The sequence below is a fragment of the Solanum dulcamara genome, chromosome 4 (assembly GCF_947179165.1).
Source record: "Solanum dulcamara chromosome 4, daSolDulc1.2, whole genome shotgun sequence".
NCBI classification, from domain to species: Eukaryota; Viridiplantae; Streptophyta; class Magnoliopsida; order Solanales; family Solanaceae; genus Solanum; species Solanum dulcamara.
The window spans coordinates 29,615,213-29,687,301 of NC_077240.1; the positions used below are offsets into that span (position 1 = coordinate 29,615,213).

The window sequence follows — 72,089 nt, forward strand, 5'->3', positions numbered from 1 at the left end:
ATTGCAGTTGAGGCAGTTGTTTCCTACTATTGCATATGTACTAATTTCCTTTTCCTTTCTTTCATCTGGCATGCAGAGATACTACATTGCATCCTCGCGCGAATTAACCAGACTTGGTTCAATCACCAAAGCTCCAATCCTCCATTACTTCTCTGAAACCATATCAGGCATTATGACTGTACGCTGCTTTAGGAAGGAAGATAATTTCTTTCAAGGAAATGTTGACAGAGTCAATGCTAATCTACGGATGGATTTCCACAGCAATGCATCAAATGAGTGGCTAGGTCTTCGCCTAGAGTTTATTGGTAGTATTTTGATCTGCATTGCCACCATTTTCATGGTCTTGCTGCCAAGCTTTGTTATCCCACCAGGTGAATTTCTTAGATCAGATTTAATTCGACTTCATTGACAATGAAATAATGTGGACACCCATTTTGATAATTAAGATAAGCTCTTCATGTCCTGGTATCTATATAAATGAGTTTCGGAAGCAGGGGAAATAAAGTTCAGTGAATAGATTAACTGCTGAAAATTATAATGCATTGATCATAAATTTCTCTATTGCTAATCGATTGATTCGTTTTATCTGTCATTAGAATATGTTGGCTTGGCACTATCCTACGGACTGCCTCTAAATGGTGTGCTCTTTTGGGCTGTATACATGAGCTGTATGGTCGAGAACAGAATGGTTTCAGTTGAAAGGATAAAGCAGTTCATAAGAATACCATCAGAAGCTTCATGGAGGATAGCAAATTGCCTTCCATCTGTAGATTGGCCATATCATGGTGATATTGAGATCAATAACTTGCAGGTGATACTAGCACGACTACCTAAGTTTTTTAGTTCATGAATCATTTTTGAGCTGCTTTGTTTTGTCACAAAGTTAGCAGATTAAAGCTTTTACGATTGCTTGTAACAATACTAAGATGATATACATCATCATAGACCCCTATTCACCGTTTAGGTCTTTCCTGCCTCTGAATGCTTTGAAAAGAAAACTATATGTGTCTTCTTTGCAGGTTCGGTACCGGTCTAATACACCACTGGTTCTGAAAGGAATCTCTCTTAGTATTAATGGAGGAGAGAAAATCGGCATTGTTGGCCGGACTGGAAGTGGGAAGTCCACTCTGATACAAGTTTTCTTTAGGTTGGTGGAACCTTCAGCTGGAACCATCATAATTGATGGTGTTGACATTTGCAAGCTAGGACTTCATGATCTTAGATCACGCTTTGGTATCATCCCTCAAGAACCAATTCTATTTAAAGGGACAGTTAGAAGCAATATTGATCCGCTAGAACAGTATTCAGATGATGAAATATGGAAGGTATGTATAGAGTTTTCATCTAATGATATCATATCTTTTAGAATTTCCATCTATTCATGTAAGTCTCTAATCTCATAGTCTCTTTTTTAACTCTTTTTTGTATCTGTAGAGTCTTGAACGCTGCCAATTAAGAGATGTGGTAGCAGCAAAGCCTGAGAAACTTGATTCCCCAGTGGTAGAAAGTGGAGACAACTGGAGTGTTGGACAAAGGCAGCTCCTTTGCTTAGGGAGAGTCATGCTCAAGAATAGTAAAATTCTTTTCATGGATGAAGCTACAGCTTCTGTTGATTCTCAAACTGATGCTGTCATCCAGGGGATCATCCGCGAGGACTTTGCAGCCTGCACTATTATCACCATTGCTCACCGAATACCAACTGTGATAGACTGTGATCGCGTTCTCGTTATAGATAATGGTAAGTCTTTCAAAGGACTGAACAGTGCGGAATGTATACAGATGATTTATTTTACTGACGCCAACTTATTTAAGATTGATGCATACTTATTTATTGGTTGATTGTTTGTTACATTTGACACTTGTAGAACAACTTATCAAGCAGATTGATAAGACAGGATGTGCAATCTTTAGAGTTACAAGAAGATTGATTGATCTTTTACCATTTTCAAGATTTTGATGATGTTTTGGTTTTGTGACAGGATGGGCAAAGGAATTTGAGAGTCCAACTACTTTGCTTGAAAAGCCATCACTGTTTGCATCATTGGTTCAAGAGTATTCCAACAGATCAACAGGTGTATGAATAAAATTACTTACACTTTGGATGTTTTGAGTCCAATTAGCAATAAGTGACGTATTATTTTCTTTGTCGAAATTCTCTCTTCTTTTTTTTGAAATACTATTCTCATATTCTCGAATTTTGTAGTCATATAGTTTTTAGATGAGTTATATTGTAACATGATATTCTTCTCGACTATGTGTTATTGTTTACTCTCCCCATCCCCTAATAGTAAAGGGTTCTGAGCTTTAATGGTGCAGAAACTAAAGGAACCAAACATGGGCAAATCTTTTGACCTTTTGATCATGATGGGTTGAAGAAGCTTTTGATAGAGTGCTAATTTATACTACAAAAAAATGTGGAATAAGCTTAAGAATGTTAAAGAGGGACATGAAGCTTCTAAATACCAAACAGTTATCTAGGTGGAGTGTAACCGATGAACTATTAGATAATAAGTTTGATGCTGAGAAAGAACTGAAGGTTAAATTGGAGAAATGGCCATGTACTCATGAGTGAATATAATTGAGATATAAATTGTCCTCTCGATCCAACGAAGCTGTCAAAACTCAAATATGATATCGTTAATCCGAAAGGTTAGCTTAGGTTAAATTTTTCAAATTCAAAACGTTCAAAATTGAAAATCTTCCATTGAACATTACAGATCACTTGAGAATTGTATCATTCACCCCGTAAGTTATAAACAATATGTAGCAAACTGAGAGGAAGCCTCTCTATTTATAGCCAACAATAGGTGCGAACTCACTTGTTTAGAACAGACTCATCAGAACAAGCATGGTGTCAATGAAATGTCTGTGTAGAAGGAACAGGTCCATTTTGAAATATTTCTTACCTAATTAATTCGTTATTCATAAACTAATTAAATAATAAATAATTCAGCAGACGAATTAATAAAATTAACAAAAATTCTTGTCAAGAAAAAAGGGAATGAATTAATGAGACTGACAAAAAAATTTATCAATAAATCACATCATTTACAAAAGCTAAAGCTGAGCCGAGTGAGTATGACTGCGACGCGAGGACACCCATTATGAGCTAAAGAAAGTGTTTTCTAATATAAAAACAATTTTTTTTCTTTCTTCTACCAATAAAGAAAAAATGACTTTCAATTTTTTCCTTCACTTAGATTTCACATTTTCCGATTCTCATTTCTCAATTCATACCTTAAACCCAATAATGTATCATGTGGGGTATTATAGAGGATAAAAAAAACAATACAAATCAGTGCCATTATCTTGTCAGTATACTCTAATTTTTGTAAAAACATTTATAAAAATTTACTTTTTACAAATAATATAAATTTTATCAAAATTAAGCTTAAATTTTATTTGTTGTATTATTTGTTTTATTTTTTTCTTTTGAAAGAAATAAATCAATCTTCAATGATACTCTGTTAGTAGGATTGTATATAATCTGGATTGGTTCTGATTTTTAAATACCTAAGTTAAATGAATTAAATCTATAAACTAATAAAAAATGAGTTTTTAAACCCCAAATTGTCTCAAAGTTTTCAAAGAAAAAATAGGATTTTAAAAAAAATTCTAATAATTTTTTTATATAAACATATAATTAACTTATGCATTAAATACTATTTAAAAAGGGAAGCGCTTGTTTGAAGGGAAATTAGTGATTTGTTTTTTCTGGCAAAAAAATTATTTAACCCATTTGCACCGTCTATTGATTTGTTTTGAAGAAAAATGATACTCCCTCCATTCTATATTAATTGAATTTTTGAGGAATTTTTTATTATTCAAAGTTCAAAATAGATGTTTGAATTTTTTTTCATATTTGCCCTTTCATTTATTAAAATTTTATATTTTCTAGGAGATAAATCACACTACTTGCAAAGTTATATTTATGATTTTACTAAGGACAATAGTGGAAAGTATGGTTCAAATTATGTCCTTGAATATTTTTTTTTTATATGTGTGCATTGCCTCACAAATTCATTTAGAGCCTGTTTGGATGAACTTATTTTAAACAACTTATATTTCAAACCCAATTATTTATTGGAGTTTATTTTAAGTACAAAATGACTTTAAGTTAGTCAGTTAAATACTCAAAAAAGTTAAAAACAGCTTATAAGTCAATCCAAACGGGCTCTTAATATAGAATGGAGGGAGTACCTATTTTTCTATTTTAATTTGTTTGTCTGATTTTTAATTTGACACAGAATAAGTAAAATATATTTTAAATCATGTGATTTTAAACTAAAAATATGTAAAATGTATTAAAATGTCATTTAATTTAGTGGTTTTGAATATAACATGTGAAATGTTAAAATTAAACAATCATTCTTTTAAAAATAAACTAAAAAAAAGGTAAAACAAATAAATTGCCCCCAAAAAAGTATAGAATATTAACTATGGAGTATAAATTTTCACACTTGCAAGTTGCAACCAAACTCTACATTACTGACATTGACAATACAAAACAATATATATATATATATATTCATTCAAAACGTCTATTATTTAGATGTATATGTTGTTAACTGTTAGGATTTACCTTAAGTTTTCTATCTTATTTGGACTTTACATAATTCTACTTTATTTTATAAAGATTATTTTGATGAAAAAAAATTCTGGTTGAAAAAGATCTCTTTTATATTTGGTTAATCTGTTTTTAGAGGAAAAACTTTATATTTGGTTAATCTGTTTTTAGAGGAAAAACTTTAAACTTCCATAAATTGAAGATCTTTTATTTCCCAGAATAACATGATAATATTCACAATTTAGTTAAAGAGTTCTATTTAAGAGGAGATATATTCTCCCAATAACATTTTTATAATGCTTATCATGTGTAGGTTAATTGATTGAATCCATATCATAAAGATTTTTTATAATTCATCTAATTTTTTGCTATCATAATTTATAATTATTAGCTTTCGCATAGGGTCCGTTATCTCGATCCCAACAAATGGTATCAGGGCCAATGATTCAACAAGATTTAAAAATTTGATGATAATAAACATTTTTGTCCAGCGATTGTTTGTTTGGGGGTGGGGTGGGGTGTGGGCATTTCGATCACATTTCCAACATTTCTGCTGTTGCATTTTTAAAAATAAAAATAAAATAATTTTAAAATATTTTGAAACTTAGTTTTAGCCAAGATAAACATTAATGATGACGATTATGTGAAGAATGAAGATCAAAATTGTTTTGTCAGAAAATTTCTAGTCGATGAAAAATTTGGTAGGAGAACTTCTTATGGATATTATATTTTGTTTAGTAACGTGGTATGTTGCCTTTTGATTTAACGATTAATTTGAATCTATTATTTGCTTGAGGTCTCATATTGTATGCCATTTTAGAAATATCTTAAATATTTATAGACTTATGGCTTCATGTTTCAAGAGCATGCTAATGTCTGCATTTTAGAATGGCAGGTCCGAGAGACTCTCGAGAAAATTGAGTTGTAGGTGACAAATAAGTCTCTAATTAAAAAAAAGATGATAAATTGATCAAATTCAAGTTAAAATATTTTTAATTAGGTGATTAAGTTAAATTGGGGTAAAATGTAATTTTTAAAACTTGTTAATCTTTTTAAAAATATAATAAAGTCCCAAACTCTTTTTTCAAATATATTTAAATTCTTGTCAGTTGGACTTTTCAACTTCTCTTCTCCAACTTCTTCAATCTTTCTTCATCTCTGCACACTCTCAAATCTCTCCTAAAACTATTTTCTCTTCTTAATATCTATTTCTTTCTAGTTTTTCTTCTCCTTTCATCTCTGTCAATCTTGTCGTCGTCATTGTCTTCCCTTGTCATTGTTAGGGTTTCGATTTTTAAAGGTAAATTCTCTTCTTTTCTCTTCATTGTTAGGGCTTTTTATTTTTAAAGTGAAAATGGTTATTTAGGTTTAAATAGAAGAAGAAGACCCTAAATTTCAAAAAATTTTGTTGTTATTGTTGTTACATATTTTTGTTGTTGTTTGGTGGGTTGTTTGGTTGTTGTATTTAAAAAATATTGTTGTTGCAGCAACTTAAGAACTTGTGTGATTAAAACACACAGTTGCTGAGGTTGCTCTAACAAGTCTATGAACAGGTGAAGTTTTTGAAGCAACTGCCGAACTATTGCAGTAACTGCTGAAGCAACAATTGAAGTTTCACACAACAATTGCTGAATTTGCTGCTTCTCAACTTAAGCAGTTGCTTCAGTAACTCAACAAAAATTTGAACCATTTTTAAATTGTGAAAATGTTGATTTAAGATTAGATAGAAGAATAAGAGCCTGAATCTCACATATTTTGTTCTTGCATGCCCTAATAAATAGTGAGAGTGTATTTGTTGTTATTGTAGTGGATTCATATATTTTTGTTGTTGTTTGGTGGGTTGCTTGGTTGTTGTATTTAAAAAATATTGTTGTTGCAGCAACTTAAGAACTTGTGTGATTAAAACATAGAACTGCTGAGGTTGCTGTAACAAGTCTATGAATAGTTGAAATTTTTTAAAGCAACTGCTGAACTATTGCAGTAACTGCTGAAGCAACAATTGAAGTTTCACATAACAATTGCTGAAGTTGCTGCTTCTCAACTTAAGCAGTTGCTTCAGTAACTCAACAAAAATTTCAATCATTTTTAAATTGTGAAAATATTAATTTAGGATTAAATAGAAGAATAAGAGTCTGAATCTCACATATTATGTTGTTGAATGTCCTAATAAATAGTGTATTTGTTGCTATTGTTGTGGATTTCACATATTTTTGTTGTTGTTTGGTGGGTTGCTTAGTTGTTGTCCTTAAAAAATACATTATTGTTGTAGCAACTTAAGAACTTGTGTGATTTAAACACACAGTTGCTGAGGTTGCTGTAACAAGTCTATCGACATTTGAAGTTTTTTGAAGCAACTGCTGAACTAGTGCAGTAACTGCTGAAGCAATAATTGAAGTTTCACACAACAATTGCTGAAGTTGCTGCTTCTCAACTTCAGCAGTTTCTTTAGTAACTCAGTAGTTTGTTTGAAAAATTATTTTATGTACTTGTTTGAACAACTACAGTAGTTTGCTTTTCATATTTATTTTGAATGATTGGTTAAATTAATTGATAGCTTCTTTTTTATTTCATGTGGTGCAGATAATGACTCACAAAAAAAGAAAGACAACTGATGATGTTACTGCTTCTACTACTCCTAATAGATATACTAGAAGGAGGAGACTTATGACACAGAGGTAAAAAGAAGCAGAAGAAGCCTCCAAAAATAGCACCAATAGATTATCCGCACTTGCTGAATAGGCTCATGCTCTTGCTGAGAGTGAGGCAACTCCAAAATATCAAGAAAAAGAAAAATTCATGTCACAAGAAGAAGAAACATTAATATCGAAAAAATCTATAGAAGAAGAAGAAGGGAAAAGGGTTGCTTCTTCTAAGAATGTAGAGGATGAAGGTGGTCAATATGTAAAAGATGGTGAGGAGGGTGAAAGATCTAGATATGAAAAGAGAACAAAGTTCCAGCATGATATACCTGTTTTAGAGGAGAGAGGAACACCAGATTCTGCCAAATTCTCTCCAATCAAATCTTCAGGTCATGACACCTCACATATCAAGCTTGTCCGATATTCAGATTTCAAATTTATAACCAAGATGGATGAATATTCAAATTTTTCTGGTTTTGTTACTGTTAAGTCCGCTTTGGTGAAGTCTTTTAGTAATTTTGAAAAAAATTTGAAGTAACAAAAGTTAATTTTTTTATGTCTTCCAAATTTGACAGCTATCTGGACCTACCTGAGAAGATGACTTAGTGGTTTCAAATGAAGTTGGTGTATCAACTTCTCCGACGCTAAATTAATTCCCAGTAATCAACAGAGGTCTGGATAAATTTTTTGGCATGCCGACTCATTTTGGCATGAAAGAATTTGCCATTATTACTGGTTTGAATTGTCACTTGGCAAAAGAATATGATGATGAAAAAATATCGTCTAAGGTTAGGAATATGCGATAATATATTATTAATTCAGCGGGGAGGACCTTCAAGAAGGATGATCTAATTGAGCATCTCAAATCTGATATTGTTTTAAGAGATGCAAAGAAGTCTTTGTGCTTGATTTATTTTGTGCATTGTATTCTTCTTGGTAGAAGATTCGATAAGCCTCATTTTATCTTTATATAACCTTGGTGTTTATTTTCATATTGATTATTTTAGTTAGTTGTTGCAGTTGTTTGTAGAAGCTATTGCAGTTGTTTAGCAGTTGTTGTAAATATTTCAGCAGTTGCTTATAGTTGCAGACGCAGTTGCAGTAGTTTGCAGCAATTGCTATAAATATTTCAACAGTTGCTTTAACTGTTGTAATAGTTGCAGACACAGTCGTAGTAATTTGCAGTAATTGCTGTAAATATTTTAGCAGTTGTTATAACTGTTGTAATAGTTGTAGACACAACTGCAGTAGTTTGCAGAAGTTGTTGTAAATATTTCAACAATTGCTATAACTATTGTAATAGTTGCAGACACAGTTACAGTAGTTTGCAGCAGTTGCTGTTAATATTTCAGTAGTTGCTATAACTGTTGTAATAGTTTTAGACACCTAAAACAACTGCTGTAACTTTCATTGTTGCTATATTATTTTTATTTAGTTTAACTAATTATATTTTGATTTTTTTAAAATATATGCAAATTGTGTATCCATGGTTAGTGCCTACACCTAGTGAGATGAGAATGAAATTTTTCACTGAGTTTGTGCCTTTGGAGTTGTGTGAAGCAGGCGGGGTCTTTAAAGCAAAAAAGCAAAGCAAGATGAGGATGAAAAAATGGAAAAACTTGAGAAAGATTTGGATGATTTTGTAGCCATCAAAAGAGATACTGAAATTGTTGAGAAAACTTTTGATCCTTCGGTGGCCCTTTTTACATATGATGATGTTGTTGGCAGAAGAGATAGTAATGGCATGGGAGAGATGGTGTTTACTCCACATGTTGATGGCGATGAAAGCGGCGAAAAGGTATTTACTCCGTATGTTGATATTGATCGTGGTAGTGGTATCGGTGTAGGAGGAGGGTTTTTCCCTTTTCTTCCTAATGGTTTTGGTGTTAGTGGAGAAACATGATTTTCTCCTATTGGTGAGAATGCTCGAGTCCCTCCAACAACTTCATTCATAGTAGATGAAATTTTTAGATGCGGTATTGGTGCTTCTAAAGTCCTTCTTTGTGCTTGTCAATGTGAAATATGTGCCGAGAAGATGAATTTAATGACTCAAAGCATTCGATCTTTAAATGAGTCCACTAAAAGTCTTATGGACAAGAGGGGTGTTAGACCATCAAAAAAGATTTCAAGTCCCTATACACTGATTATCAATAAGAGAAGAAAACAAATTTCGAAGGCACTAGAAAGTGCCAAAGGAAAAAGGGCTGCCAAGACACCTACAGCGATGCAAATAATCAAGAAGCAACTTATGGATATCTACAAGCATGCAAAAAGCGAATCATACAAAAAAATAAAAGATATCTTAAAGGCTAAAGATCCTCAGAAAAAATCTTACACAATGAATGAATTTAATTTTGAGGACTTCGACATGATGACCAACATGCACAAGTGGTGGGAGGACAGAGTAAGTTTTAATAACTTTAATTTACTTTGCTAAAACAGTTTCAATAGATGCAACACTTGCTGCAATAATTTTGTGTGTTGTTGCAGCAATTGCTTATTCTGTTTCAGTAGTTGTTGTATCTGTTGTAGCAACTTCTGTATCTCTCTCATCTTATTTTCTTTTATTATTGCTGCATGTAGATGAAATATTATACCTACTGCGTCAAAGGCATATTGAATATTTTCATCACTATGATGCCAAAGACATAATCCTTGATCTTGACTTTTCTAATTACTTTAAAAATGTCTATGAGCAGTTGATCGAAGAGAGTTCTCAATCGGGTATCGTCTCTTTGAAGGAACGCATTGATCAGTTTATCTTTGATGAGTTCTATTTGAATTATTGTAGAGGAGGTAAACCATTTTTTGACGGTGTCCCGTGGCATGGTGCCAAGAGAATTTTCACTATTTTGAACCTAGGCAAAAAATATTTTGTCGCACTTGAAATTCTTATCGACGAGGAAAAAATTAATGTGTATGATTGCAACAGATTTGTTTTACCGATGAGCAATTTTTGGCACATATTCTATCAATGATAAAATTATTTTTTAGGTTCTTGAAACAAAGCTAAATCTTTGATAGCTTGTCCGACAAACTATTGAACAAAGAATAAAATTTTGAGAGATTTTTGAATGCCCCCAAAAAATGATTCATCAGCAGCGTGCGTTTCATATGCATTTGAATAAATTGAGCATCTGATCACCAACACTCATATGACCCTTATAAATGATAATTCTGTTAACAGGATACGGTACAGGTGGATAGAGGGCATCATTGAATGGAAACTGAAGCCATAGTGTTTATGTTAACAATGTTTGTTGGTTTATGAATGATTCTTAGATAATTTATTTTTTAAGTTATTTTGTATATTTATTTTTGTAAGATAATCTATGATTATAAGTAATACTATTAGGTTTATTGTAAAAGTAAATTTGTTTGATTTGCTGTAAATTTTATTGTATGTATTACTTGTTGTAAATTGTTATTTTGCTTCAACAACTACAGTATATGCTGTGGAATTTTTTTCCAGCATGTAGGCAGTCTGTTTCAGCAATTGCTTCACTTGCTGAATAAAATCTCAGCAAATAGGCAGTTTGCACGCGTAATTTATTCATATTAAATGATAAATAAAGTAGTTTTTATATATTATAATACTTAGACGTGATTTTAGGGGCGATCTTATACAATTACATAGTAATTTATTCATAATAGGCGATAAATTGAGTAATTACACGCGTAGTCAATATTCATTGAGTAATTTGATTATTCATTGATTATATCAATCATATTAAATGATAAATAGAGTGATTTTTATATATTCTAATACTTAAACTTGATTTTAGTGGCGATCTTATACAATTACATAGTAATTTATTCATAACAAGTGATAAATCGAGTAATTACACGCGTAGTCAATCTTAATTAAATAAATTAATTATTAATTAATTTTATCAATCATATTAAATGATAAATAGAGTGGTTTTTATATATTCTAATACTTAGATTTGATTTTATTGCTGATCTTATACAATTACATAGCAATTTATTTATAACAGGCGATACATCGAGTAATTACACGTGTAGTCAATCTTAATTGAGTAATTTAATTATTAATTGATTATATCAATCATATAAATAATAAATAGAGTGGTTTTTATATAATTTAATAGTTAGACTTGATTTTAGTGCCGATCTTATACAATTACATAGTAATTTATTAATAAAATGAAAGCAAATATTCTAATTGTTGCAGCAAATTCAGTAACTTGCTGAGAAAAATCTCAGCAAGTACAATATTTACTAAAGAAGATGTCTTAGTTGCTGAGATTTTATTCAGCAAGTGAAGCAATTGCTGAAGCAGACTGCCTATTTGTTGAGAAAAATCTCAGCAAGTACAACAGTTGCTGAAAATGACATCCTACTTGCTGACATTTTATTCAGCAAGTGAAGCAATTGCCGAAGCAAACTACCTATTTGCTAAGAAAAATCTTAGCAAGTATAACAGTTGCTGAAGAAGACGTTTTACTTACTGAGATTTTTTTCAACAAGTGAAGTAATTGCTGAAGCAAACTGCCTATTTGCTGAGATTTTTTTCAGCAAGTACAACAATTGCTGAAGCAAACTGCCTACTTGCTGAGAAAATCCATAGCATATACTGTAGTTGCTGAAGCAGACTGCTACTTGTTTAAGATTCAACAATCTTACATGCAATATTTTGAGAATTGAAGCATTCGTTAAGAAGATTGTTCAACACCAACATTATATATAAATTTTAAAAAGTTCACTAACAACAAAAGTAGTTTCGATATTAAATCTATTCCTGTGGAGCATTTCGCTCTGACCATGTTGTTCTTTTATGCCCAACTCTTTTGCATATGGAACATTTATTTTTTTGGTTGAAAATGTTTCTCCGATTCCTTTTTCGTCTCTTCTTGGCCCTTTTTCCCACCTTGCCTGACTCAACATGCAGAGGAAGTATTTCTTTCTCTAAAAATTTCATAGAAATTTCTCAAGTATCTTCTGGTGGCACCATATTATAATGTCTCCACCTTGTAATATGGAGATGAGTACTCATAAATGCGCCTTCAATAATCATCACCATATTGACATCGAAGCGCTGCCATAGCATGTGGACACGGTATTTGTCAAGATAAAAAACTCTACAGGTGTAAGATTTGCATTGTAAATCAACCCTTGCAACTGCATTGTGATCGATGACAATGTACTAATAGTTGACAGTTTGATGAACCAATAGCTTTTTCTCCAAATTAGCATTTTTTGCAATTTTTTGTTCTATCTTAGGAACAAAAATGATTGAACATTGATGAACATGTTGCGCCTCTCATAATTTTTTTCTCCGTATCTTCAATTTATTTCATCAAAAAGAGCAGTAATGGAATATTCTCTTTCATCAAGAAACATTGTGTTAATCGACTCAGCAATGTTCAACATCATAATTTTGTACCTATACAAATAACAATCAAAATTGTTAATAGAATTAAAATTACTGAAATATATTTATACAAAGCAGCAGTTGCTGTATTTGTTTCACAATTGTTTCATTTGTTTCATGCATCTGATGCAGCAGCTGCAGGAGCATATGTAGCAGTTGCTACAATTATTATTCAATACACAGTGGTTTACACAATTTCAACAAGTTCAGCAGTTTATTAGTTTCCCAAAAAAATATGTTCTGCTCCATCTTTGAAATTCAACATGTTCCAAATGTGCGGCGGCCCCCGGAACCATATCCCTTATTTGATTGAAGTGATTATTGAATTCATCTACGCTATATGCTTTTGCCACTTTATAAAAGTGGTAGACGACTTTTTCATTGTGAAGGTTATTTTGGATGTTTTCTCCGTAGTGCCTCATGCAACAACCATAATGAGCCAAAGAAAACACAATTTCAACCATCTTTTTAATACTTGGATGTCTGTCAGAAATTATGCACAATTCTGGGGTGCTCATTTGCTTAAAAAAGTATCGATAGGAGGCATCACACTCAGTGTCTACTACAAAAATGCCGTTGAAAAAAATATGATCCTCGACATCTTGTACTATGTAAAACAAAAACACTCTTGCGTGCTTACTATTCAAGAATGTCCCATCCGCTGCGATGACTTTTCGAATATGTTGAAAACCACGAATCGAAGCTTCATAGGCAATAAAAAAATATTTGAACCTTTCATTTTCATCGAGCTTCAAATCTATCTTACTTTCCGGATTTAACGTTGTAAGCATATAATGGTAAGAATCAAGCACTACATAACCGTGCTCATATGTCCCCCTTACCAAAGCTTTTAAAATCTAAGTTCCCCTCTAAACCTTCCAATAACTAACTTTGTAGCCCAATTCAGTACGGATTGAATTTTGAATATCCTTTGTAGAAGGGACTTTGCCTTTGGAAAACTTATCCTTGAAGTATTCACCAATGACTTTTGTTGTGGCATGTGGGTTATGACTCATGATATTTTGTGAACCACATGTATGCATTTTTCCATATTTTCTGATATAAAATCTATTAGAACTTTCAAGCTTTATAGCTCTCAGTGTGCACTTGCATTCAGGATGTACACATTTGACACAATATACGGTACGCGAGTTCATCGCCTTTTTCATTCTAAAATCTTTTTCCACACAATAAATTTTCAAGGTAGTATCTATCTCTTGCTTATTCTTGAATGACATACCGATGTAAAAATCAGTTTCATCATATTGAACATGATTAGATGACTGTGCAGTTCTCGGAGTATTATGGTCAAATTCAAGAGTAGGAGCAGAAGTAGGAGTAGGAATAGGAATAGAAGGAGTATGCTCATTGATACTTTCTTTTTCTTGAAGATCATTTAACATTTCTTGATCTTAACGATTCTCAATCAATGTTTCACATACATATACCCTTAAAATGGGTCTACCTTCATAATCTAAATAAATACGCAAACTAGATTGATCTTTTATCCTAAAAGGAGCTACGTTTTGCTTTTCACCACTATAATGCATATAAGTGATAACAAGATCTTTGAACTCACAATTCAGATCACATCAGAAAATGATTTTGTTTGCAAAATCATCGTACGTGATATGTCGATCCACAATCATCGCCATCGTCTCTATCATTTCTTTGTTTTTCCAACGCCAAATATAACGATTGTTGGACTCAACTCATTCACTATTGCAATCCATCCCAACATATATTTTGTTCTTCATTGATGGAGTTAAATATAGGTACCTATATTATGATTTAAAAAATGATCATAATTTTCTTCTGATTCTGTCTGCAGATTGCTGAAAAATTTCAGCAATTATTGTATCTATTTAGTAATTTATGCAACAATTATTGAATAAGTTTCAGCAATTGCTGCATTAATTGCTGTAGAACCTGAAGCATCTAAAACAGCAGTTGCCTAACATGTTTCAATTTGCAGTATTTATTTTAGTAATTGATGCATCAATTGCTGAAATATATTCAACAACTGTTGCAGAACCTACAACAACAATTGCTGAATGTGTTTTAACGATTGATAAAAAATATAAGCAACAATTAGTGCAACAACTGCTAAATAGATGCAACAATTGCAGTAACATATACAATAATTATATTTATTTCATCATTTGCTAAATTTGATTCAACTGTTGATAAAGCAGTTGCTGAAACATATCCAACAATTGCTGAAACGAATTCAGTAGTGACCAAAAAAATCTGAATGAGCAATAGACACAAACCAACAATATTTACTTACCAAAATGGTCGAAAATCACCTCTCAAGCAATGCCCAATGCCACACTAACGCAACTTAGTTCCAAACTAAAGAAATTTTAAAATAATTTCCAAATTAAAAAAAAAGAGAAAAAGAAAAGAGATGCTCTCCTTTCTCTCTCTTCTTTCAGGCACAATAATACCAACATAAGAAGAAAGAAGAAGAAGAAGAAGAAGAAGAAGAAGAAGAAGAAGAGGCGAGGAGGATGAAGCAGAAGAGAAAAAAACGTGCGAATGAGAAAGAGAAAAAGTTGTGCCTTTTTTTTTAGGTTAGGGTTGTCACGCCTCGAGAGGGTACCCTAGGCGTGGCCGGCACTCGAAAGCCATTTTTGGCCTCCAAATAAACCACCTGGTCCAGTCATACTTTCATTCATTCACATTCTACTAGCGGAAGACTCAATCATAGGAATATTATCCATAATATAGGGCCAAAGGCCAAACAACTATCAAATCAATAACTAGATAGAATGAAACTAGACAAAATGAACAATCCAACATTTCCACACTTTAGTCTATGAAGCCTCTATCAACAATCTAGGAGGTGCCGATGACAAGCCCATGGCTACCAACAATCAATATAAAAGAGACAAAACAATGCTATAAAGATAATCTCGACATCCTACGGAGACTAGGAGGGCTCACCAACCAGCGGGAAGTGGGGAGATCTTCAATGGTGCGTCGATTGATGATCTCTAGTACCTGTATCTGTATCATGAAATGATGCAGGCCAAATGACGTCAGTACGTGGAATGTACAAGTATGTAAAATGGCCGAATGATACAAACACCAAGGAAGAATCAAATCAACTCGGAATCTCAACTCAAAATAAATAACAACTCAATCAAGTGCCCTAAGTTTAAAAAAGAATATGGTTTAGACGAGACCAATCACATATCATTCAACTCAATCCGACTCAGAGTACTACCAAGACCTATATGGGAGTTTCTCTTATCTGACAACCATCACTTATGAGCCAGTGATAGTACAACAAACCGACGTTGTTTCTGCATTCGTTCATACTTTGCCAGGGTATGAACGAATCAACCAATTATGGATCCAATTCAACTAAGTCCTATAATGTCAGGACAATAAATTTGGGGAAGCATCCAACTTTAACGGTTCAATCCCCTCCTACATTTGGCAACGTAGTTATTGGATTCGAGTTATTACTTACTCTTACCCAATTCGGTGCTCGATACTCCTCTCAAGACTCAATGCTCATAAAACTCCATCCAATCAACTCAATCAAATCATATCGACAAGTCTCATTTACAATCTTATCAACTCATCAACTCTATCACAATCAAACCTCTCCCAATCATACAATCCGATCAATCCCAATCATATATTTCAAGAGTAGATTAAATATGCATTTATAACAACATACAAACCTATCCAATTGTTCCTCTATTCATTTAACAAATCCTTTGGGACTCATTACAACTCCAAGGTTTTAAATCAATAATTCAAGATAAACAACATATTTAAGAAAATTAACATTCTTTATCATAATCAACATAGTTAAGAAATTAACAACATAAGTTCGACCTCTCATCTCAATCAACTCATAACAACATGAAGCACATCACTTTCTCGACTCCACAACATCCACATAATAGAAATTAGGATAATAGATGAAAAGGACCTATTTGGACCTACCTCTATCAATAAGCTTCATTCTTATGGACAATAAATCAAAAGAAAATGTAGGGCACATGGGTGGACTCAACCCATGCTTTGAATATCCTTACATACCTTAGTGAAGACTTTAAAGAAAACCTTGATGTTGGGTCTTCAATGAAAAGCTTGAATCTTTGAAGTTCTTGAAGCAATCCTTGTTGGAAATGGAGAAGAAGAGGAAGAAAGGGAAATTTCTAGGGCTTTTAGAGAGAGAGAGAGAGGGACTGAAAAATGGTCCAAAAATGTTCAAGGCTGATGTATATATAATTTGGGAAACTACCCAAATTGCCCTTTTTCCAAAAATCTGGAAAATAGGCTAAAACACTCCTGGCGCGATAGTGGCGCGTCGCGCCACTGCGGCGCCAAGTCAAATTTAGGCTTAAAACCTGCACATCTGATAGTAGCACGTCGCGCCAAGGACCAAACTACTGAGGCTGTTTTGTGGCGCAATAGTGGCGCATCGCGCCCTTACAGCGCCAAGCCCATATTTTCTGGGTTTTGGAAAATAGGCTTAAAAACTCTACACATCTCCTAGTGGCGCACCGCGCCAGAGACCAAACTATTAAGGCTTATTCCTGTAGCGATAGTGGCGCGTCGCGCCACTGCGGCGCCAAGCCCAGGTTTCCAGCAGTTGTCACCCAAGCCTAAAATTCCTGCAGTACTAGTCCGCCTTAGGAGAGTTATAACTTTTGACTTCGAACTCCAAAAATTACAATCTTGGCTGCGATGGAAAGAAGACTCGACATGGGCCACCCAGATCGTCCTATTTCAAAAGATAGGGTCGTTAGAAGTCGACCCCTTAAACGAACTCATTCTAAAACTTAGCCACGACAAATTCTTTGGGCTTAGCTTGGTTCTAGGGATCCTTTATGACTCCACATCATCTCTAACGCTCTTCAATTACTTGGGAACTCATCCTAACTCATGCATACACTTTACAATAGTCGGGTTCGATCCTACACGTATACGAAAAAGGTTCTGTATCTTAGTGAAGAATTTTGGGGGGTGTTATATTATCTCCCCCTTGGGATCATTCGTCCTCGAATGACGAGTAAACCAAGGATGGACTCGGGGTACAAATCACAATTAGAATTTAGTCATTTAACCAATCAAATTCTCAAAATAATTACTATCCAAACTCAAAATGCACAAACGAATTCAAGTCAAGAAAATGGACATTACCTTTAACATTCTCATCGGTAGGCACGAATAGATGTAGATATTTAGATTTCATATCTTCCTCCGCTTCTCATGTGGATTCCTCAACGAATTGATTTCTCCACAAGACTTTGACTAAGGCAATCTCTTTGTTACTCAATTTGCGAATTTGGCGATCAAGAATTTGGACCGGAACCTCTTCATAGGATAAGCTATCCTTAACTCCTATACTATTAATGGGGACTACCAATGAGAGATCGCCCAAGCACTTCTTCAACATCGAAATGTGAAATACCGAATGAATGGCGGCTAGCTCTGAGGGTAACTCCAATTTATAAGCGACACTTCCTATCCTCCTCATATCCCGGTAAGGACCAATGTATCGAGGACTAAGCTTTTCCTTCCTTCCAAACCTCATGATGCCCTTCATGGGTGACACTTTCAAGTATACCCAATCATCCATCTCAAACTCTAAGTCTCTCCTCCTCACATCGGTGTAAGATTTTTGATGGCTTTGGGCTGTCTTTAGCCTATCTTGAATAACTCTCACCTTCTCCATGGCTTGGTGAACAAAATCCGGCACAATCAACTCAGCTTCACCAACTTCAAACCACCCAATCGGTGACCTACACCTCCTCCCATACAAAGCTTCATAAGGAGCCATTTGAGTGCTTGTATGATAGCTATTATTATATGCAAACTCTATGAGAGGTAAGTGATCATCCTAATTTCCTTTGAAGTCAAGTACACATGCCCTCAACATATCCTCCAACGTCTGGATGGTGCGCTCCGCTTGGCCATCTGTCTGGGGATGAAAGGCCGTACTAAGGTTCACCTTTGAACCCAGTCCCTTCTAGAAGGATTTCCAAAATTGGGAAGTGAATTGAGCTCCTCGGTCTGAGATGATAGACAAGGGAACCCCGTGCAATCTGACGATCTCCTGAATGTATAATTTTGCGTAATCTTCCGCGGTGTCAATAGTCTTAACTGCCAAGAAGTGAGCCGACTTTGTCATCCTATCCACAATCACCCAAATCGAATCATGTTGCTTTCGGGACCTCGACAATCCTGTGATAAAGTCCATGTTAATCATCTCCCACTTCCATTCTGGAATCTCTATATTTTGAGCTAACCCACATGGCCTTTGATGCTCAACTTTAACCTGTTGGTAATTTGGGCACTTGGAAACAAATTCCGCGATATCTGTCTTCATTCCACTCCACCAATAAACTTCCCTCAAGTCATGGTACATCTTTGTAGAGCCAGGATGAATAGAGTATCTGGAACTATGCGCTTCAGCCATAATCCTCTCTCGAACATCATCGACATCTGGTACACATAATCTATTTTGGTACCTCAACACACCATCTCCCCCTTTGGTGAAAACCATAACCTCTTGTTTGTGAACAACTTCCTTCAGCTGGAGAAGGATGGGATCTTGGTCTTGCTTCTCTTTTACCTCTGTCAGAAGTGAGGATGCATACCCATCCTGAACATTAACTCCGCCTTCATTGTTCTCTTCAAGACGAACTCCCAATCGAGCTAACTTATGTATCTCCTTCACCAATTCTTTCCTTCCCTCCTCTAGATGGGTAGTTCTACCCATAGACAACCTGCTAAGAGCATCAGCAACAACGTTAGCTTTACCTAGATGGTAGAGAATGCTCATATCATAGTTTTTGAGTAGCTCGAGCCATCTCCTTTGCCTCAAATTGAGTTTCTTCTAGCTGAAGACGTATTGTAAACTCTTATAATCGGTGAACATATCAACGTGCACTCTATACAAGTAGTGGTGCCAAATTTTAAGCACAAATACCACAGCGGCCAACTCAAGGTCATGAGTTGGGTAATTCCTCTCATGAACCTTAAGCTGTCTTGAAGCATAGGCTATAACCTTCCCCCTTTGCATCAACACACAGCCCAAACCGATCCTAGATGTATCACAATAGATCACAAAACCCTCTGTTCCATCGGGCAAAGTTAGAATAGGAGTAGTGGTTAGCTTGGTCTTCAATTTCTGGAAACTCTCCTCACAAGCATCGAACCATTGGAACTTAGCCTTCTTTTGGGTTAGCTTGGTCAATGGTGATGATATGGATGAGAATCCCTCTACAAACCTTCGGTAATAGCTGGCCAAACCCAAGAAGCTCCTGATCTTTATCGGGGATTGGGTCTGGGTCAATTTTTCACTGCCTCAATCTTCTGAGCATCAACTCGAATACCATCTCCAGATATAATGTGGCCTAGAAAAGCCACTGACGCAAGCCAAAATTCACATTTGGAGAACTTTGCATACAATACCTGGTCTTTCAAAGTTTGTAAGATGACCCTAAGATGATAGGCGTGCTCCTCCTCATTCTTGGAGTAAACCAAAATATCATCTATGAATACAATCACAAACATATCAAGATATAGTTTAAATACTCGGTTCATGAGATCGATAAAAGCTGCGGGGGCATTAGTCAACCCAAAGGACATCACCAAGAACTCAAAATGGCCATAACGGGTCCGAAAAGCTGTCTTTGGGATATCACACTCCCTCACCTTCAATTGATGGTAGCCCGATCTTAGGTCTATCTTTGAGAAACAGGTGGCACCTTGAAGTTGGTTAAATAAATCATCTATCCTGGGGAGAGGGTATTTGTTCTTTATGGTGACCTTGTTCAGCTGTCTGTAATCAATACACATTCTAAGGGACCCATCTTTCTTTCGCACGAATAGGATAGGAGCACCCCATGGTGAGACACTTGACCTAATGAATCCCTTATCTAACAAGTCCTTCAACTCAGCCGGAGCCATTCTATATGGAGGGATTGAGATAGGCTGGGTATCAGGAAGAACATCAATCCCAAAGTCAATCTGTAACATCCCCTAAAAACGTTGTATACGATGTTTCAATTTTTGCTTAAACATGATACAGCCTCTGTATTTTGGTCATAACTTTTCATAGGAATATCCAAATTGAGTGATTCAAATTTCTGAGTAACCACAAGATCATTACCTACAACTTTTATTAAGACCATATTTTAAGATTCGGAGGTTAATTAGGTCAAATAAATTAATCTTTGTAAGGTAGGATGCTGTGACGGAAATGAGTGTTTATAGAAGAAAACTCATATCTCACTGTAGGTTTATCCAAATTGGTTGATTCTTGAACGATATAAAACTAGACTTCCATATCTACAATTCTTATGAAGACACAAAATCCTAATAAAGAATTTATCTTATTCAAAAGTAACTCCCAAAAAGAGTATTCTGTCAAAGATAACTCATTTCACCTACCATAGAAAGATCTAGATACATTTGACATCACTCATGACATAAATTGTCCTCCATTTAACATCATCCATGACATCAATATATTCCACTAAATTTTCAGATTTTTATTTATAATTATTTTATTTATTGTTAGGTCCTCTTTCCCACTTATAAATACCCACCTTATTTCCTCATTTTATTCATCAAAGCTTTCTCAAGCAAATCTTCTCTCTATACACTTCTTTACACATTCTCAAATATAGTTTTAGTTCTTAGTAGTGAAGAAATACTATTCCGGTAATTCATATATTCCGGGTAGTACACAAAACGTTCCGGCAAGGAGAGAAGCTAGGACTCAAGAGTGGTTATTAAGTCTTCCGGTACCAACTAAAGCTTCGGTTTCCAGGTATGTAAGGCTTCAATGAGAGTATTCCTTCCACTCTCATGTCTAAATTATTTTGATTATATGATAAAATATATTTATTTTCTCCAAGCTCTACTCTAAGTTATGTGGGTATTTATCCATGTGTTCTTCCACCCATGTAGTCCAAAAACTCTTTCAATTAAGTCTCTTGATTTTAAGTAATATTTTCTTATGGTAATTCTTAATTTTACTTAATAATATGAATCATGGTTAAACTAATGATTATTGCTCTATTTTGATGCAACATAATTTTATATGTATGAATTGATGGTTTACAAGTAATTCTTTTATTTATCTATTTAAAGGTTCTTGAAATTCATGGTGGGTTGTTTAAAGCATGATTTTTAATTAATGGATTTCAAAGTATTTATGTATATTTATTTACATACATATTTGCAAGTTGAAGTGATTTGAACCCACCTAGTTTTACTATGTTTTTAATAAAGTTTGACTTGAAAGCTTTGACTCCAAATAAATGTTTATAAAAGCAATATCTATGATCAAAAAGGGAGTTTTATGAAATGAAAGAATGATGAAATGATATGAATGATGAATTCTTTATGCAATAAGGACAATTCTTGCATATTTGAATTATCAAATGTTTTAATGAGCTATTCTACCGAATATGATGTTTGAATTCTCAAGTTATATGCTATGAATATTTTGAAGTATTAAACTATTCCGTGGAATTGACTTAGCACCGAATGAGGCATTGAGGTGGGATTCGGTAAGGGAATCCTAGTAGCAACCCCTTGTCTCATTAACTATGTGCCAACATAGGAGCCCTTGTAGGCTTAGGCTAATAGATCCATAAATAGCCCTTAAAGTTAAAGTTAAAGAAATGAATGAAGTTGACAGAGTTCTACCTGGCAAGTAGTCTCCCCGGCCAACGTAGGGGGTTATGTTGGATTCCATGTAATAGCTCGCATGGTCTTAAATGTCGGTTATGGTTAATTTCCCACAAAATGAATATTTTAAAGGATATATATATGATTTATTATGCATACATTAAATTATATTTCATATTACATAAATGTTTTAATGTTTTCTCAATGTTCATGCATCCTTACATACTTAGTACATTCAAAGTACTAACGCATACTCTTTTGCCTACATGATATCACCATGTAGGGATCAGTGCTCCTCCTCATTCTCCTCCACGTGGCTAGTTGATATTCCATTGAAGACTACTTTTGGTGAGTTCCCATGTTCCGGGAACAATACTCCTTTATCTTTCTAGTTTATGATATGTTAAGATATTTTACTATGGAATTTCTTCTATTATGATTGAGGGTGAGCTAGGGACTTGTCTTAGCCCCATTAAATCTAATAGTTAGAGGTATTGTTGGACATATGTAAGTTGAAGATTTATTATGATTTCCGCTTGTTTATTTATCATCATTACCTATGAAAGGCTAAAAGAATGCTAAGAGGCTTGTTTGAGGTACTTTCGGGTTCCTCATTCGCCATGTCACGTCTAGGCCCTAGGTTTGGGTCGTGACACAATCTCTCTATTAGGAGGGACTTCGGGCAGGTCTTCAGGAAAGACTTCGGGAAACTCATTGACAATCGAAACCGACTCAAGGGATGGAGACTCAACCTTGTCATCTTTCACTCGGACAATGTGATAAATACACCCTTTTGAGATTAGCTTTCTGGCCCTAAGGTATGAAATAAACTTACCCTTAGGCACGACAGGACTACCCTTCCACTCTATGAAAGCCTCATTCGGGAATCTGAACTTGACAATCTAAGTCCTACAATCAATAGAGGCATAACAGACATAAAGCCAGTCCATGCCAAGGATCACATCAAAATCAACCATGTCTAACTCAACTAAGTCAGCCAAGGTATCCCTGTGATAAATTTACATAGTGCAATCTTTATAGACTTTCTCATATACGATAGAATCACCGACAGGAGTAGTTATGCAGAAAGGCTCACGAAGACATTCAGGAATTTTATCAAATTTACTTGCCATGTAAGAAGTCACAAAAGATAGTATGACACCCGGATCCATTAAAATATAACAGTCAAGAGAAAAGACTCGAATCATACCCGTCATGACGTTTGGGTAGTCCTCCTGATCTTGGCGACTACCCATGGCATATAGACGGTTTGTACCTCTACTCGTACTTAAAGTAGTGCCCCTCTGATTACCTCTAGCTGGTGGTGCGGTGGTAGAATAGTGGGCTTTGTTCCCCCATGTTGGACACTTCTTCTGAAAATGGTCCATTTGGCCACATTTATAACAACCAACCCTTCCCGCTCTGCATTCTCCCAAGTGGAGCTTACCGCACTTACCGCATGGTGGCTTCCCTTGTGAACCTTGACCCACGCTAGCCTGGAATTGAGAACCCTGGGGTCTAAATTTCTGGCAACTCTGTCCCTGCCGATCATACCTGTTATGCGGCATATGTGCACTGGCGGTAGATGAGGCATAGTTGGAAGGCCTCTTTTGGAAGAAGGACCTGTTGCCCTTGTTTTGCCTCTGTTCATTCTCATGCCTCGCTAATTTTGTCTTCTTGCTCAGATGCTCCTCTCTGTCTTTCCTCTTCTCATCCTCCACCTGTTGAGCATACATCATTAATCTTAAAATATCCATGTCGGAGATTAACAATGCCGCTTTGCACTCCTTCTTCACATGTCTTCCTAAGCCGGAGACAAATTTCCTCATCTTCGACCTCACATCTGGGATCATCTCTGAGCATATCTGGACAGTTGGATGAACTTTAGACTATACTCCTTAACAGTCATACTTTCGTATTTTAGATTCACAAACTCTTCCACCTTCGCTTCCCTCAATTCTCTAGGAAAGAAATGGTTAAGAAAGGCTCCCTCAAATTCATCCCACATAGCAGGTTCAGCATCATCACCTCTACCTTGTTCCCATTGATTATACCAAATGTTTGCCACATCTTTGAGTTGATAAGACACCAACTCAACCCCCTCGATCTCCGTAGCATGCATAGCTTTCAGGATCTTCCACATCTCATCAATAAAATTCTGGGGGTCTTCATCAACCTTAGAACCCGTGAATGCCGACGGAATCATTCTCAGAAAGTCTCTAATTCTGGTGGCAGCAGACGGCTTTTGGGAACTAGAGCTAAGAGTTGGCGAACTCTGGTTACCATTTTGGGCAGCCACTAGTTTAGTGAGCATGACAATCGCTCCTCTAAAGTCTGCTTCCGAAGTTGGTGTAGGCGGAGTAGTAAGCATTTGAGGTGCCTCCGCATACCTCATAGGTCGGCCCCTAGCCCTCGATGGGCGTACTTCTAACTGTGGCATCTCTGCGTTATCAGCATTCCTCTGGCTAGAAGTACGTTTAGGAGGCATTATCTCTAACGTATAAACGCACGAATTAGAAAGAAAGTTTTATAGATTTTAACTCTATCGCACGAATTAAGAGTATGAAAGAAGTGAAACAATTCTTAATGTCTTATAGCCTCCTAATTATAAGTGTGGTGCACAACACACCCATAAGCAAGACTCTACTAGACACGGGTTCATAGACTCCTTAGGACTCTTGAACTCTGTGCTCTGATACCATATTTGTCACGCCCCGGGAGGGTACCCTAGGCGTGGCCGGCACTCGAAAGCCATTTCTGGCCTCCAAGCGAACCACCTGGTCCAGTCACACTTTCATTCATTCATATTCTACCAGCGGAAGACTCAATCATAGGAATACTATCCATAATATAGGGCCAAAGGCCAACCAACTATCAAATCAATAACTAGATAGAATGAACCTAGACAAAATGAACAATCCAACATTTCTACACTTTAGTCTATGAAGCCTCTATCAACAATCTAGGAGGTGCCGATGACAAGCCCATGGCTACCAACAATCAAAATAAAAGAGACAAAACAATGCTATAAAGATAATCTCGGCATCCTCCGGAGACTAGGAGGGCTCACCAACTAGTGGGAAGTGGGGAGATCTTCAACGGTGCGTCGATTGATGATCTCTAGTACCTGTCTCTACATCATGAAATGATGCAGGCCAAATGGCATCAGTACGTGGAATGTACGAGTATGTAAAATGGCCGAATGAAACAAACACCAAGGAAGAATCAAATCAACTCGGAATCTCAACTCAAGATAAATAACAACTCAATCAAGTGCCCTAAGTCTAAACAAGAATATAGTTTAGACGGGACCAATCACATATCATTCAACTCAATCCAACTCAGAGTACTACCAAGACCTATATGGGAGTTTCTCTTATCCGACAACCATCACTTAAGAGCCAGTGATAATACAACAAACCGACGTTGTTGCCGCGTCCGTTCATACTTTGCCAGGGTATGAACGAATCAACCAATTATGGATCCAATCCAACCAAGTCCTATAATGTCAGGACAATAAATTTGGGGAAGCATCCGACTTTAATGGTTCAATCCCCTCCTACGTTTGGCAACGTAGTTATTGGATTCGAGTTATTACTTACTCTTACCCAATTCGGTGCTCGATATTCCTCCCAAGACTCAATGCTCATAAAACTCCATCCAATCAACTCAATCAAATCATATCGACAAGTCTCATTTACAATCTTGTCAACTCATCAACTCTATCACAATCAAACCTCTCCCAATCATACAATCCGATCAATCCCAATCATATCTTTCAAGAGTAGATTAAATATGCATTTATAACAACATACAAACCTATCCAATCGTTCCTCTATTCATTTAACAAATCCTTTGGGACTCATCACAACTCCAAGGTTTTAAATCAATAATTCAAGATAAATAACATATTTAAGAAAATTAACATTCTTTATCATAATCAATATAGTTAAGAAATTAACAACATAAGTTCGACCTCACATCTCAATCAACTCATAACAACATGAAGCACATCACTTTCTCGACTCCACAACATCTACATAATAGAAATTAGGGTAATAGATGAAAAAGACCTATTTGGACCTACCTCTATCAATAAGTTTCATTCTTATGGACAATAAATCAAAAGAAGATGTAGGGCACATGGGTGGACTCAACTCATGCTTTGAATATCCTTACATACCTTAGTGAAGACTTTGAAGAAAACCTTGATGTTGGGTCTTCAATGGAAAGCTTTAATCTTTGAAGTTCTTGAAGCAATCCTTGTTGGAAATGGAGAAGAAAAGGAAGAGAAGGAAATTTCTAGGGCTTTTAGAGAGAGTGTAACAACCCCTAAAATGTTGTATGTCGGTATTTCAATTCTCGACGAAAATAATACAGCCTCTGTATTTTGGGCATAACCTTTCATAGGTTGGTCCAAATTAGGTGATTCAAATTTCTGGGTAATCACAACATCCTTACCTACAACTTTCATGAAGAACATAACTACAAATTCGGAGTAAACCTTCGGATTTAAGGTATGTAAGGCTTTCATAGCATTGGATTGAGTTCGTCCATGCGCCCAATATTTAAATTCATTATAATTGAGTTATAGTTTAGTTTTATCCAAATCTTGAATTCTAAATGAAATAATTCTTCTTCTATTGAGTTTGATATATTATGCATTAATATTATTATTATTCTTATCTCTCATATTATTGGAATTATTGTTCATGGCTACTTTCCCATGAATCCTAATTGATTTAATGTTCATGAATATTTTTACACATGTTTTGAGTAAAGATGTTGGATTTTTATTATTTTTATTGATAAAAAGAGAGTTATATGAATTAATACTATATATGTATTTTATTGAGTTTTGAAAGAGCAAAAGAATTGAATTTGAATGAATTTGAGAAAATGATATTTTGAGCAAGATGTTTTGATGAGATGTAAATGATGTTTTTGAAAGTATAATGATTGATGAACATGAAATGAGATGAGTTTGATGATTTAAATTAAAGTCCAATGAGACTAGATGATGAGTTTAATATGAGCACATATTTTGGGAGTAGTATTGAGCACCGAGTTGGGTAAGAGTTTAATTGACTCAAACCCCAGAACTACGTAGCCAGCGTAGGATGGAGGCTATGCCTCTTAAGTCCCAAAAAGAGGACTTTGATGAATGAATCCAAGATGGTGATGTCCTTTACCCTGATAAGGTATTGGATGGATGTGGCAACGACATCGCTTCGTTGTATCATTGCTAGCTCATAAGTGATGGTTGTCGGTTAGAGAAACTCCTAACTGAGTAAGCATTGCTTATTACTATTATTTTTATTATTATATTTTAAACTTGCATTACATATTCATGTTGAGATGATGTTGAGTTCTGAGCTGAGTTTTCTTGAGAGGAGTTTCTTGATATCTGTCCTTACCTTCCTGCCATTTTACATACTTGTACATTCCATGTACTGACGTCATTCGACCTGCATCGTTTTATGATGCAGATATAGGTGTTAGAGATCCTCAACAGGCGCATCGTTGAAGATCATTTCTTTTCAGCTATTTGGTGAGTCCTTCTTGTATTTGAAGGAACTCCTTATCCTTTTATTATTATTGAGTGTGATGTTTCTTTTGAGGTAGCCATGGATATGTCATTGGCACCATCTAAGAGTATTAGAGGCTTCATAAACAGAGTCTGATGATGTAATCGGAGTAGTTCTCCTTAGAAACTACTTCTTATAAGAATTATCTATTTTTCCTTTGATTATGACAAGCCCACATTAGTATTCTTAAGTCTTCTGCTGATGAATAAATAAGAAATGAGACCAAGTGGTTCTCTCGGAAGCCAGAAATGGTTTCTGAGTACCGGCCACGCCTAGGGTACCCTCTCGGGGCGTGACAAACTTGGTATCAGAGCCCAGAGTTCAAGAGTCCTAGGGTGTCTATGAAGCCGTGTCTAGTAGAGTCTTGTTTATGGGTGTGTCGTGCACCACACTTATAATCAGGAAGCTATAGGACATTAGGAATTATTTTACTTCTTTCATAATCTGAATTCGTGCAATAGAGTTTAACTCTATAAAATCTTTCTTTCTAATTCGTGCGTTTATACGTTTCAGACATGCCTCCTAAATGTTCAGCTAGTCAGAGGAACGCTGCCAGCACTGAGGTTCCACAGTCAGTGATGCCTCCACGGAGAACTAGGGGCCAACCTGCAAGTTCTACTGAGGTACCCCAAGTACCTACTGTTCAGACCACTCCTACTTCTGAGGAAGATTTTCGAGGAGCGATTGCTATGCTCCCCCAGTTGGTGGCTGCTCGAAATAGTAGCCAAAGTTCACCAACTCCTAGCTCTAGTTATCAAGAGCCGTCTTATGCCACGAGGATCAGAGATTTTCTGAGAATGAATCCACCGGTCTTCACGGGTTCTAACGTTGATGAAGACCCCCAAAATTTCATTGATGAGATGTGGAAGATACTAAAAGCGATGCATGCTACAGAGATCGAGGGGGTTGAGTTGGTGTCTTATCAACTCAAGGATGTGGCAAATATCTGGTATAACCAGTGGGAAGAAAGTAGAGGTGAGGATGCAGAGCCTGCTCTTTGGGATGAGTTTGAAAGAGCATTTCTTGATAACTTCTTTCCCCAAGAGCTACGTGAAGCAAAAATTGAGGAGTTTGTGAACCTCAAGCAAGAGAGTATGACTGTGAAAGAGTATAGTTTGAAGTTTATTCAATTGTCCAAATATGCCCCAGAAATGATTCCTCATATGAGGTCTAAGATGAGGAAGTTTGTCTCTGGCCTAGGCAAACATGTAAAGAAAGAATGTAAGGCAATGCTAATGATTTCTGACATGGATTTTTCTAGATTGATGGTGTATGCTCAGTAGGTTGAGGATGACAAGAAAAAGGACCGAGAAGAACACCTAAGCAAGAAGGCTAAGTCTGCTGGGCATGAGAATGAGCAGAAGCAAGGGAAGGGTAACAAGTCTTTCTTTCAGAAAAGGTCTTCCAATTATGCACCTTCCCCAACAAATGCTTTTACACCTAATACCAGGTATGATCAGAGATCGCTAAGTCACCAAAACTTTCGATCTCAAGGTTCTCAGTCCTAATTAAGTATGGCTCAAGGTTCTAGAGGAAAACCACCATGTGCTAGATGTGGGAGGCTCCATTTGGGAGAGTGTCGTGTGGGCACCAATGCTTGCTACGGATGTGGAAAGATAGGTCACTTCCAGAATGAGTATCCTTCAAAAAGGCAGGGAGATGGAAGTAGTAGAGCTCAGTTTTCTTCTACAGCTCCACAGAATAGAGGTAATCATAGAGGTGCAGCTTCAAGTGTAGGTGGGGGAACCAACCGTCTGTATGCTATGGGTAGTCGCCAAGACCAAGAGAAAGCACCCGATGTTGTTACTGGTATGCTCCGAGTCCTTTCTTTTAATGTGTATGCATTACTTGATCCGGGTGCTACATTATCTTTTGTGACTCCTTACTTGGCTAGTAAATTTGAGATCCTTCCTGAGTGTCTTCTTGAGCCTTTCAGTGTGTCTACTCCTGTTGGTGATTGTATCTTAGCTGAGAGGGTCTATAGAAATTGTACTGTGTCAATCTATCATAGGGATACCATGGCTGACTTAGTTGAGTTGGACATGGTTGATTTTGATGTGATTCTTGGTATGGACTGGCTTTATTCTTGTTATGCTTCGGTTGATTGTAGGACCCGAATTGTCAAGTTTCAATTTCCAAACGAGCCTATCTTAGAGTGGAAGGGGAATTCTGTAGTGCCTAGGGGTAAATTTATTTCCTACCTTAAGGCCAGAAAATTAATCTCTAAGGGATGTATATATCATATAGTTCGAGTCAAAAGTATTAATGATCAGGCTTCATCTCTTGAGTCAGTTCCCATTGTGAATGAGTTTCCTGAAGTCTTTCCTGAGGATCTACCCGGAATCCCTCGTGATAGAGAGATAGACTTTGGTATTGATGTCCTTCCTGATACACAACCTATCTCCATTCCTCCTTATAGGATGGCTCCTGCTGAGTTGAAAGAGTTGAAAGAACAACTAAAAGACCTCTTAGATAAGGGATTTATTAGGCCAAGTGTCTCACCTTGGGGCGCTCCTGTCCTATTCGTGCGAAAGAAAGATGGGTCCCTTAGAATGTGCATTGATTACCGACAACTAAACAAGGTCACCATTAAAAACAAGTACCCTCTTCCTAGAATAGATGATTTATTTGACCAACTTCAGGGTGCCACATGCTTCTCTAAGATAGACCTCAGATCAGGCTATCACCAGTTGAAAGTGAGAGAATGTGACATCTCGAAGACGGCTTTTCGAACCCGCTATGGTCATTTTGAGTTTCTTGTTATGTCCTTTGGATTGACAAATGCTCCAGCAGCTTTTATGGACCTCATGAACCGAGTATTCAAGCCATACCTAGATACGTTTGTAATTGTCTTCATCGATGATATTTTGGTCTACTCTAGAAGTAAGAGTGAGCATGTTAATCACCTTAGGATTGTCCTTCAAACTCTTAAGGAGAAGGAGTTGTATGCTAAGTTTTCAAAGTGTGAGTTTTGGCTTGAGTCTATAGCATTCCTAGGTCATATTATATCTGGGGATGGAATCCAAGTTGATACTCAAAAGATTGAGGCAGTTAAGAACTGGCCCCGACCCACCTCTCCAACCGACATAAGGAGTTTCTTAGGTTTGGCTGGTTACTACAGGAGGTTTGTTGAGGGATTTTCATCCATATCCTCACCATTGACTAAGCTGACTCAGAAGAAGGCTAAGTTTCAATGGTCTGATGCTTGTGAGAAAAGTTTTCAAGAGTTGAAAGCTAGATTGACTACTGCTCCAGTACTATCCCTACCCGAAGGAACAGATGGTTTTGTAATCTATTGTGATGCTTCAAGAGTTGGGTTGGGATGTGTATTAATGCAGAAAGGTAAGGTCATTGCCTATGCCTCCAGGCAGCTTAAGACTCATGAGAGGAACTACCCCACTCATGACCTTGAGTTGGCAGCTGTGGTATTTGCTCTTAAGATTTGGCGTCACTATCTTTATGGTGTACATGTGGATGTGTTCACAGACCATAAGAGCTTACAGTATGTATTCAGCCAGAAGGAGCTGAATTTGAGGCAAAGGAGATGGCTAGAGTTGCTCAAGGATTATGACATGAGCATTCTCTACCACCCAGGTAAAGCAAATGTAGTTGCTGATGCTCTTAGCAGGTTATCTATGGGGAGTACAACTCATGTGGAAGAGGAAAAGAAGGAGTTGGCAAATGAAGTGCATAGACTTGCGCATTTGGGAGTTCAACTTATTGACTCTAGTGAGGGTGGTACAATAGTACAAAATGGAGCCGAATCATCTCTAGTTGCAGAGGTGAAAGAAAAGCAAGATCAGGACCCCATTCTTCTTCAACTGAAGGATGAGGTTCACAAGCAGAAGTTAATGGCTTTTACCAAAGGGGGAGATGGAGTGTTGAGATATCAAGAAAGATTATGTGTTCCAAGGGTTGATGGTATTAGGGAGAGAATCATGAAAGAAGCCCATAATTCTAAGTATTCCATCCATCCAGGTTCAACAAAGGTGTATCATGACTTAAGAGAAGTATACTGGTTGAGTGGAATAAAGAGAGATATAGCAGAGTTTGTGTCCAAGTGCCCAAATTGCCAACAAGTTAAAGTTGAGCACCAAAGGCCTTGTGGAGTGGCTCAGAATATAGAGATACCGGAATGGAAGTGGGAAATGATCAATATGGACTTCATTACCGGTTTACCACGAACCCGCAAACAACATGACTCTATTTGGGTAATTGTGGATAGGATGACCAAATCGGCCCATTTCTTGCCGGTTAAGACTACGAACACTGCAGAGGATTATGCCAAACTGTATCTTAGAGAGATTGTTAGACTGCATGGAGTTCCTTTGTCTATCATCTCTGATAGGGGAGCTCAATTTACTGCTCAGTTTTGGAAGTCATTTCAGAAGGGCTTGGGTTCAAGAGTGAACCTTAGTACTGCTTTTCATCCGCAAACAGATGGCCAGGCAGAGCGTACGATACAGACTTTGGAGGATATGTTAAGAGCCTGTGTCATTGACTTCAAAGGTAATTGGAATGATCATTTACCTCTTATTGAGTTTGCATACAATAATAGTTTCCATTCGAGTATTCAAATGGCTCCTTATGAAGCTCTGTATGGGAGGAGATGTAGATCACCAATTGGTTGGTTTGAAGTTGGTGAAGCTGAGTTGATTGGACCAGACTTGGTTCACCAAGATATGGAGAAGGTGAAAACCATACAAGAGAGGTTGAGGACTGCTCAAAGTCGCCAAAAATCCTACACTGATGTTAGAAGAAGAGATTTGGAGTTCGAAGTGTACGATTGGGTATACTTGAAAGTTTCACCCATGAAGGGTGTGATGAGATTTGGAAAGAAAGGGAAGCTTAGTCCCCGCTACATTGGTCCTTATCAGATTATGAGGAGGGTAGGTAACGTAGCCTATGAATTGGAGTTGCCTCCAGAATTAGCTGCTATTCATCCCGTGTTTCACATCTCTATGCTTAAGAAGTGTTTGGGAGATCCTTCACTTGTTGTCCCAGCTGAGAGCATTGGGGTGAAAGAGAGTTTGAGTTATGAAGAGATTCCAGTTCAAATTCTTGATCGTCAGGTTCGCAAATTAAGAACTAAGAAAGTGGCATCTGTCAAAGTCCTATGGCGAAATCAATTTGTTGAAGAGGCTACATGGGAAGCTGAAGAAGATATGAAGGCTAACTATCCTCATCTATTTATGCCTTCTGATGACGATATTCAAGGTAATATTCCTTACTTCTACCTTTGAGTCGATGTTTATTCTTGAGTTTGAGTCATTGACCATTTGAGTATCGGAGTTGATGTATTGATGATATTCATTCTTTATGTCTCCTATTTTCATCTTCATTCGAGGACGAATGATCCCAAGGGGGAGATATTGTAACAACCCCTAAAATGTTGTATGTCGGTATTTCAATTCTCGACGAAAATAATACAGCCTCTGTATTTTGGGCATAACCTTTCATAGGTTGGTCCAAATTAGGTGATTCAAATTTCTGGGTAATCACAACATCCTTACCTACAACTTTCATGAAGAACATAACTACAAATTCGGAGTAAACCTTCGGATTTAAGATATGTAAGGCTTTCATAGCATTGGATTGAGTTCGTCCATGCGCCCAATATTTAAATTCATTATAATTGAGTTATAGTTTAGTTTTATCCAAATCTTGAATTCTAAATGAAATAATTCTTCTTCTATTGAGTTTGATATATTATGCATTAATATTATTATTATTCTTATCTCTCATATTATTAGAATTATTGTTCATGGCTACTTTCCCATGAATCTTAATTGATTTAATGTTCATGAATATTTTTATACATGTTTTGAGTAAAGATGTTGAATTTTTATTATTTTTATTGATAAAAAGAGAGTTATATGAATTAATACTATATATGTATTTTATTGAGTTTTGAAAGAGCAAAAGAGTTGAATTTGAATGAATTTGAGAAAATGATATTTTGAGCAAGATGTTTTGATGAGATGTAAATGATGTTTTTGAAAGTATAATAATTGATGAACATAAAATGAGATGAGTTTGATGATTTAAATTAAAGTCCAATGAGACTAGATGATGAGTTTAATATGAGCACATATTTTGGGAGTAGTATTGAGCACCGAGTTGGGTAAGAGTTTAATTGACTCAAACCCCAGAACTACGTAGCCAGCGTAGGATGGAGGCTATGCCTCTTAAGTCCCAAAAAGAGGACTTTGATGAATGGATCCAAGATGGTGATGTCCTTTACCCTGATAAGGTATTGGATGGATGTGGCAACGACATCGCTTCGTTGTATCATTGCTAGCTCATAAGTGATGGTTGTCGGTTAGAGAAACTCCCAACTGAGTAAGCATTGCTTATTACTATTATTTTTATTATTATATTTTAAACTTGCATTACATATTCATGTTGAGATGATATTGAGTTCTGAGCTGAGTTTTCTTGAGAGGAGTTTCTTGATATCTGTCCTTACCTTCCTGCCATTTTACATACTTGTACATTCCACGTACTGACGTCATTCGACCTGCATCATTTTATGATGCAGATACAGGTGTTAGAGATCCTCAACAGGCGCATTGTTGAAGATCATTTCTTTTCAGCTATTTGGTGAGTCCTTCTTGTATTTGAAGGAACTCCTTATCCTTTTATTATTGTTGAGTGTGATGTTTCTTTTGAGGTAGCCATGGATATGTCATTGGCACCATCTAAGAGTATTAGAGGCTTCATAGACAGAGTCTGATGATGTAATCGGAGTAGTTCTCCTTAGAAACTACTTCTTATAAGAATTATCTATTTTTCCTTTGATTATGACAAGCCCACATTAGTATTCTTAAGTCTTCCGCTGATGAATAAATAAGAAATGAGACCAAGTGGTTCTGTCGGAAGCCAGAAATGTTTTCTGAGTGCCAGCCACGCCTAGGGTACCCTCTCGAGGCGTGACAGAGAGAGAGGGACTGAAAAATAGTCCAAAACATTCAAGGCTGATGTATATATAATTTGAGAAAATACCCAAATTGCCCTTTCTTCAAAAATCTGGAAAATAGGCTAAAACGCTCCTGGCGCGATAGTGGCGCGTCATGCCACTACGGTGCCAAGTCGAATTTAGGCTTAAAACCTGCACATCTGATAGTGGCGCATCGCGTCAAGGACCAAACTACTGAGGCTGTTTTGTGGCGTGATAGTGGCGCGTCGCGCCCTTACAACGCCAAGCCCATATTTTTTGGGTTCTGGAAAATAGGCTTAAAAATCCTGCACATCTCCTAGTGGCGCGCCGTGCCAGGGACCAAACTACTGAGGCTTGTTCCTGGCGCAATAGTGGCGCGTCGCGCCACTGCGGCGCCAAGCCCAGGTTTCCAGCAGTTGTAGGCCTGAAATTCCTGCAGTACTAGTCCATCTTAGGATAGTTATAACTTTTGACTCCGAACTCCAAAAATTACAATCTTGGCGGCGATGGAAAGAAGACTCGAAGACCTTTAATTCAATAGGTCATGGGACACCCAGATCGTCCTATTTCAAAAGATATGGTCGCTAGAAATTGACCCCCTTATACAAACTCATTCTAAAACTTAGCCAGGACGAATTCTTTGGGCTTAGCTTGGTTCTAGGGATCCTTTATGACCCCACATCACCTCTAACACTATTTAATTCCTTGGAAACTCACCCTAACTCATGCATACACTTCACAATAGTCGGGTTCGATCCTACACATATACGAAGGAGGGTTCGAATCCTAGTGAAGAATTTTTGGGGGGTGTTACAAGGGTTTTATGAGAATGGGTCAAAGTGTAAAAAAAGACTTGAGGACTTGAGTCAAAACTCATTAATTGCTAACCATAAAATTGTCACCAACTTTCAATTTTTAAAACTCTTGTCACTCTTTTTAAATTCTAAAACATTTTGGTCAACCTTAATTAAATTTCTCGAGACTCTCATACTTGTCACGATTTGACATTTCGATCTTTATACTTTATAAAGTGTCATTTAAGTTTTTGAATAGAGCGAATTTAGGATTTTTATCAACGAAAGTCAAGAAATATAAATATAACGTATGAAATTTAAAATTGGAAACTCAATGTGAAATTTAACCTTCCCAAATTAATGAATCAATATTAAATTTTGTGTTTAAAAAATTTAAAATCTCTCTCTCTCTCTCTCTATATATATATATTCATAAAAAATAATAAGAAAATACATATATTTTTATCGAGAAAGTTTGAGTGAACACCCTAGCAACCCTCTAAATCCTCCCCTGCATGAACTTATTGAAAATTAGTATTCCTTTTGTCCCAATTTATACGACTCATTTTTTTAGTCAGTCTAAAAAAATGACATAATTCTAGTAATTTAACTTTAATATACACATTTATCCTTAATGAAATAATTTATAGCCAGACAAACATCTACAACTTATTTTAAACAAAAAGTTTTAAAAGTCTTTTTTTCTTAAATTTTGTGTCAGGTTAGATTAAATCACATAAAATGAGATGAAAAGAGTATTATAAACACTTTTGTCCGTTGACCGAACAAACATTGCAACTTAACAGCTGAGATGGACAAAATAAGTGTATTTCATGCGTTAAGCTAGCGTGGAAATGGATAATTAGACAAAACATGAATTAGAAAAAAAGTAAAGATAAGACCCATAAATATTTAAAAGAGGAAAACAATTGCACCATTTTTCGTTTAGTATGATTATACTTTGACCACTCCTTATATTAATCCGACCTTAGCTCAGTTGGTAGAGCGGAAGACTGTAGTCGGTGCTGTAATCTTTAGGTCGCTGGTTCGAATCCGGCAGGTCGGACTTTTAAATTTTTTTATTTGCCTATGTACGTAAAATAAAAATTATCTGTAAATATTTTTATTGGTCATCAAATTCTACCTTTCATTAATTTACACATTGTAATTGAGTATCACATCCAACGATCGATAGAGTGAACATCTCACTGTTTGTGCGATTTTATTAGATATTTACACATAAATTTATGTTTCACGTCGAAAGTATTGAGTTAGATGTATCCATAACTATATATGCATCCATCCTTGGCTAACATAAGGACAACCGAATGCTAGACTGGCAAACTTTTTTTAAATTTTAGATGAATCTTATAATAAAATAGAAAAGAAAAAATGAATTTTTTTTTATAAAGCACAAGAAAACTTCCCCTCGATCCCCTCCTCTTATCATGGATCTCCGGCGCCTCCATCTTTTTAATTTCTTCACTATTAAGTCCAAATTCACAGATACAACATAACCCACCAAAATCAACCACCACCCATTTCTCCTTTGATCCGACGTGATGTATTTGATGTGGATCTATTGATTTTGAATATTGAAAAAGACATAACACGCAAATGTGTTCTTTAACTTAGTCTCAACTGATATTTATGTTGGGGGTGGACACGTATGTTCTATATGACATAATTAGTTTGAAGGTATCTCAAGCGATTGTCTTATGTATGTTTACTTATTCAACTTTATGCAGGTTTAAGTGTCTACTCGTATACACCCAAAAATTGTAAAATATAAATATAAGTTGAAATCATATTAAAAACATGTTTACGTATTATATCGAATTGAAAAGAAAGTAGATCTTTCAGTTTTGCTTTAGCGTGCAATGTTCTGTTGTGGCTATATCAGTGCATTTGGAGATCATCACTTGCGCTCACAGTGTTTATATATATATATATATATATACTAGTTAAGTGTAAGTATTTTGCACATGTGCATCTTGTTAAATAATATTTTTTCATTTTAATTTATTTGCTCTTTTTTTTTAGGTCATGGGTTGAAACCGTGGAAACAACCTCTTGCAGAGATGTAGGGTAAGGATGATCGTACAATAGACCTTCGTGGCCCAACTGTTCCTCGGACCCTGCGTATAGCGGGATCTTTAGTGCATCCGGCTACCCTGCTCTACTTTCCTTTTGTAGTTCGTTTGAAAATAAAGTCTATGTCATTTTTTTTGACAACTCTATAATTTCAATTTTCAAATGACGTGTTTATGATTACAAGATTAAATGACAAATTTGTACATTTGTCTTATCCTTAAGTTAAGACCACAAAATTCAGAAGTCTTTTGCACTTTCTTAAATTTCACGTCAAGTCAAAATTGGACAAATAAATTGAAACATGAAGAGTAATATATATATATATATATATATATACACACACATATATAAAGAACAAATTATTGTGCATATTTTATATTATTAAGTACATTTTTTTAAAAAATAACATGAATTTTTTACGTTAAATAATGTATTTAAAGTGAAACGTGATAACTCACTGTCAACACTAACCATCAACGCCATTTTCGTTTGATTTGTCCGCTTGTGTGTTACATGGTCTAAGAGTCATCATGTAGCTTTTACAAACGGTGACAATCATTACAAACTTTTCAAGTTTTCATTAAAGTTTTAAACATGATTAGTTAGTGATAAGTAGACAAATTATTGTGTGATTCAAGATCTTCTGACGATAATGCATGACATGAGCTAAGGTATAATCTGACACAAAGAACTTAAACTTGGTAATTCAGTAATGTAGTTTGATATTTTAGATTGATCTTAACTTCTTTTTATAATTCGTTGACATTTGGCTCAAAAACATTATTGAATCAACTTAAATGCTTACCATTGAATCAACAAATCAAATATTGATCAACAAAAATAATTACATAATATTGAGCAATTTTTATACAACTATTTAAGTGTACGTTCTTTGCATGTGTGTATCGCGTTAAATAATATTTTTTAATTTTAATTTATTTGCACTATTTTTCTTTTTAGGTCATGGGTTGAAACCGTGGAAACAACCTCTTGTAGAGATGTAGAGTAAGGTTGATAGTACAATAGACCCTTGCAGCAGACCTCTTCTCAGACCCCGCGCATAGCGGGAGCTTTAGTGCACCGGGTTGCCTGCTCCACTATCTTTTTTAGTTCGTTTTAAAAAAAATCAATTGTTAGCAGCCAAGTAGTTGGCTCTCCACTAGCAACAATATTAAATTACGTGGGGCCCACATTCTATTATTATATTTCTTACTTATGGCTATAAATAAGCCATTTGCAATGTTAAAACGTATCATTTTATAAAAAGTTTATTTCTCTCCTCATTTCTTCTTCACTTTCAGTATCTTTCTATCTAATTAATTAGTAGCATTAGTATATTATTCATAACACGTTATCAGCACGAGGCTCCGGCTAATTTTCAAGGTAACAAAAGTGGTAAGAATTTTATTTAATTTTATTTCTATAAAATGGCAATTATTTCAAAAATTGAATTTGTTGCTTTGGATATCTCTGGAAAAGATTACTCCTCATGGGCACTAGATGCCAAAATTCATCTTGAATCGATGGGTCTGGCAGACACCATCAAAGATGATAACACGTCATCTAGTCAAGATCGTGCAAAAGCTATGATTTTCCTCCGCCACCATCTTGACGAGGGTCTTAAATTACAATATCTTACATTAAAAGATCCCTTGAAATTATGGAAAAATTTAAAAGAAAGGTATGACCACCTGAAGTTGGTCATGCTTCCACAAGCACGTTATGACTGGTTAAATCTGAGACTGATGGACTTTAAAAATATAACTGAATATAATTCTGCTTTATTTAGAATTATAGCTCAGTTAACTTTATGCGGAGATGAAATTACGGAACAAGATAAACTTGAAAAAACGTACTCCACATTTCCACCCGCGAATATGCTCCTGCAGCAGCAATATCGCGAAAAAAGGCTTTAAAAAATATTCTGAATTACTTTCTCACCTTTTTATTGCTGAAAGACATAATGAACTATTAATGAAAAATCATGATAGTCGGCCAGTTGGTTCTTTGCCACTCCCTGAAGTGAATCAGGCAAATTCTAACCAACGAGAAAGAGGCCATGGCCCCAGTCGTGGTCGTGGTCGTAGTCAAAGAAAAAAATTTAATCATGATGCTCAGCTGGCACCGAGAAATAACCAGCAATATAAAAGGCAAGGTAAAAAGCCAGAAGCTTTACCGAAGAATAATTCAGAAACAATATGTCATAGATGTGGAGGTGTGGGGCACTGGTCGCGTATTTGACGGTCATCAAAACGCTTGGTTCAGCTATATCAGGCATCGTTAAAAAGGGCAGAAAATAATCCAGAGACAAATTTTATCTCTGAGGACAATATTGAGCCCATGCATCTGGATGTAGCTGATTTCTTTAATTTTCCAGAAGTAAATATGAATGTTGATAAGCCCGATAATATTTAAACAATTCTCTTTGTTGTTGTATGTATTAAATATTATGTTTGTATTTTTCTAGATCCATGTAATAAAATAAAATTTTGTATAATAAATTATGTATTAATTATAATATTTACTTTCTTTCTTTGTGAAGAAAATATGGAAATGCCTCAAATCTTGTTTGGATCAATGATAAATCACGAGGATATTTGTGTAATTTATAGTGGAACAACCCATGCTATATTTAAAGACGAGAAATATTTTTCCAATTTACTTAGAAGAAAAGCTAATGTTACTACAATTTCTGGTAATTCAAAAATGATAGAAGGCTCCGGAAGAGCTACTATAATTCTACCTAAGGGGACAAAAATTGTTATAGAAGATGCACTATTTTCTTCTAAATCCCCAAGAAACTTGTTAAGTTTTAAAGATATCCGCAGAAATGGATATCATGTTGAGACATTAAATAAAATGAATATTGAATATCTTGGTATAACCAAGAGTGTCTCAGGCCAGAAATATATTTTGGAAAAATTACCAACTCTGTCATCTGGCCTATATTATGCAAACATTAGTGCAATTGAAGCAAATATGATCGTAAACCAGAAGTTTACTGATCCAAATATATTTGTGCTATGGCATGATCGAATAGGTCATCCTGGATCAATAATGATGAGACGAATTCTGGAAAATTCAACTGGACATCCTTTAAAGAACCAGAAGATTCTTACAAATGATGAATTTTCATGTGCTGCTTGTTATCAAGGCAAATTAATTGCCAGACCATCGACCCTGAAGGTTGGCATCGAATCTCCTGGCTTTTTAGAGCGTATACATGGAGATATATGTGGACCTATTCATCCACCTAGTGGATTGTTTAGATATTTTATGGTCCTAATAGATGCATCATCTAGATGGTCTCATGTGTGCCTCTTATCATCTCGCAACCTGGCGTTTGCGAAGTTGTTAGCACAAATAATCAGATTGAGAGCGCAATTCCCAGATTATCCAATTAAGGCCATTCGCCTTGATAATGCTGGAGAATTTACATCCCAAGCATTTAATGATAATTGCTTATCAATTGGGATAAAAATTGAACATCCTGTTGCTCATGTTCATACTCAAAATGGCCTTGCAGAGTCATTTATTAAGCGCTTACAATTGATAGCAAGACCTCTACTAATGAAAACAAAATTGCCAATTACTGTTTGGGGTCATGCTATTTTACATGCAGCAGCACTTGTACGTCTAAGACCGACTCATTATAATAAATACTCTCCGTCACAATTAGTATTTGGTCATGAATCAAATATAGCCCATTTAAGAATTTTTAGTTGTGCAGTATACGTGCCTGTAGCACCACCACAACGTACAAAAATGGGCCCTCAAAGAAGATTGGGCATATATGTTGGGTTTGACTCACCCTCCATAATTCGATATCTTGAACCGTTGACTGGAGATTTATTCACTGCACGATTTGCAGATTGTCGGTTTGATGAAATAATTTTCCCGCCATTAGGGGGAGAGACAAAGGAACCCGAAAAAGAAAAAGAAATTGCGTAGAAAGTTTCATCACTATCACATTTTGATCCACGCACCCGCACTTGTGAGCAGGAGGTCCAGAAGATCATCCACTTACAGAAAATAGCAAATCAAATGCCAGATGCATTTACTAATTTAAAACGGATAACTAAGTCACATATCCCTGCAGTGAATGTACCTATCCGAATTGATGTCCCAAAAGGACCATCTACAAGTATCATAGCTTCTGAATCCCAAACACGCCAGAAGCGTGGTAGACCGTTGGGTTCAAAAAATAAAAATCCTAGAAAAAGAAGCGTAAGAAATAATAAAGATGATATTACACACGAACTTCCTGAAGAAGGTCAAGGTTTGAGTAATCCTGATATTCCTGAAGAAATCAGTGAACTCGAGACTCAAGTGAATGAAGAACTTTCAATAAGTTCTACCGGTGATGAGATAAATTTAGATCGATCAAAAATTACGGTGGATAATGTTTTTGCATATAATGTTGCAATTAACCTCATGCAAGATAGTGAAAGTCTTGAACCTAAATCCATCGAAGATTGTCGACGTAGATGTGATTGTCCAGAATGGCAAAAGGCAATTCAATCAGAATTAGACTCACTTGCTAAACGTGAGGTTTTTGGACCTGTAGTCCAAACCCCTGAAGGTATAAAACCAGTTAGTTATAAATGGGTTTTTGTTAGAAAACGAAATGAGATAAATGAAATTGTAAGATATAAGGCACGCCTTGTTGCACAAGGATTTTCTCAAAGACCCGGAGTCAACTATGAAGAAACATATTCACCAGTTATGGATAGAATAACATTTCGATATCTCATCAGTTTAGCTGTACATAAAAATCTTAAAATACACCTAATGGATGTGGTTACAGCTTACCTTTATGGTTCACTTGATAATGAAATTTACATGAAAATCCCAGAAGGATTAAAATTGCCTGAAGCATGTAAAAAGTCTCGGGAAGTATACTCAATAAAACTCGAAAGATCATTATATGGTCTGAAACAATCAGGGCGTATGTGGTATAATTGCCTAAGTGAGTACTTAATAGATGAAGGTTATATTAATGATGTTATTTGTCCATGTGTTTTTATTAAGAAAACGGAATCAGAGTTTGTTATACTCGCCGTTTATGTTGATGACATAAATCTCATTGGAACCCCTAAAGAGGTCCAAAAGGCAATTGAATATCTAAAGAAAGAATTTGAAATGAAAGACCTTGGAAAGACAAAACTTTGTCTAGGTCTACAAATTGAACATTTAGCAGACAGAGTTTTTGTCCATCAATTTGCCTACACTGAAAAAATCTTTAAAAGATTTTACATGGACAATGCACATCCATTAAGTACTCCAATGGTTGTTCGATCACTTGAAGTGGAAAAAGATCAATTTCGACCTCCAGAAGAGAATGAAGAAATTCTTGGTCCTGAAGTACCATATCTCAGTGCTATTGGTGCACTTATGTATCTTGCTAACGCAACTAGACCTGACATAACATTTTCTGTTAATTTGCTAGCAAGGTATAGTTCATCCCCAACGCGAAGGCATTGGAACGGTATCAAACATATTTTGCGATACATGAAGGGTACTATTGATATGGGTTTGTTTTATACTAACAAAGGTTGTGCAGACCTTATTGGTTATGCAGATGCAGGTTATTTATCAGACCCACATAAAGCTCGGTCTCAGACAGGTTATATGTTTACACACGGAGGGACTGCTATATCATGGCGATCTACAAAACAGTCCATTGTTGCTACTTCTTCAAATCATGCTAAAATAATAGCAATTCATGAAGCAAGTAGAGAATGTGTGTGGTTGAGATCGATGATACAGTTCATCAAAGAAAGATGTGGTCTAGAAAATAATGTTAAAATACCCACAATTATATTCGAAGACAATGCCGCGTGCATAGCTCAATTGAAAGGTGGCTTCATAAAAGGAGACAGAACGAAACACATTTCACCAAAATTATTCTTCACACATGATCTTCAGAAGAATGGTGAAATTGATGTACAACAAGTTCGTTCAAGTGATAATCTTGCAGATTTATTCACAAAGGCATTACCAACATCAACTTTTGAGAAGCTAAGGCATAAGGTTGGAATGCGTCGTCTCCAAAATATCAAATGAAACTTTCATTAGGGGGAGTAAATACGCGTTGCACTCTTTTTTCCTTAACCAAGGTTTTGTCCCACTGGGTTTTCCTGGTAAGGTTTTTAATGAGGCAGCAATCAAGGCGTATTACCAGATATGTGTATTTTTTTTTTCCAGTGGATTTTTCCAAGTAATTTTTTTTTAAGACACAACACGTGGACATCCAAGGGGGAGTGTTAGCAACCAAGTAGTTGGCTCTCCACTAGCAACAATATTAAATTACGTGGGGCCCACATTCTATTATTATATTTCTTACTTATGGCTATAAATAAGTCATTTGCAATGTTAAAACGTATCATTTTATAAAAAGTTTATTTCTCTCCTCATTTCTTCTTCACTTTCAGTATCTTTTATCTAATTAATTAGTAGCATTAGTATATTATTCATAACATCAATGACTTTTTATTGGCAGCTCTATAATTCCAATTTTCACATGACGTGTTTAGTATTACAAAATTAAATGATAATTTTGTACATTGGACTTATTCTTAAGTTAAGACCACAAAATTCAGAAGTCTTTTGGACTTTCTTAAATTTTGTGTCAAGTCAAAATAGGACAAACAAATTGAAACATGAAAAGTAATAAATAAATATATATATATATATATATATATATATAGATAGATAGATAGATAGAGAGAGCAAATTATTGTGCATACTTTATATTATTAAGTACAATTTTTTTTAAAAGTAACATAAATTTTTTAAGTTAAATAGTGTACTTAAAGTGGAGCGTGATAACTCAGTGTCAACACTAACCATTAAAGAGCAAAAATTAAATGTTTCGCCAATTATATCAAAAGTCAATTTTTCATGTTGGTATTGACACACAAAACACACTCTAAACAATAACATAAGGAAACACATACTATATTATATATGATCATATTAATATAACACAACTACTTATAACAAATTAACAATAACATAAAGGATTATGGTAAAACAAAAAATAACAATCTAAATGATGCGATGAAAGAAAATTGAATGTCATCTATCAATAGGCTAACAACACCATTGTTTGGTCACTATTACAATTTCAATATTTCTATATCAAATTGTGTATTAAATCCTAAATTTCTTATTCTTCATCTCCTAAATTTCTATATTAAATCCTCCTCTTATTCTTCATCTCAATTTCACAATGACGAGTCTGATTATAAGAGGAATTTTTTTCTGCATAAGCCAGTAAAGACCTCAAATTGAACTGAATATGATGTAAATTACTCTGTCTTTACTTTTCCCCTTTCATCTATACCATTTTGAGAAGTGCTTGAATTTCCATCTGTTAGACTAAACAAAATGAGAATTTTTCTCAATGGCATGACAAATGGTGGTAAGTTTAATGAACAAAAAAATAAAGAGTTTAGATAGTAATAGGATTTGTATTCTAGGATTTACAAAATGATGAGTTTAGATTATAATATTATTTTTTTGGTTTTTTGTTTTCAATGAGCTCTATATTTAGTGACATGCATATTCATAACCCTGTGATGTATTCTCTTGAGAAATTCAACAACAAAGTGAATATATAAAAACGTACTTCTAAATCAATTGCAAATATCATTGCTGCCACAACATTTTAATTATACACATTGTGTAAAGCTTCAACACTATCTTAATGCTCACCATTTCACAGGCAACACTCTTTCTTTGTGCATTACTCATGAGTTTGCACACTCTATTTGATCCTTTTAAATTACGTCATTCATTCTATTTAATCAGACGATCCACACTCTTCTCCTTCACTAATTATTTAATCCTTATAATTATTTTTTAAACCCTAATTCATTTATATTTTTCTTCTCGCTCCCAACACTCCTCTTTCTCTCCCTTCCATCCTGCAAATCCCAACAACCTTTTTAAAGCCCCGATTATTTCTAATTTTATTCTATCTACGAGATAAAGGTAGTATCCTCGTGATCCGATTCTTTTTTAAATTTCACACATATCAAGAGTTTTAATGCACCATTTATAAGTCTTTATAACTCAACTCCAATCCTACACATAACGGGAGTCTTCATTTAAGATACTTAGAGATCTTCTTTTCATTATCATTAGTTTAAAGTACGTGCGATGCACCTGTGTGTCATGATAATATCAAAAATTTCATACAAAAATAATAAAGAATAGACTATATTAATAGATGCAATGATATATTTATTTAATTGAAAAATATGTTTTTCTAATTTTAGTATACGTGTATTATTACACGTGTATGTCGTGTTAATTAATTAGCACTAAAATAGTATAAAAATAATGGTATAATAATTGAAGAAAAATGGTGCTACCCCCAAATCCATTATATAGATCCGTCCAAATTTAATTTAAGTTGCCATTTGACACCCCAAACCTACTATATAGATCAGTCCCTAATTTTAATCCATCCAAATCCAATTCAAGTCATGCCATTTAACACCCCATAAAATCAAGTCACACCATTTGACACATTTTTTGTTGTGTTGAGTGCATGTGTGTTTATTTTTACTCCTTCTCTGTGTGTTACTCGTGAGGTTGCACACTACATTTGATCCTCTTAAACTCCATCGTTCATTCTATTTAACTAGACGATCCACACTCCCCCCTTTCACACTACTAAAAACAGTCCAAAAAACTACGGAAAAAACAGCAACAGACTGCGTCGCTCAAAAAAGCAATCGAATTTGAGATGCTGTCCGTCGCTTTTTTATATTTTTAAATTTTTTAAATTTTTTTAATAAAAAGCGACGGACAGGGACTATATGTCCATCACTTTTTTTAGTGAATTTTTGCGCCTTATGTAAATATATTTAAAAATTAGTTATAAAATAAAAATAATGACGGAGTCCGTCGCTTTTAATTGAAAATAATTAAATATTATTTAAAAATTACGTCTCCGTCCATCATTTTTTATTATATTTTATTTATCAATTTTTTTTAAATAAGCAACCGACAGCTTCTCCCAGTCCGTCGCTTTTTTGGTCAAAATGGCGGTCAACTACTTAAAAAAAGCTATGGACAGGGCGACGCTGTCCGTCGCTCTTTCTGAAATATGAAACCAGTCCCGACTTTTTCTTATTTTCTGTGTTCTCTCTCTCTCTAAACCCTCCCCCTTCTCTCTAAAAATTCCAACCCCCACCCCATTCGCCGTTGTTCGCCGCCGCCATGCCCTCTCCCGTCGCCGTTGTTGCCGCCACCACTCCCCACCATCAGCCTCTCTCTCCGTATTGTTAATAAGGTTAGTTAGTTTTAGGGTTTTAATTTTGAAAAAAAAATTGTTGATTTGTTAGTTAATTTATTTCTTTTAATTTGTTTAATGTATGTTATTAACATAGTTAATTTGTATATGTGATTTTGAATTGGTGAATGTTAGAAATTAGATTTTAGGTCTTTTCTTTGAGTTGGTTTTTTTTTTAATTAAATTGTGAATTGAATATTTTTTGGAGTTGGAATTAAAGTGTTGTTGATGTTCAAATGTTATGTTAAGTTGGTTAGTTCTTGATGTTAGAATGTGAATGAAAATTTTAGGGCTTTAGTTTGAATTGTTGTTTTTTTAATTAGATTGTGAATTGGGTATTGTGTTAGTTGGACTTGAAGTATTTTTTAAGATAAAATTACGGTTAGAACATGAAGTAATTAGAAATTAGAATTTAGGATTTTTTATGTTTGGAAGATATTCAAGTTAGAAAAACATTGGGTTGAATGATTTTTGATGTTTGGAAGATATTCAAGTTATGAACTTGGACTTTAGGATATTTGAACTTAGAATATATTTTTTGGGGTTGTATAAATTGTGAACTTTAGACTTTGGAACTAATTAGAACTTACATACTTGAATTTTAGGATACTTGAATATAATATAGAACTTGACCTTAGAACTTGAATTTTGAACTTGAACTTAGAACTTGAAATTTTGTTGACTTTAGAAATCTTGTTGAATTGTAGTACTTATGAACTAATTAAGCTAATTAGAGTTAGACGTTATTCAAAGTCATGAACTTAAATTATAAGTTGAACTTAATTATTATATGAATTAATTAATTATAAATTGAATTAATCATAACTTGAACTTAATTATTATATAAATTAATTAATTATAAATTGAATTAGTCATAACTTGAACTTAAACTTTAATTATATGAATTAATTAATTATAAATTGAATTAATTAGAATTTGTAGTCTAGATGAATTGTAGTCATTATGAACTAATTAATTAAGCTTGAATATATATAATTTTGTATATGGATCATCATTTGTGGATGTATAACATGCATTATGAAGTTGGTGGTGGTTTGAAACCTAAATTTATTGATGGTGTAAGAAGTTTTATCGATCATGTCATGACACTTGATGTTTTTAAGCGAAATGGATTAGTTAGGTGTCCTTGTCGTGAATGTAGGTGCTTGAAATTTTTTAATCCAGATATATATAGTTATGGTTTATTTGTATGGTAATGGATTTAAGCCTAGATATTTTGTATGGATTGATCATGGAGAAATAGATGGATTGAATAATATATTTTATAATCTGTTGCCCGTGGATGAATATAATATGCTTGCACCACATGGCCAAATTAGGGTTGAACATGATAGGGTTCTACCTGATAGAGTTCAACATCATACATTTCAACATGATAGAGTTCATAAAATGGTTAATGATGCTTTCGGGGTTCAAGGTGGGATGGAACCCGAATAATATTTTGATGAAACTCCTAATGAAGAAGCAAGACGTTTCTATCAACATTTAGAAAAGGTTAGTCGTCCACTATGTGAAGGGAGTCTGCATTCTACTTTGTTAGTTGTAGTTAGGTTAATGAATATTAAATCAGATTGGAGTGTTCCTCATGCGGCTATGGACTCAATGGTTGATCTTTTGGGCGAACTGGTTAATCCTGAGTTTAACATACCTAAGATCTTCTATTAGGCAAAGAGATTGGTTTCGAAAATAGGATTGTCATATGATAGAATTCATTGTTGTGTTAATGGCTACATGTTGTTCTACAAGACTGATAGTGAATTAGAAAATTGTAAGTTTTGTGGACAAGTTCGTTATAAGAGGACTCATACTCGAAATATGGTCCCAATTAAGGCGATGCATTATTTATCTCTTATTCCCAAATTAAAGAGGTTGTATGCATCGATGAGGTCTGCCCCACATATGAGATGGCATCGTGAATATAGAAGACCGTCGGGTGTCTTGTCTCATCCATCTGACGGAGAAGCATGGAAATATTTTGATAACATGTATCCTGATTTTGCTAGTGATCCAAGAAATGTATGATTGGAGTTGTGTGCAAATGGCTTCACATCATTCTCTAATGCTGCCTCACCTTATTCTTGCTGGCCTATATTTCTTACCCCGTACAACCTTCCTCCTGAAAAGTATATGACAACTCCGTACATCTTTCTAAGCTATGTTATTCTAGGTCCTCGTAATTCTAAAAGTTTGATTGATGTCTATCTATAGCCATTGATAGATGAGCTTAAACAATTGTTGTTTGAAGGAGTAGTGACTTATGATATATCAACTAAGCAGAATTTTGTTATGCGTGCTGTTTTAATGTGGACTATTAATGATTTTCCTGCATACGGGATGTTGTCTGGTTGGATGACTGCTGAAAAGCTTGATTGTCCTTATTGCATGGAACATAGTAAGGCATTCACCTTAAAGCATGAAAGAAAAAATTCATGATTTGATTGTCATCATCAGTTCTTGCCAATGAACCATGAGGTTAAAAAAATGAAACATGCATTAAAAAAACAAGGTTGAAAATGACCCTCCACCTCCATCACTGACAGGACATCAAATTTGGGAGAGAGTTTCTCAATTGCCTAAAGTTACAGAAACTCCACCATCTAGACTTTCTGGATATGGTGTTGAACATAATTGGAACAAACAGAGCATATTTTGGGAGTTTCCGTATTGGAACGATAATCTCCTACGACATAATCTCTTTACTTATCAAATTATTTAATGTTATTTATTTTTTTCAGACTTTATGTACCTCGGAGCCAAGGTACAATATGGTCATTGCGACCACTTTTGAAAGAATAGCGAGCGCCAGACTATTTAGCTGATTAAAGAAAGCTAGGAATGATCGGGCACCTTCGAGTTGGATGTTGCCTCATATATTTGAAGAATTATGATGGTATTGGGATACCAAAGAATTCAATGCTTTGTCTGATCAAGAAAAAAAAATAAGAGACAGCCTAAAGGGTGGCTCGTTGCACACCGGAGGTGCAAAGAGTGTTGGTACTATTCAGAGGGAGATGGTAAGGTTTCTAAATTTTAAGTTTAAATTCATTTTCTGAAATAAATTATTTGACAAAATATTATTTCATTAATTGTATTTTTATTTATAGAAAAAAAATTAGGAGGCACTCCCTATCGTCATGAAGTCTTTAAAAAGACTCATGTGAAGAAAAAGACTAATGCGTCAGATCCGAATGAGTGGGTGGAGGAAAGGGCCGAAAGAGCCTATGCAAGTTATTTAAGATATAATGTATAATATATTTTGATTCTAAGTTTTATTTTTATTATATATATATATATATATATATATATATATATATATTGATTATAACTTTTATTTTCTAATATGCAGCAAGATTATGAGCGGCACATACATGAGATGGGAGATTCGGTTCAGCTAACGCCTGAACAGACCACTCAAATTTGGACAAAAAAAATGGTTGGAGGTAGCCACAAGGGTCGAATATATGGAATGGGCTCTAGGAATAATGTGCGACGACTCCAATCAGATTTAGAAGATATTGGATCATCGCGTCAAGCCGAAACCATTGACGAAGTTCAGATAGCTACAATGTCTCAGCAAATTGCAGAACTTACATGCGCATTGGCAGAATCCGAGAAAAGAAGGGTCGCGGATCAAAAAAGTATGAATGAACAAGTTGAACAAATTAAAGAACAAGTGTTCAACATTGCCCGTCAGCCTCTTCCCCGTTATTCAAGAGGGTCCACTTTGGATGATTCAGAATATACTGATGAATATATAGCAAATAGTCTTTAGAGTTCAATATATAGTTTATGAATATTTTGAATTTTTTTGTTAACTTTGAAAGACTTTAAATCGTTCTAAATTATGATTTTATTCATTTTAAGTGTTTAATTATGTTTTTTATTATGTCTTTTGCGTATTTTATTTGTTGTTATGTGTGTTTGAATGGGCTGAATTGAATATAATTGAATTGAATTTTGATTGCAGGTGGTCGGCAGAAACTGCAGGTTTCTGCTATCAAAAATGTTGAAGAAAAGCGACGGGCATGGTCCTTTAGTGTCACGCCCCGAGAGGGTACCCTAGGCGTGGCCGGCACTCAGAAACCATTTCTGACTTCTGAGAGAACCACTTGGTCTCATTTCTTATTTATTCATCAGCGGAAGACTTAAGAATACTAATGTGGGATTGTCATAATCAAAGGAAAAATAGATAATTATTAGAAGAAGTAGTTTCTAAGGAGAACTACTCCGATTACATCATCAGACTCTGTCTATGAAGCCTCTAATACTCTTAGATGGTGCCAATGACATGTCCATGGCTACCTCAAAAGAAACATCACACTCAACAATAATAAAAGGATAAGGAGTTCCTTCGAATACAAGAAGGACTCACCAAATAGCTGAAAAGAAATGATCTTCAACGATGCGCCTGTTGAGGATCTCTAACACTTGTATCTGCATCATAAAACGATGCAGGTCGAATGACGTCAGTACGTGGAATGTACGAGTATGTAAAATGGCAGGAAGGTAAGGACAGATATCAAGATACTCCTCTCAATAAAACTCAGCTCAGAACTCAACATCATCTCAACATGAATATGTAATGCAAGTTTAAAATATAATAATAAAAATAATAGTAATAAGCAATGCTTACTCAGTTGGGAGTTTCTCTAACCGACAACCATCACTTATGAGCTAGCGATGATACAACGAAGCGATGTCGTTGCCACATCCATCCAATACCTTGCCAGGGTAAAGGACATCACCATCTTGGATCCACTCATCAAAGTCCTCTTTTTGGGACTTAAGAGGCATAGCCTCCATCCTACGCTGGCTACGTAGTTCTGGGGTTTGAGTCAATTAAACTCTTACCCAACTCGGTGCTCAATACTACTCCCAAAATATGTGCTCATATTAAACTCATCATCTAGTCTCATTGGACTTTAATTTAAATCATCAAACTCATCTCATTACCTCTTCATCAATTATTATACTTCGAAAACATCATTTACATCTCATCAAAACATCTTTCTCAAAACATCATTTACTCAAAAAATCATTTAAACTCAATTCTTTTACTCTTTCAAAACTCAATAAAATACATATATAGTATTAATTCATATCACTCTTTTTATCAATGAAAATATTAAAAAGCCAACATCTTTACTCAAAATATGTGTAAAAATATTCATGAACATCAAATCAATTAGGATTCATGGGAAAGTAGCCATGAACAATAATTCCAATAATATGAGAGATAACAATAATAATATTAATGCATAAATATATCAAACTCAATAGAAGAAGAATCATTTCATTTAGAATTCAAGATTTGGATAAAACTCAACTATAACTCAATTATAATAAATTTAAATATTGGGCGCATGGACGAACTCAATCCAATGCTATGAAAGCCTTACATACCTTAAATTCGAAGGTTTACTCCGAATTGGAATACTCTTGGATCCCTAGCCTTTTCTTCTCGCCGGAGCGTTTTGTGTACTATCCGGAGTATAAGAATAACCGGAGTAGTATTTTTATACTACTAAAACTAAAACTATATTTGAGAAGAAGTATATAGAGAGAAGAAATGCTTAAGAAAGCTTGATGAATAAAATAAGGAAATAAGGTGGGTATTTATAGGTGGGAAAGAGGGACCTAACAATAAATAAAATAATTATAAAGAAAAATCTGAAAATTTAATGGAATATATTGATGTCATGGATGATGTTAAATGGAGGACAATTTATGTCATGCATGATGTCAAATGCATCTAGATGTTTCCATGGTAGGTAAGATGAGTTCTTTTTAACAGAATACTCGTTTTCGAAGCTGCGTTTGAATAAGATAAATTTTTTATTAGGATTTGGTGTCTTCATAAGAATTGTAGATATGGAATTCTAGTTTCATATCGTTCAAGAATCAACCAATATGGAGCAACCTACAGTGAGATATGAATTTCCTTCTATCAACACTCAATTCCGTCACAGCACTATATCTTGCAAAGATTAATTTATTTGACCTACTTATACTCCGAATTTGAAGTTATGTTCTTCATGAAAGTTGTAGGTAAGGATGTTGTGATTACCCAGAAATTTGAATCACCTAATTTGGACCAACCTATAAAGAGTTATGCCCAAAATACAGAGGCTGTATTATTTTCATCGAGAATTGAAATACCGACATACAATATTTTAGGGGTTGTTACAATATCTCCCCCTTGGGATCATTCGTCCTCGAATGAAGATGAAAATAGGAGACATAAAGAATGAATATCATCAATACATCAATTTCTCAAAAACTCTGATACTCAAATGGTCAATGACTCAAACTCAAGAATAAACATCGATTCAAAGGTAGAAATAAGGATAATTACCTTGAATATCGTTATCAGAAGGCACAAATAGATGAGGATAGTTAGCCTTCATATCTTCTTCAGCTTCCCATGTAGCCTCTTCAACAAATTGATTTCGCCATAGGACTTTGACAGATGCCACTTCCTTAGTTCTTAATTTACGAACTTGACGATCAAGAATTTGAACTGGAACCTCGTCATAACTCAAACTCTCTTTCACCCCAATGCTCTCAGCTGGGACAACAAGTGAAGGATCTCCCAAACACTTTTTAAGCATAGAGATGTGAAACACGGGGATGAATAGCAGCTAATTCTGGGGGCAACTCCAATTCATAGGCTACATTACCTACCCTCCTCATAATCTGATAAGGACCAATGTAGCGGGGACTAAGCTTCCCTTTCTTTCCAAATCTCATCACACCCTTCATGGGTGAAACTTTCAAGTATACCCAATCGTACACTTTGAACTCCAAATCTCTTCTTCTAACATCAGTGTAGGAGTTTTGGCAACTTTGAGCAGTCCTCAACCTCTCTTGTATGGTTTTCACCTTTTCCATAACTTGGTGAACCAAGTCTGGTCCAATCAACTCAGCTTCACCAACTTCAAACTAACCAATTGGTGATCTACATCTCCTCTCATACAGAGCTTCATAAGGAGCCATTTGAATACTCGAATGGAAACTATTATTGTATGCAAACTCAATAAGAGGTAAATGATCATCCCAATTACCTTTGAAGTCAATGACACAGGCTCTTAACATATCCTCCAAAGTCTGTATCGTACGCTCTGCCTGGCCATCTGTTTGCGGATGAAAAGCAGTACTAAGGTTCACTCTTGAACCCAAGCCCTTTTGAAATGACTTCCAAAACTGAGCAGTAAATTGAGCTCCCCTATAAGAGATGATAGACAAAGGAACTCCATGCAGTCTAACAATCTCTCTAAGATACAGTTTGGCATAATCCTCTACAGTGTTCGTAGTCTTAACCGGCAAGAAATGGGCCGATTTGGTCATCCTATCCACAATCACCCAAATAGAGTCATGTTATTTACGGGTTCGTGGTAAACCGGTAATAAAGTCCATATTGATCATTTCCCACTTCCATTTCGGGATTTCTATATTTTGAGCCACTCCACAAGGCCTTTGGTGCTCAACTTTAACTTGTTGGCAATTCGGGCACTTGGACACAAACTCTGCTATATCTCTCTTCATTCCACTCCACCAGTATACTTCTCTCAAGTCATGATACATCTTTGTTGAACCTGGATGGATGGAATACTTAGAATTATGGGCTTCTTTCATGATTCTCTCCCTAATACCATCAACACTTGGAACACATAATCTTTCTTGATATCTCAACACTCCATCTCCCCATTTGGTAAAAGCCATTACCTTCTGCTTGTGAACCTCATCCTTCAATTGAAGAAGAATGGGATCCTGATCTTGCTTTTCTTTCACCTCTGCAACTAGAGATGATTCAGCCCCATTTCATACTATTGTACCACCCTCACTAGAGTCAATAAGTTGAACTCCCAAACGCGCAAGTCTATGCACTTCCTTTGCCAACTCCTTCTTTTCCTCTTCCACATGGGTTGTACTCCCCATAGATAACCTGCTAAGAGCATCAGCAACTACATTTGCTTTACCTGGGTGGTAGAGAATGCTCATGTCATAATCCTTGAGCAACTCTAGCCATCTCCTCTGCCTCAAATTCAGCTCCTTCTGGCTGAATACATACTGTAAGCTCTTATGGTCTGTGAACACATCCACATGTACACCATAAAGATAGTGACGCCAGATCTTAAGAGCAAATACCACAGCTGCCAACTCAAGGTCATGAGTGGGGTAGTTCCTCTCATGAGTCTTAAGCTGCCTGGAGGCATAGGCAATGACCTTACCTTTCTGCATCAATACACATCCCAACCCAACTCTTGAAGCATCACAATAGATTACAAAACCATCTGTTCCTTCGGGTAGGGATAGTACTGGAGCAGTAGTCAATCTAGCTTTCAACTCTTGAAAACTTTTCTCACAAGCATCAGACCATTGAAACTTAGCCTTCTTCTGAGTCAGCTTAGTCAATGGTGAGGATATGGATGAAAATCCCTCAACAAACCTCCTGTAGTAACCAGCCAAACCTAAGAAACTCCTTATGTCGGTTGGAGAGGTGGGTCGGGGCCAGTTCTTAACTGCCTCAATCTTTTGAGTATCAACTTGGATTCCATCCCCAGATATAATATGACCTAGGAATGCTACAGACTCAAGCCAAAACTCACACTTTGAAAACTTAGCATACAACTCCTTCTCCTTAAGAGTTTGAAGGACAATCCTAAGGTGATTAGCATGCTCACTCTTACTTCTAGAGTAGACCAAAATATCATCGATGAAGACAATTACAAACGTATCTAGGTATGGCTTGAATACTCGGTTCATGAGGTCCATAAAAGCTGCTGGAGCATTTGTCAATCCAAAGGACATAACAAGAAACTCAAAATGACCATAGCGGGTTCGAAAAGCCGTCTTCGGGATGTCACATTCTCTCACTTTCAACTGGTGATAGCCTGATCTGAGGTCTATCTTAGAGAAACATGTGGCACCCTGAAGTTGGTCAAATAAATCATCTATTCTGGGGAGAGGGTACTTGTTTTTAATGGTGACCTTGTTTAGTTGTCGGTAATCAATGCACATTCTAAGGGACCCATCTTTCTTTCGCACGAATAGGACAGGAGCGCCCCAAGGTGAGACACTTGGCCTAATAAACCCCTTATCTAGGAGGTCTTTCAGTTGTTCTTTCAACTCTTTCAACTCAGCAGGAGCCATCCTATAAGGAGGAATGGAGATAGGTTGTGTATCAGGAAGGACATCAATACCAAAGTTTATCTCTCTATCAGGAGGGATTCCGGGTAGATCCTCAGGAAAGACTTCAGGAAACTCATTCACAATGGGAACTGACTCAAGAGATGGAGTCTGATCATTAATATTTTTGACTCGAACTATATGATATATACATCCCTTAGAGATTAATTTTCTGGCCTTAAGGTAAGAAATAAATTTACCCCTTGGCACTACAGAATTCCCCTTCCACTCTAAGATAGGCTCATTTGGAAATTGAAACTTGACAATTCGGGTCCTACAATCAACCGAAGCATAACAAGAATAAAGCCAGTCCATACCAAGAATCACATCAAAATCAACCATGTCCAACTCAACTAAGTCAGCCATGGTATCCCTATGATAGATTGACACAGTACAATTTCTATAGACCCTCTCAGCTAAGATACAATCACCAACAGGAGTAGACACACTGAAAGGCTCAAGAAGACACTCAGGAAGGATCTCAAATTTACTAGCCAAGTAAGGAGTCACAAAAGATAATGTAGCACCCGGATCAAGTAATGCATACACATCAAAAGAAAGGACTCGGAGCATACCAGTAACAACATCGGGTGCATTCTCTTGGTCTTGGCGACTACCCATAGCATACAGACGGTTGGTTCCCCCACCTGCACTTGAAGCTGCACCTCTATGATTACCTCTATTCTGTGGAGCTACAGAAGAAAACTGAGCTCTACTACTTCCATCTCCCTGCCTTTTTGAAGGACACTCATTCTGGAAGTGACCTATCTTTCCACATCCGTAGCAAGCATTGGTGCCCATGCGACACTCTCCCAAATGGAGCCTCCCACATCTAGCACATGGTGGTTTTCCTCTAGAACCTTGAGCCATACTTAATTGGGACTGAGAACCTTGAGATTGAAAGTTTTGGTGACTTAGCGATCTCTGATCATACCTGGTATTAGGTGTAAAAGCATTTGTTGGGGAAGATGCATAATTGGAAGACCTTTTCTGAAAGAAAGACTTGTTACCCTTCCCTTGCTTCTGCTCATTCTCATGCCCAGCAGACTTAGCCTTCTTGCTTAGGTGTTCTTCTCGGTCCTTTTTCTTGTCATCCTCAACCTGCTGAGCATACACCATCAATCTAGAAAAATCCATGTCAGAAATCATTAGCATTGCCTTACATTCTTTCTTTACATGTTTGCCTAGGCCAGAGACAAACTTCCTCATCTTAGACCTCATATGAGGAATCATTTTTGGGGCATATTTGGACAATTGATGTCACGCCCCGAGAGGGTACCCTAGGCGTGGCCGGCACTCAGAAACCATCTCTGGCTTCCGAGAGAACCATTTGGTCTCATTACTCATTTGTTTATCAGCGGAAGACTTAATAATACTAATGTGGGATTGTCATAATCAAAGGAAAAATATATAATTCTTAGAAGAAGTAGTTTCTAAGGAGAACTACTCCGATTACATCATCAGACTCTGTCTATGAAGCCTCTAATACTCTTAGATGGTGCCAATGACATGTCCATGGCTACCTCAAAAGAAACATCACACTCAACAATAATAAAAGGATAAGGAGTTCCTTCGAATACAAGAAGGACTCACCAAATAGCTGAAAAGAAATGATCTTCAACGATGCGCCTGTTGAGGATCTCTAACACCTGTATCTGCATCATAAAACGATGCAGGTCGAATGACGTCAGTACGTGGAATGTACGAGTATGTAAAATGGCAGGAAGGTAAGGACAGATATCAAGAAACTCCTCTCAAGAAAACTCAGCTCAGAACTCAACATCATCTCAACATGAATATGTAATGCAAGTTTAAAATATAATAATAAAAATAATAGTAATAAGCAATGCTTACTCAGTTGGGAGTTTCTCTAACCGACAACCATCACTTATGAGCTAGCGATGATACAACGAAGCGATGTCGTTGCCACATCCATCCAATACCTTGCCAGGGTAAAGGACATCACCATCTTGGATCCATTCATCAAAGTCCTCTTTTTGGGACTTAAGAGGCATAGCCTCCATCCTACGCTGGCTACGTAGTTCTGGGGTTTGAGTCAATTAAACTCTTACCCAACTCGGTGCTCAATACTACTCCCAAAATATGTGCTCATATTAAACTCATCATCTAGTCTCATTGGACTTTAATTTAAATCATCAAACTCATCTCATTTCATGTTCATCAATCATTATACTTCCAAAAACATCATTTACATCTCATCAAAACATCTTGCTCAAAATATCATTTTCTCAAATTCATTCAAATTCAACTCTTTTAGAAAAGGTCTTCCAAATTCATTCAAACTCAATAAAATACATATATAGTATTAATTCATATAACTCTCTTTTTATCAATAAAAATAATAAAAAGCCAACATCTTTACTCAAAACATATGTAAAAATATTCATGAACATCAAATCAATTAGAATTCATGGGAAAGTAGCCATGAACAATAATTCCAATAATATGAGAGATAACAATAATAATAATATTAATGCATAAATATATCAAACTCAATAGAAGAAGAATTAATTCATCTAGAATTCAAGATTTGAATAAAACTCAACTATAACTCAATTATAATAAATTTAAATATTGGGCGCATGGACGAACTCAATCCAATGCTATGAAAGCCTTACATACCTTAAATCCGAAGGTTTACTCCGAATTTGAACACTCTTGGACCCCTAGCCTTTTCTTCTCGCCGGAGCGTTTTGTGTACTACCCGGAGTATAAGAATAACCGGAGTAGTATTTTTATACTACTAAAACTAAAACTATATTTGAGAAGAAGTATATAGAGAGAAGAAATGCTTAGGAAAGCTTGATGAATAAAATAAGGAAATAAGGTGGGTATTTATAGGTGGGAAAGAGGGACCTAACAATAAATAAAATAATTATAAAGAAAAATCTAAAAATTTAATGGAATATATTGATGTCATGGATGATGTTAAATGGAGGACAATTTATGTCATGCATGATGTCAAATGCATCTAGATGTTTCCATGGTAGGTAAGATGAGTTCTTTTTAACAGAATACTCATTTTCGAAGCTGCGTTTGAATAAGATAAATTTCTTATTAAGATTTGGTGTCTTCATAAGAATTGTAGATATGGAATTCTAGTTTCATATCGTTCAAGAATAAACCAATTTGGAGCAACCTACAGTGAGATATGAATTTCCTTCTATCAACACTCAATTCCGTCACAGCACTATATCTTGCAAAGATTAATTTATTTGACCTACTTATACTCCGAATTTGAAGTTATGTTCTTCATGAAAGTTGTAGGTAAGGATGTTGTGATTACCCAGAAATTTGAATCACCTAATTTGGACCAACCTATAAAGAGTTATGCCCAAAATACAGAGGCTGTATTATTTTCATCGAGAATTGAAATACCGACATACAATATTTTAGGGGTTGTTACATTTAGTCCGTCGCCTTTTTGGATTTTTTTTATATTTTCCAAAAAAGCGATGGACAGAGACTCAAAGTCCGTCGCTTTTCTGCAAATTTTTAAGAAACCAATATAAACAAAGCGACGAATGAAGACTAATAGTCCGTCCCTTTTCATTAAATAATTACTTTTTAAAGGAAAATAAAAAGACGGAGTCCGTCGTTTTTTATATATATATTTTTTAATTAAAAAAATTAGGGGCGACTCAGTCCGTCGCTTTTTACGGCCCTGTCCGTCTCTCTTTTAAAAGTGTCGAGCAAAAAAGTGACGGAAGTAACTGCGTCACATTTCCGTCAAGTTTGACCAAAAAAGCGATGCGGTCCGTCGGTTTTTTGCGTCGTTTTTTCATATTTTTTTTAGTAGTGTCACTAATTATTTAACCCTCATAACTCTCCTCTTTCTCTCTCTTTCATCCTGCAAATTCTAACAACCTTCTTCTATCTACGAGATAAAGGTAATATCCTAGCGATCCAAATATTTTTCAAAATTTACACATATCAAGAGCTTTAAAGCATCATTTACAAGTCTTTATAACTCAACTTGAATCCTACACATTACGGAAGCCTTAGTTCACAAGTATGTTAATTTATAATGCTTAGGGTTCTTATTTTCATTATTACTAGTTTAGAGTACGTGCGATACACGTGTGTGTCACGATAATATTAAACATTGCATACAAAAATAATAAAGAATAAACTATATTAATAGATGCAATGATATATTTATTTAATTGAAAAATGTATTTTTCTAATTTCAGTATACGTGTATTATTACACGTGTATGTCGTGTCAATTAATTAGCACTAAAATAATATAAAAATAATGGTATAATAATTGAAGGAAAATGGTGCTACCCCTAAATCCATTATATAGATCCGTCCAAATTTAATTTAAGTTGCCATTTGACAACCCCAAACCTACTATATAGATATATCCCTAATTTTAATCCGTCCAAATCCAATTCAAATCATGCTATTTAACATCCCATGAAATCAAGTCACACCATTTGACACACCAAGTCTTATTTGTTGTGTTGAGTGCATGTGTGTTTATTTTTACTCCTTCTTTGTGCGTTACTCGTGAGGTTGCACACTACATTTGATCATCTTAAACTCCATCATTCATTCTATTTAACTAGACGACCCACACTCCCCCCTTCCATTAATTATTTAGCCCTCACAACTCTCCTCTTTCTCTACCTTTCATCCTGCAAATCCTAACAACCTTCTTCATGTCCCGATTATTTCTAATTTTATTCTATCTACGAGATAAAGGTAATATCCTAGCGATCCGATTCTTTTTCAAATTTCACACATATTAAGAGCTTTAACGCACCATTTATAAGTTTTTATAACTCAACTCCAATCCTACACATTACGGGAGCCTTAGTGCACCGGTATGTTCATTTATAATGTTTAGGGTTCTTATTTTCATTATTACTGGTTTAGAGTACGTGCGATACACGTGTGTGTCACGATAATATTAAACATTGCATACAAAAATAATAAAGAATAGACTATATTAATAGATGCAATGATATATTTACTTAATTGAAAAATGTGTTTTCTAATTTTAGTATACGTTTATTATTACACGTGTATGTCGTGTCAATTAATTAGCACTAAAATATTATAAAAATAATGGTATAATAATTGAAGGAAAATGGTGCTACCCCTAAATCCATTATATAGATCCGTCCAAATTTAATTTAAGTTTCCATTTGACACTCCAAACCTATTATATAGATTTGTCCATAATTTTAATCCGTCCAAATCTAATTCAAGTCATGCCATTTAACATCCGATGAAATCAAGTCACACCATTTGACACACCAAGTCTTATTTGTTGTGTTGAGTGCATGTGTGTTTATTTTTACTCCTTCTTTGTTCGTTACTCGTGAGGTTGCACACTACATTTGATCATCTTAAACTCCATCATTCATTCTATTTAACTAGACGACCCACACTCCCCCCTTTCATTAATTATTTAGCCCTCACAACTCTCCTCTTTCTCTACCTTTCATCCTGCAAATCCTAACAACCTTCTTCATGTCCCGATTATTTCTAATTTTATTCTATCTACGAGATAAAGGTAATATCCTAGCGATCCGATTCTTTTTCAAATTTCACACATATCAAGAGCTTTAACGCACCATTTACAAGTTTTTATAACTCAACTCCAATCCTACACATTACGGGAGCCTTAGTGCACCGGTATGTTCATTTATAATGTTTAGGGTTCTTATTTTCATTATTACTGGTTTAAAGTATGTGCGATACACGTGTGTGTCACGATAATATTAAACATTGCATACAAAAATAATAAAGAATAGACTATATTAATAGATGCAATGATATATTTATTTAATTGAAAAATGTGTTTTCTAATTTTAGTATACGTGTATTATTACACGTGTATGTCGTGTCAATTAATTAGTATTAAAATAGTATAAAAATAATTGTATAATAATTGAAGGAAAATGGTGCTACCCCCAAATCCATTATATAGATCTGTCCAAATTTAATTTAAGTTGCCATTTGACACCCAAACCTACTATATAGATCTAGTAGACGACCCACACTCCCCCCTTTCATTAATTATTTAACCCTCACAACTCTCCTCTTTCTCTCTCTTTCATCCTGTAAATTCTAACAACCTTCTTCATGTCCCGATTATTTCTTATTTTATTCTATCTACGAGATAAAGGTAATATCCTAGCGATCCAAATATTTTTCAAATTTTACACACTCCATTTGATCCTCTTAAACTCAATCGTTTATTCTATTTAACCAGACAACCCACACTCCTTCCCTTTACTAATTATTTAACCCTTACAACTATTTTTTAAACCCTAATTAATTTATATTTTTCTGCTCGCCCCCAACTCTCTTCTTTCTCTCCCTTTCATTCTGCATATCCTAAAAACCTTCTTAAGCTAGGATTATTTCTAATTTTATTCTATATATGAGATAAAAGTAATATCCTCGTTATTCGTTTTTTTTCAAAATTCACACATATCAAGAGATTTAATGCACCATTTACAAGTCTTTATAACTCAACTCCAATCCTACACATAACGGGAGCCTTAGTGCACCGGTCCATTTATTTATAATGCTTAGTGTTCTTATTTTCAGTATTACTAGTTTAGAGTACGTGCGATACACGTGTGTGTCACGATAATATTAAAAATTGCATACAAAAATAATAAAGAATAGACTATATAAATTGATGCAATAATATATTTATTTAACTAAAAATTATATTTTTCTAATTTTAGTATTCATGTATTATTACACGTGTATGTCGCGTCAATTAATTAGCATTAAATAGTATAAAAATAATGGTGTAATAATTGAAGGAAAATGGTGCTAGCCCCAAATCCATTATATAGATCTGTCCAAATTAAATTTAATTTGCCATTTGACATGCCCCAAACCCACTATATAGATTTATCCCTAATTTTAATCCGTCAAAATCCTATTCAAGTTATGTCATTTTGTAACATCCCTAAAACGTTGTATGTGGTATTTCAATTCTCGACGAAAATGATACTGCTTATGTAGTTTGGGAATAACTTTTCATAGAATAGTCCAAATTAGTTTATTCAAATTTCTGAATAACCCCAATGGAATTACCTACAATTTTTATTAGACCATATCTTAAGATTCGGAGGATACATATGTCAAATAAATTAATTTTTTGCAAGGAATGGTGTTGTGAAGAAATAGAGTATTTGTACAAAAAAATCATATCTCATGGTAGGATACTCCAAATTGATTGATTTCTGAATGACATGAAAGTATATTTCTATAGCTACAATTCATAAGTAGACACCAAATCCTAATTAGGAAGCTATCTTGTTCAAATGCAGCTTCGAAAAAGGGTATTCTGTTAAAAGAAGGTTCATCTCACCAACCATGGAAAGATCTAGATCCATTTTACATCACTCATGACATCAATAGTCCTCCATTTGACATCATCCATGATTTCACAATCCTTCATTGAATTTTCAATATCATCATTTGTAATTATTTTTATTTGTTGTTAGGTCCCTCCTCCATACCTATAAATACCCACCGTATTTCCTCATTTTATTCATCAAACTTTCTCAAGCAACTCTTCTCTATATATACTTCTTTACTCATTCTTAAATATAATTTTAGTTTTTAGTAGTGTAGAAATACAAAACGCTCCGACGAGGAGAAAGGCTAGGGGTTCAAGAGTAGTCATTGAGTTCTTCAATTCGAAGTAAAGCTTCAAATTCCAGGTATGTAAGGTTATTCATAACATTGGATTGAGTTCTTTCATTCGCCCAATATTTAAATTCATCGTAATTGAGTTATAGTTGAGTTTTTATCCAAATCTTGAATTCTAAATGAACTAATTCTTCTTCTATTGAGTTAGCTATATTTATGCATTGAGATTATTATTATATTTATCTCTCATATTATTGGAATTATTGTTCATTGCTACTTTTCCATGAACCCTAATTGATTTGATGTTCATGAATATTTTTACACGTGTTTTGAGTAAAAATATTGGCTTTTAATATTTATTGACAAAAAGAGTGATTTGAATTAATACTATATATGTATTTTATTGAGTTTTGAAAGAGAAAAAGAATTGAGTTTAAATAAATTTAAGTAAATGATGTTTTGATGAGATGTAAATAATGTTTTGAAGTGTAATGATTGATGAAGAGTTAATAAGATGAGTTTGATGTTTTTCCAATAAAACTAGATGATGATGTTAATATGAGCACATATTTTGGAATTAGTATTGAGCACCGAGTTGGGTAAAATTTTAATTGACTCAAACTTCAGAACTACGTAGCCAGCGTAGGATGGAAGTTATACCTCTTAAGTCCCAAAAAGAGGACTTCGATGATTGGATCCAAGATGGTGATGTCCTTTACCCTGACAAGGTATTGAATGGATGTGGCAACGACATCGCTTCGTTGTATCATCACTAGCTCATAAGTGATGGTTGTCGGTTAGAGAAACTCCTAACTAAATAAGCATTGCTTATTATTATTATTATTATTATTTTTAAACTTGCATTACATATTGATGTTGAGATGATGTTGAGTTCTGAGTCGAGTCTTCCTGAGAGGAGTTTCTTGATATCTTTACTTACTTTTCTGTCATTTTACATACTCGTACATTCCATGTACTGACGTCATTCGACCTGCGTCATTTTATGATGCAGATACATGTGTTAGAGATCCTCAACAGGCGCATCGTTGAAGATCATTACTTTCCAGCTATTTTGTGAGCCCTTGTATTCGTAGGAACTCTTTATCCTTTTATTATTGTTGAGTATTATGTTTCTTTTGAGGTAGCCATGGACATGTCATTGGCACTGTCTGATAGTGTTAGAGGCTTCATAGGCAGAGTTTGATGATGTAATTTGAGTAGTTCTTCTTTGAAACTACTTGTTCTAAGGATTATTTCTCTCATTTGATGTTGATGATGGCGAGCCCACATAAATATTCTTATTTTCACTTAAGTCTTCCTTTGATGAACGAATGAGTAATGAGACCAAATAGTTCTCTCGGAGGCCAGAGATGGTTTCTGAGTGTCGGCCACGCCTAGGGTACTCTTTCGGAGCGTGACATATTTTACACCCCCAAAATCAAGTCACACCATTTGACACACCAAGTCTTATTTTGTTGTGTTGAGTGCATGTGTGTTTGTTTTTACTCTTTCTTTGTGCGTTACTCGTGAGGTTGCATACTCCATTTGATCCTCTTAAACTCCTTCATTCATTCTATTTAACCAGATGACCCATACTCCACCCCTTCACTAATTATTTAACCCTCACAACTATTTTCTAAACCATAATTCATTATAAAATGAACATTTTATCTAATGTAAAGTTTTTTAATAAAAGGTAAAAAATTCAATCAACATTTCTAATGACTTTTATAATTTTATGACAAAGTAACAATAATATAAAACAAGAACAAAACTATCAAAAAATACAATAATATTATGTAGAAAACAGATAAAAAAAGAAAATAAAAAACTTAAGGAACGCACCTGCTAGACAAAGTTTAGTTTAGATAATATATTATAGATTTGACTCCTAGAAAACTTTTACTATAAGTTTTTAATAATGTATGAATGAATCTTATACTTTAATACAATTTTAATATTAATTGGCTTTAAATAACGTGCTACCCCCAAATTCATTAAATAGATTCGTCCAAATTTAATTCAAGTCGCCATTTGACACCCCCAAATCCACTATATAGATCTGTTCCTAATTTTAATCTGTCCAAATCCTATTCAAGTCATGTCATTTAACACCCCCATAATCAAGTTACACCATTTGACACACCAAGTCTTATTTGTTGTGTTGAGCGTGTGTGTTTTTTGTGCATTACCCGTGAGGTTGCACACTCCATTTGATCCTTTTAAACTCCGTCATTCATTCTATTTAACAAGACGATCCACACTCCCCCTACTAGTTATTTAACCCTCACAACTATTTTCTAAACCCTAATTCATTTATATTTTTCTACTCGCCCCTAGCTCACCTTTTTCTCTCCCTTTCATTCTGCAAATTCTAACAGCCTTTTTCAAACCCGATTATTTCTAATATTATTCTATCTACAAGATAAAGTGTAACGACCTATCCCCATCATTATTGATAGGACAATAGGGAAGGATTTTGGCCAGAAAATTGTGACCTTGTGAAGGGTGGGAGATAAAATCTCTAATTTGATTGGGTAAGATAATAGCCAAGAAGATACAGAGCTTTTACAATTTCGCGGAATCGTATTCGGATGAGTAAAACTATCGAAATTAAATTTGGCGTGTAGGGTATAATTTAATGTCTTGGGAGGGATTATCTTGTGAAATGGGGGTTTGGAACTCAAGTTTTGAACTCTCTGTTTCTGTGCAACCCGCCAGAGTGGGGCCGCCAAAGCAGGACAGTCTCTACATAAGACAGGGAAAAACCCCAAAAATAATTGTATTCTGTAAATACTGTTCCTAAGACGATAGGAGGCAACCCAAGGCAATTTTTATCATTTTTCCATGAATTTCCATGCTAAAGGTAAGGATTCTACTCCCTAAATCCATCATTCGATTCCTAATACTCACAAACTAGGATGGGTGATCATTGTGGGAGGGTTTTGGCCTGTGGGTAAGAGTAGAAAATAGCCCTAGGGTGGGGTTAAGATCATGGGTTTGGTCTAGGAAGGGAATTATGTTATAATTCATGTAAATTAGGCTATTGTATTGATCCTTTTTATATATATGACTTGTTTTAGACCAAGAACAAGAGGAACGAACCCGAAAAGGGAAAGTTCTTGCATTTTAGAGTTTTGAAGCTCCAATTCGAGGTAGGTGATGATTTTGTTTCTCGTATGTGTTCATGTACTTGTTAAATTACTTCATTGTATGTATATATGTATAAGAATAGGGAAACATAATAGATTTTACGTGAAATGATCACTTGTTGAATGTGAAATTATGATTGCTTGTATGTTGGGATTGGGTGTCGCATTCTGACACATAAATTAGATTGGGTGTCACATTCCGACACATATTTAGATCGGGTGTCATGTTCTGACGTAAGCTAAGTGTTTGCAGGTCCCATAAGAGGACCCTTATGTGAAGATATATGATATTGAGGTTGTTGAACTGTGATTTTATTGAATACTATTTGAGATAAAACTAGTTAAGTAATATATATATATATATATATATATATATATATATATATATATATATATACACACACACTTACTATACTGGGTTTACTTGTCCATGACTCTCTTATTGGCTAGCCGCGTGATCCTATCAATACACTGTTGATTTTGTGTAATGATACTACACTTGCTCTGTCTTTTGTTAAGTACATGACATATTAAATCGGCTACGGAGTGACCTCACCTAGAGGAGTGATTTGGTTTGAGTTCAAGGGTGAGCTATTTGTTCAGGCTGCCGGGAACTCTCTCTTTTGTTCTAGTCCTTTTTCCGGGATTTAGACATTCAGACAATGGTTTAATTGTTAATGATTTTTTGCTGGGAGTTGCACTCCCTTTCTAGACTTGTTAGTTTTGGAGTTTTGGTACGATGACTTTTAGTTCCTAGGATGTTTTCCGCATGTTAAGTTTGTTGATTAGATTATTTTCTGGGTTTATGGGAAATTAATATTTCTTATTGATTAAACCTGCTTTCGTAATCTTTAAATTTTATATATCTCACAAGTGTTGTTAGCTTGGGTTGTACAAATGCTTCTCCCCCCAGAGGGTTAGTGTGTGTGCCAGTCACGGCGGGTCAGGGTCGTGACATAAAGGTAATTTCCTCGTGATCTGATTTTTTTCCAAATTTCTCATATATCAAAAGCTTTAATGCACCATTTACAAGTCTTTATAATTCAACCCCAATCTTACACATAACAGGAGCCTTAGTGCATCGATCTATGCATTTATAAATGCTTAGAGTTTTTTTTTCATTATTACTAGTTTAGAGTGTGTGATGCACGTGTGTGTCAAGATAATATTAAAAATTGCAGACAAAAATAATAAAGAATAGATTATAATAGATACAATAATATATTTATTTAACTGAAAAATTATATTTTTCTAATTTTATTCGTGTATTATTACACGTGTATGTTGTATCAATTAATTAGCACTAAAATATTATTAAAATAATAATATAATAATTGAAGAAAAATGATGAAAAGATGATTTTGTCTAAGGCGAACTCTTTTATTGAAGGGCAGAAAGTTCAAACAACATTATTAAGGAACTTCGTGCTATATAATATACTAGTTAAGTGTACGTGCTTTGCACGTGTTTATTGCGTTAATAAGTATTTTCTTTATTTAAAATTGTTTTTCTACTTTTTAGTCCATTTTAAAAAAATGTCTCTTTATTTTTTGACAATTATTTAATTTCAACTTTTCACATGATGTGTTTAGGATCATAAGATTAAAGGATATTTGATACATTTGACATATATTTAGTTTATGTTCTCAATATTTAGAAGTCTTCATCACTTTCTTATACTTCATTTCAAGTCAAAGTAAGACAAATAAATTGAAATGAAAAAAGTAATATATATATATATATATATATATATATATATATATATATATATATATATATATATATATATATATATATATATATATATATATATTAATTCCTTCTTTCGATAGATAAGAAATGGTGTAGTCTCGGGAGAATCAAGTGTTTATTATAAAACGATAATTATGGAGATCTCCTCTCAATTTTGATTCATCACACTAATCTCTCTTGTGGTTCACAAAATTAAATATAGAATTATTTTTACATATTCTTTATCAATATAAATAGAATAAAAGTTGACAATATAACTTTTTTTATTAAAATTTTCAAAATAACATAATCAATAAATTATTTCAAAATTAAAATAGAAAAAGCATAATTAATCTTATGTATGTATGTTACTTCTACTAATACAGTTAAATATTCTAGGAAATTCTTACTTGACTCCAAAAATGCTAAATATTTTTGTATTTTATTAAAAAATGTGACATCATAATTTTTTTCCGGTAATGAACTTATATTGCTTAACTCTCCTTTCTAATATTTGTTTTGACCTATAACTAAGAATCAATTGATCACATTGAATTTGTATTTTGAATATAACGATCTGCTCCCGTCATTAGGGATAGGCCAATGGGGAATAATTTCGTGCCAGAAAACTTCGGATAGTAACTTCGAAAATTTTGAGTCTGGCCCAAACTTGGACGAATTCTGAGTCAGGTGAAGTCTAGGGTGATCACGTGAATGAGGGGAGGTCAAATTTATAATTTAATTGGACAGGCTGATAGACAAGGCGATACGAAGCATTTACGGCTTCGCGGAATTGCATTCGGGCAAGTAAAACTCTCGGAAACAAAGTTTGCATGAGAGCTATATTTTAATACGTCTTTGAAAGAGGGTGTATTGTGAAAGGGGGGCTTGGAGCACAAGCTCTGAGCTCACTGTTCCCGCATATCCGGCTAAAGCGGAATTATTTCTGCCAGAGCGGGACAATCGCGACTCAAATCGTGAAAAAGACTAGAAACGGTCTTTTCTCCAAGATCAGTTTCTAAAACCCTAAGAGGCGATCTAGGGCGATTTTCATTGATTTTTCACGAATTTCCAAACTTAAGGTAAGGTTTTTATTCCCTAGATTCATCACTTTGATTCTTGAAAACTAGAAGTATGGGTGATAATCATTGGGGGAGGGTTTGGACTGACAATCTAAGGTGGAAAATAGCCCTAGGGTAAGGTTGGGACCATGGGTTTGGCTTAGGGAATGAAATCGTATTATGTTTCTTGATAGTTAGACCTTTATATTGATCCTAGATATGTATTTAATGTTTCTAGACCAAGAACGAGAAGAACAAACCCGGAAAGGGAAGGCTATTGCATTGTAAGATTCTGAAAGCTTGAATTTAAGGTAGGTGATGGTCTAGTTTTCCGTATGTGGTTCATATACTTGTTAAATTGCCTTCATGATATGCATGTGTGAATATGAATAGGAAAACATGCTAGATTATGTGTGAAATGATCACTTGCTGGCCTGTTATTGTGATGAACCTGTTTTTGGTGGTATAAATATTGTAAACATTAAATGTTCTTCTGATTGTGATATCTTGGAATAGGGTGTCACGTTCCGACACGTATTAAGATTGGGTGTCACGTTTCGACACATATTTGAATCGGGTGTCACATTCCGACACATACTTGAATCGGATGTCACGTTCCGACACATACTTGAATAGGGTGTCATGTTCCGACAAAAAGTTGATTGTTTGTAGGTCCCTTGAGAGGACCCTTGTGTGAATTTGTAGCATATAGAAGATATTGAGCTGTGATATTGAGATGTGGTTGACTTATTTTGTATATGTGTATATGCCTATTGTGTTGAAATTTACTTATCTATGATCCGTTTACTGGCTAACCACGTGATCCTATCAATACACCGTTGTTTTGTGTACTCATACTACTCTTGCTCTGCCTTTTTGTTGAGTACAGAGCATATTCAGCCGGTTGCAGAGAGACCTCAGTTGGAAGATTAACAGGGTGTTCAAAGTCGAAGGGTGATCTATTCAGTCATGCAGTCGTGGACTTTTCTATTTATCTCATTCCTTCTTTCGGGACTCAGATGTTCAGACAATGTTCCTGTTTAGTTATTTGTTTCTATTTGGAGTTGTACTACTGTTCTAGACCTTTTAGTTAGAGTTTTGGTACAATGACTTTCAATTTCTAGGATGTGTTTACTTCCGCATTTCGTTGTTATTAACATGGTTAGCTGAATTTATGGGAACTCGGCATTATTTCTGGTTTATTCCTGCTTTCGAAAGTCTTTAACTATTATCTCCTAAAGTTTGATAAGCTGGGCTGTAGAAATGGTTCTCCCACTGAAATAAGTTTGTGGGTGCTAGTCACGATGGATTGGGGTCGTGACATTGAATTTGAAAGGAAAAGGTATAACGTTTATATTTCGGAATTGACGTATTTATTCCGTCTTCAAACATAATTAGTGAACCCCAAATTGAAAAAGTCAACTATAATCCTAAATTTATAGGTTTATCATTCAAATAAAAGTTTTGCATATCAACATTCAACACTTAACTATAACGTTGCATTTCGAATTCAACAAATATTTTTAATTAAAGACCAACTATAATACTAATGAATAATTTATCAAAATATAGTTAAATAACATAATCAAAACTAAGTCACAATTAAACAAAAAAAATAAAAAAAAAGGAAAATGATAATCCTTAATTTAGTGAGCCCCAAATTGAGAGAGTCGACTATAACCCTAAATTTATAGGTTCATCATTCAAATAAAAGTTCTGCATATCAAGATTCAACACTGAAGTATAATGTTGTATTTCAATTCAACAAATAAGTTTAATTAAAGATAAACTATAATATTAATGAATAATATATCAAAATATAATAAAATGACAAAATCAAAATAAGTCACAATTAAACAAAGCAAGAAAAAAAGTTATAAACCTTAATTTAGTGGGCCCCAAATTGAAAGAGTCGACTCTAATCCTAAATTTATAGGTTCATCATTCACATAAAAGCTCTGCATATCAAGATTCAACACTTAACTATGACGCTATATTTCGAATTCAACAAAAAGTTTAATTTAGTAATCCCAAATTGAGAGAGTCGACTGTAACCCTAATTTTATAGGTTCATCATTCAAATAAAAGCTCTGCATATCAATATTCAACATTGACCTATAATGTTGTATTTCAATTCAACAAATAAGTTTAATTAAAGATCAACTATAATATTAATGAATCATATATAAAAAAAAATAGTTAAATGACATAATCAAATTTAAGTCACAATTAAATAAAGTGAGAAAAAAAAAGTGATAAACCTTAATTTAGTGAGCCCCAAATT

The 72,089-nt window shown here is 35.0% G+C and overlaps 1 protein-coding gene and 1 non-coding gene across 3 annotated transcripts in view; both read left to right on the forward strand.

Moving 5' to 3' along the window:
* The window catches only part of LOC129887219 (ABC transporter C family member 4-like), a 6,885-nt gene extending 4,634 nt beyond the window's left edge, over nt 1-2,251 (forward strand). For both annotated transcript variants that reach the window (XM_055962222.1, XM_055962221.1), the window contains 5 exons: nt 77-371; nt 597-811; nt 1,020-1,325; nt 1,435-1,738; nt 1,980-2,251. In XM_055962222.1, the coding sequence (XP_055818197.1) occupies nt 77-371; nt 597-811; nt 1,020-1,325; nt 1,435-1,738; nt 1,980-2,080 (1,221 nt within the window). In that variant the 3' untranslated portion in view covers nt 2,081-2,251. The remainder of the gene's footprint in view (nt 1-76; nt 372-596; nt 812-1,019; nt 1,326-1,434; nt 1,739-1,979) is intronic.
* Nucleotides 2,252-36,580: 34,329 nt separating this feature from the next.
* TRNAY-GUA (transfer RNA tyrosine (anticodon GUA)) lies at nt 36,581-36,664 on the forward strand. Its single transcript is given in 2 exon segments — nt 36,581-36,617; nt 36,629-36,664. It is a non-coding gene; the product is annotated as a tRNA-Tyr (tRNA).
* Nucleotides 36,665-72,089: the final 35,425 nt, after the last annotated feature.